Below are 69,906 nucleotides of genomic sequence, written 5' to 3'. Positions count from 1 at the left end.
GAAAAAGAAAAAAAATTGCAAAGAGAAGAAATCAATTTCATACAACACTTTAGGCGCCAAATTCAAAAATTTGCAAAAACTGCATGAAATCTCTATGGGGGCTACATGAAGGGGGGCTTTGGGGGGAAAATGAATACGGCCATCTGAAACCGCCTGTTATAAGGAGCCTCTGTACCAAATTTCATCGCGATCGGATAAACGGTGTGGATTTGTATAGAAAAGTCGGAACGACGATTACCAACAAACAGGCCTTTCTTTATTATATAGACGAGGTAAATTGTCGCTTCGCTCCAATTTACCTCGCCCCGCTTCGCGGGGATTTGTTGCGCTTCGCGCAAATTTTAAAGAGAAAATAGATTGTGATGGTTTAAAGGCAGATTTGGGCCACTTATCGATCCCAAAAGAAAAAAATTGCAAAGAGAAGAAATCAATTTCATACAACACTTTAGGCGCCAAATTCAAAAATTTTCAAAAACTGCATGAAATCTCTATGGGGGCTACCTGAAGGGGGGCTTTGGGGGAAAATGGATACGGCCATCTGAAACCGCCTGTTATAAGGGGCTTCTGTACCAAATTTCATCGCGATCGGTCAAACGGTGTGGATTTGTATAAAAAAGTCGGAACGACGATTACCAACAAACAGGCCTTTCTTTATTATATAGATATATAGATGGGAAGCTCTCATCGAACGAAAAAGAAATGTACGGGTAAGCTGACCAAGCTTACGGGAGCTGTGTTTCTTTCAGTGTACCAATTTTGTGAGAGCAAACTAGAACGCGAATTAATTTAAATACGCGCAAAGTCGATAAAAGTTGAAAAGTCATCCCCCAAGAAATCTTTAAAACGCCATATCTCGGGAACGGCTCCATAGATTTTCGAGTTTGAGCTACCGTTGGAAAGGTCTTAACCTCAACTATAATATATAAAAATATGAAGTAAATCGATAATGGCATTTTCGAAAAATTCGAGTTCGAAATTTTCGAAAATTTTGATTTTGACTTTAGCGCCTCTCGCGGTCATTTCTCGAACTTGTAATGTTCTAGACATTTGTAGGGCTTCACGAAACCTTTCATTTGCACTTGAGTTGATCAAAATCGGACTTGTAGAACCTGAGATATGACATGCCAACTTTGGAAGGCTATATCTCGAGAACGGCGACATAGATTTTCTTCATTTTTGGCATGGAGCTAGACAATATGGTCAGCTATAACATATCAAAAAATGAAGCAAATCGATAATGGCGTTTTCGAGATATTCATCGAAAACTCATCGGAAATTTTGTTTTTGATTTTTGGCCCCCTAGCGGTCACTTTTGAAACTTCGTATGTTCTAGAGAGTTGTAGGGTTTGTTGAGAGCTTTCATTTGAGCCCGGGTTGATCAAAATCGGTCAAGCCGTTTTCGAGTTATGGTCGATTTTCGATGAAAAATTGTGGCGGCCATATTGACTAAACGGCTTGACCGATTTTCGAAAATGAGGTATCGTTGGAAAGCTCTTGATGACCCCTACAACATATAAAAATTTCAGATTTTTAGCTATTACAGGGGCTGAGATATAGCGAAAACAAAATTTTGAGGTTATTCAAAATGGCGGACGGAGGGGTGGGGGGGTGGATTTGACCTCATAATCGGACGTCTTCCAGTCGATATTTAAACTTTGCCGTTTACCGCAAGTCTCTATCTATCACCGTTCTCTTGCAATTTAGGTTTGTACTACGGCCGGACGGCCGGCCGGAAAAAAAAATTTTTGGCGCATACGTTTTTTGGAATGTGGGGACCCTAATTCGTGCTCATCCCAAGTTTGAGCCCGATCTGACGACTTTCGATTTTGCTCGGTACACAAAAGCTGTGTCTGAAAGAAACACAGCTAAAAATTTACAAAGAGAAGAAATCAATTTCATACAATACTTTAGGCGCCAAATTCAAAAATTTGCAAAAACTGCATGAAATCTCTATGGGGGCTACATGAAGGGGGGCTTTGGGGGGAAAATGAATACGGCCATCTGAAACCGCCTGTTATAAGGGGCCTCTGTACCAAATTTCATCGCGATCGGATAAACGGTGTGGATTTGTATAGAAAAGTCGGAACGACGATTACCAACAAACAGGCCTTTCTTTATTATATAGATGGGAAGCTCTCATCGAACGAAAAAGAAAAAATTTGCAAAGAGAAGAAATCAATTTCATACAATACTTTAGGCGCCAAATTCAAAAATTTGCAAAAACTGCATGAAATCTCTATGGGGGCTACATGAAGGGGGGCTTTGGGGGGAAAATGAATACGGCCATCTGAAACCGCCTGTTATAAGGGGCCTCTGTACCAAATTTCATCGCGATCGGATAAACGGTGTAGATTTGTATAGAAAAGTCGGAACGACGATTACCAACAAACAGGCCTTTCTTTATTATATAGATATTCCTCTAGAAAGATTTTAACTTCAATAGACTGAAATTAGATTTTATGTAAAGTAAGTTTCCGTATAAAGCATTTACAGCGCACTTTGTCTTGCTGATTGGCGAATTTTTTTATGAGTTGAAAACGTCTCGTAAAAAAATTACTGTAATATTTGCAACCAAAAAAAAAGGAGAAAAAAAACTTCAAGAAACTTTGTTGGAAAGCCATCACCATGATTGCCATCAATTGCCTTGCTCTTTCACCCTCTACTCGTTCAAGGCGTGAGTGGAGTCAAATGATATACGGCTATGTAAGCAAGTATGTATGTAAGTAAAGTGAAGGAAAGTTTCAGCAACGCACTGATTCTATTGTACCCCAATGTATTTTCTGCTTTACAAAATTCACCCTGTATATGAGCAAACACGTACGACACTAATGCATGCACCCGTTTTTGTTGAAATGGCATCCACGAAATAGATTTAATATACACGTTTTTTATTTTATCTACTTTAGTGGCTAGTTCTTTGTAAGATGATGTAATAAATTACCTTCTACGTATCATAAAAATGACAATATATCCTAAAATCAAGCAAAGCCAGTCATATGAAATAAAATTTTTCACTTTACGTGCACATTATATACTTACACGTTTGTATATGTACATATATACAAATGCATATGTATATCATAAAAATATTTTAGCAAAATGAACCATAAAATTTTGCCTTTTTCCTTGCGTGTGTAAATCTTTCACCTTTCATCATAATAACTACTTAGGGGATTTTCCATTTTTCTTTAAACATAAAAGACAGTACGACACTCAAGCTTTTATTGAGCCGCCATCGCCACATGCTTTCACACATGCTAAAAATTGAACTTTTTAGTATTTCTCCCATGAAAATCCAGACACGCACGACACGCACTTTCCTTTCTATTTAAAAGTACCTAACCACAAATGGCTGTCATGGTGATATATATAGACGGAGATACATCTCAATACCGTTATTATGGTTAATGTTTCGTAAGGATCCTCCTATAGGGTTTCCAAAAATTGTGAGGGGAAGAAGTTGATCTAGCAAGAAGCGATAATAATAATAATTGATGACTGTCTTTTTGATACACCATCGCATCGGCGGGAGTCAATTTCTCAGAATTCTCACCCTTACGCGCGTCGCACCATTGAACACGCCTAATTTTATCACACAATTGAGAAAGGAGGTGATGTCTGACACACTCTTCGTATTTAGGGTAGGAAAAGCTCTATATATACATATATATCACTTCCGTTGTGCTATCCGAAGAGGCAGCAACCTCAATCATGAGCTTTTCATCACAAATTATTCCATTGCAATGCGTTTTGTTATGTTTATCAGCTTCAACTTCCTTACATCCTTTTCTGTGGCAATAACATTAGAGAATTAATTGCTTGGCTTCTATTTATAGAAAGTATAATATATGTATATCTATATTCATTCATCATTCATCATAATGATACAATCCGGAATCCGAACAATACTACATTCCGTAAATGGAAGAGAAAGAACAACGTAAGAGAATATGTAGTGGTGGTTTGGTTAATGTGATAAAAGCTCCACGAAAGCACACACTATATACAACTTGTATTATGTAGAATACTTAATGGGTCTTCTTTCTCATTCTCCATTCGCAGTTGTAATATTTTGTCTTCTTGAACTTTGCTACATACTATTACAAATTCAATGTTGACTACAGTGACCTATCGCTTGAAAAGGTCTCGAACTCTTAGGTAAAACATATACCAAAATCTCCTTGAATTATTAATTCATATTGGGCTAATTTTAGGTACGGAATATTGTTAATTGGCTTAAATGATTAGTAATTTCTAACCCTGTTTCTAACCACCTTTTTCCCTTCTAAAGTGGTAAAATAAATATTGATATATTGTAAATATGTTAAACATTGTTAAATCGACATTGATATGTGTAATACAATCACCGCTTATCGATAGAATATCAATAGATCTGATTGTATATTTATTAATATTTAGGGAATCACGTAAATTTTAAAATGGCACATTCTGATGATATGACTGTCTTATTTAAGACCTTACAAAATTATGGAGACATGGAAATAAGTTTTGACCGAATATGCGAACTTTATGATCGAGTGGAAATTACTATTGTGGCGCCTCAAGTACTTCCACAATGAATAACAATGTCATTGAGAGAGATTCCTCAGTTTCTTGTGAATATGAAAAATCTTTTCATAAAATGTTGCCGTTGCTAAACATTCTGCTAAGCGCGTATAAACAAGAAATGCTTAATCTTTAGATTCAACATATTAATTTATTATAAAATGTTTTTAATTCGATTTTAACACAGAATTCTTTAAAAAAAACTAATAAATTTTAAAATTCACATGAATTCGTATTTTAATTTATGAGGATATCGAAATATTAGTCGATATACTATTCAAAATTCAATGCGGGTGCAATGCAGTGATTGCTTCAGGCGTTTATGCTTTTGTAGACTATATGATGCTAATCTACATAAAGGTGAATTCCATTCTATTTTATTCAATGAATATGTAAGTGGAAACAAACAATTCTCATGCGTAACATAATTTTAATGATTTCGTGTAATTATATGATTGATTATTTTAAGAAAATATATTTTTGAAAAATATTGAAATTATTAAATATTTTCGTAAAGTTCGTAAATACATACATATATCTCACTCTATGTAGCTTCTTTCCTACCTATTCCTGGTACCTGTAAAAGATGTGTCTCAAATTTTTTATCCTGTCACTTGGTTAAATGTTTTCTGGAAAAAAGAAAGAGAAAACGTGCACGAAGTTGAATTGAATTGTTTGCCTACAAACATGAAATTCGTGATGTGAATAAACCCATTAGGATAATATGTATATAAATGTATACCTAGGCGTATAAGAAAAGAAAGTGGTAAAATGTAGGTGTCGAAGAAAACCCAAAGGAAACTATAGGTATCTAATAAGAAAGTACCTATCTATATTATTTTTTGCTTTCAAGCATCTCGCTGTTAAGCTAGAATTAAAGAGAAGGAGTAACTTGAAGAAGCATCTTATAGCACCAAGTCAGACCGAGAATAGAAGAGACAAAGAGAAAAAAATAGGTGATATACATAATTACACTTCAAATGTGAAGGACGATTATATATACTTGGTAAGTAATTGCATCCTACAGAATATCCAATTTCATGAGATTGGAGAAAAGTGATGAAAACAACATCTGTTTCGTGCTCTTCCCTGCATTTAAAGTTTTGTTTAAAGACGTAAGATATTTCTCATATCCAGAACAGTATCCATACTTAATTAAAATATTACTATAATAAACTAATCGTGTTAAGGAATCTAGTCAAAATAAAGCTCTTTCAAAATACATAAAAGGCCCAGGTAAATCATAATTTTAGCTCATTGCTCAAATTCTATTTCAGCTTGATATTTTGATAAAACTAAAACCAAAGTAGTTTAGCTGCAAAAGGTCACAGCAAATGAACCCCACTTTGAAAAATTTATAGGAACATAAGTAATAACGATGGTATGCTATGTAAATAAATGCAAAATTCATTACATTCTAGTTTTAGATGCGCTCATCCATCACCACTTTCAAAGTGACTTTAATTTATGATTTTCGATTGATAGAGAAATGCAGCGAAATGAATTCAATTTATCTTCCTCAAAAAGCATGCTCCAGTGGCATAATATCCTGTGAATTGTATGTCATTGACTTTCATGCTTCTTCTCGACACACATTGTGTGTTTTTGATATATGTACATAACATACATACATATTTCAGTATTTCCATATCACATTGAACAAATAAATTGTTAAACAAAGGATAACGACTAGGGTGGTGGTGGTGAAAAAAGGACGAAACAGTAAGAGCATGAGAGCACAACAATAAAAGGAATCACGGAATCTTGAGGCTTTTGTATCAACACAATAATTGAGAAATTGTCAGGGATCCAATAAAATGAAACCAAATAAAAAGATTTACGAGAAAAAGCTATTTTATGCTTATCCACGGAACTTTTATCGCTATTGATGGTGGATTCCGTATAATTTTGATGATTCAATGAGTAAAAAGTAAAAAAAAAAAAGATAGGGGAAACACTGAAATTCACCACCAAAGAGTTTCCGTGTGAACTATTTAAGTGTGCTAGAACACGCAAAAGAACATTACGTTTGAACGAACAAACCATATATGTGTATGTGGTAAAGTAAAAGGGAAATTCTCAACTTGAGAGCCTAACATACGAAACATATTTAATATTTTAGAGACTTCTATGTACCTATGTCGTGTGAAAGATTTATTGTAGTTAAGTTTCAGTGATGCCAAAAAGGGAAGTACCACTTTCAATATTCCCATGCCCTTCCCTACCATTTTCACCCCAATTCACGCGATATCTCACTCAATTTACTTCCCATTTTCAGATCCAAAGTTTAATTTATTATGTCACACCTCTGTGTACATTGTATAGTAATGTATGGGATATATTAGCAAATTAATTGGAACCTAATTGAGTGTAAACATTCACCTTATAAGAAAAGTTTTCCATATTATGGCATAATTTTCTGCGAATAAAAAAGGTTATGCTACATCGTAAAGAACCAATAGACGGTAATCGCCGAAACGAATTGGAGAGTATAAAAGTTAAAAAAAAAATTCAGACATCATCAATCATTGTACGGATTCGATAAGAATAAATAAAACTTATCTTTCATGTTGATCTGTCTTCCATCGTACATACTCCCATATCTATTTGGAAAACCTATAGAAAAGCGCAGTAAAGCCACTTAACACCCCACCATGAAATTACTGAATAACATTTAGTTCATCGACTTGGAAGGAATTTACGCAGGATAAAAGATTCGAAGATGGATGTGTAAGTATTCGCTCACAGTAGACCTTTTTCTTCATATACTCTCCGCTCACGGAGAATCGTGTACAGATAAACACGGTGATGCCGAGAGAGATGCTGTGGAGGAGAACATAAATAAAGAAAAGGAAAAGCTCAAAAGCTCCCACGGTGGGACTATTTATTGAAGTTTACGACTTGAAGATATTATTGTGTTGTCTTCAACTTCCTTATCCTATGGTGAGTAAGTTGATAAAATATCACGGAAAGATTCTCACAATTATTTATTTGATAAATATGTGGATAAATTGAATAAAAATAAGATAGACAGTTCATATAAAGTTGTTCTGCCCACATAATATCCTTTATCTCCTTATGTATCATGACTTTGCGACTCTTGAACGGAATTCTTGATAAAATGTTAATCCACAGGTGAACACTTTATTTCTTCTTCAACTTTGATATAGGAAACACCACTTGAGTGAAAAAGGCGTGTTTTGTTACGTAAATATTTATGTTTGTTACCTTTAAAGGACTCTCTCTGTGTTTAAACCTCCCTGAGAGATTTACACAAACACAGATTCTTTAAAGATAGCCATTTAAAAGAAAATCACGTAAAAAGAAATTTTCTAACCTTAAGAATTTGCAAACAGCTTTTGTGAAACTTTCCTTTTTTAAATCCTTAAAAACACATTTTTAACGGTGTTGTAAAAAATTGAAATTCCATAAGAGAGAATATAGGTCATTTGGTCATTTTTGTTGATATATCCTGCTTGCAATTATTTGTTGTCACTCATATTATTTACTTTGTTGTTATTTAGCTTTTTTTTTCAATAATTTAGCATGTCCACAAGTTTGTGCTGACACTTGACGACCACCCACATACAAATTCTCATACCATTCATGAGAATCTAAACTTGAAATTAAAATTCCACTGTGAGAATGAATAGAATTGCGAATGAAAGGAATGCGTGTGTCTGAAAATGGCCTCACTAAGATGGTATAAAATGTGCGAAATTCAATTAACATATAATTACCTTCTCGTTTATTTTTATTCTAAATTCTCTGTCCGGTATTAATCTGTTTAATCTGAACTTTGTCTTACTAATTTGACTAAGATTGTTAAAAAAAAAAACCACGACACTGCTTAAATTGACTACAAATTAAGTTTTAAAAGGTGTGTAAATTTTAATTGGGAAAAGTGAAGGAGGGTTATGTGTAGGTATAATTAATGCTGCCTTCCTGCCCATGACACAAGTTCTAAATAGAAAGGTTAATATAAGAAACCACCAACCCTATAATTATTTCTTGATTCACTTTTCTCTATTTCAAGGGGAAATGCGTTTTCTCAGCCTTTTCGAGTATACGTGATTAACTTCCCACTAATCGCCTCTGTTTACGCACTTTAAAAAATCTCTTTAGTTCATTTTGAAGTTGAAGGACATAAAATTCTCTCCCAAAATCCAGACCATGGACATTATGCTGGTTGATCAATGTCATATCACTTAAAATCAGAATTCTTATGATTATTCTTATGATCAAGGATCGTTTTGGGACTATTGAGGACCTTCAGAAGTTATTTCAAACCTGCAATTTTTATCACATTTTAAGCCTTAAAATGAACTAAACATTATGCAATCCAAGGAGAATGATTCAAATTAAGCCCTGTAAGGCTTTTCTTAAGAAAAACAAAGAAAATGATGCAATTTTTCTTTTTGCAAAGAAATATGTGTCAATGATCTTTCAGGTAGTACCTTTGAACTAAATTCATAAATATTCCATTCTTTTGAAGTTGAGTGCAAAAACTTAGCCATCCTTCTCGACAATAAAAAAAAAACATAAATCTCATTCCATCTTATCTCTAATAAAAATATACTTATCTTCTTAAAAAATCATGATCAGGAAAACAATTAATGGAAGAACGTGCTCATTTTTTTACCGCAACAAACTTAGAATATGGAATTAATTGCCAATTATAGGGGAGGTATTTCCGTAATTTTCTTTTATGATTGATAGGATGCACAAAAAATGGCATAAGAACGAATGTTTCACACTTCTTTTAGTAAAGTCATATTCCGTTTTACCTGGAAATCCAAGTGGAAATCAATAAATTGATTGAGATGGTACAGATAAATGTGCATGACAATTGGGGATCACCTGGTAAGATCAACGACATCACTCTATCAACACCTTGGATCATTTTGTCGTGTACGGCCCATGCCAGATTGAACTGGTTTACATGAATCTCAGCTAAAGATGGTTGGAATATTGGACGAATGCGCTGAATATTGTTCAATTTGTCTAGCCGGCATATTATAAAAAATATGAGCGCAAAACCCGTAACGTGCAAATCTGTGGGGGAACTCGGTGTATTGGCCTGCCGTATAAATACATAATCGCAGTGCGATCATTACCCAGTTGCCACTGCTAAGCGTTCGGATTGTGTGGTGTGTCCACTAGTGCGGAGCAACAAGCCCCCAGAGGAAAAATCTCGTGAATGAGTGCGCGTGCAAGTGCTTAAAAGAAAAATTGTGAGAAAAGTGCGTGCAGCTCGATCGAGTTTTAAATTCGTTTTTTGGATGATTTCTTGTTAAAAAAAAAACTTCCTTGGGCATGTAAAGAGAAGAAAATTGCTGCAGTGTAGTTGTCTTTGTGTTGCAACTTCCAGCTTCTGCATTATTTTATCTTCTGCACAAATCTAATTAAAATACTCCGCAAATACCGTACACACTGAAGGAATACAAGCGCACACAGAAGTCGTCTGGTTAGACGATCATTATATATCTGAAGCGGTATCAGTGGAATTATAAAAAAAAAAAATTGGAATAATTAGAGCCATAATCTACGGTGATTTTGTGTGCGAAAAGTGAAAGTGAGTGGTACAAGATTGATTTTTTAGAGTGAAGAAAAAAAGTGGAGTATGCCACCAAAGCCACAAGAGAGCATTCCCGTGATCGGTGATCGATTGCGGGAGGCCACTCCACCGTCCACGGTAGATCACACAGAAACCGCAGTACAAGCTCAGGGTGACTGTGCCTATGTCAATAGAGTATTTGAAAGTGATGAAAAATCCTCCGAGATGGATTTGCATCCTCCACAGCAAATGAAGGTCAATCCAACAACAAAAAGCAAGGTCATTGATTTCGATGATCTGCTTCCGTACATTGGGGAATTTGGACTCTTCCAAAAGATTCTCTTCCTCTGCATGATTCCATTTGCCTTTTTCGTTTCTTTTGTGTACTTTTCGCAAATTTTTATCACATTGGTACCAGAGGAACACTGGTGCCTGGCCCCTGAGCTAAAGCATTTGGATCTCCAAACGAGGTAAGGGCGACAAAAATCCAATATTAATAAAATAATAACAATATTAAATATTGATATAGTTGACATAACGTAATATTATATATGTATATTGTACATAGTGAGGAGGGTCATTTCTTTTACTACCACCTCGATTGCAATCTTGCTTATGATGATAATGTAATTTTACAACAACAAAAAAACGTCATCAACTTGACCCGCTTTTCACAAAATAGTACTGAACCGTAAAATCATTTTATTACTGTTATTATACTAGTTTTTTTATATTATATTTCAACTTAACTCTTGATGCGATTATTGCCACAAATGAAGTTGTAATGACCATCCTGGTGGCAATCTACAAGTCAATCTCCACCAATTTCAGTGCACTATCTCAATTCTATGTACATGCCAAGATCTCCATCAAATCTGAATGGTAATTATTACCATTCTATTGCAATGGCATTCATTGATAGTGCCATATAGTTGCATTGCAACAATAAAAGAAATAATGATAGCTATGTTGAGTTCAATTGTGTGAATATGAAAACGCCAAATCGCATCGTTTTCTTACGACCTTCAGGACTTACTCTGTGAACTTTCCATCTGTTGCACATTTCTCGCAAATGTGTGCTTTTAGCCATGATTGTTTTTTTTTATTCAATTCAACTTTAAATATAAAAAAAGCTCAAGTTAGATTGTTGACTTTTACGATTGACACAGCATGACCATCACGACCACCACTTGTGGCAATTTTGCAGAGGGAAGTCCCAAGTTGAGCAAAATCACACCCACAATGTGCTAAATGGAGTTTGCAAAAGAAAGAAAAAAATAACCCATTGAAGCATTGTGCTGCAGGTGTTTCTGTATTAATTTGCTGAAGACGTCCAATAGACATTTATGTTGGCATGGATGCTGAATGACGGCATCGCATGAGTGGAGCCACTAATTTGTTGTAACATGAATCAATTAATCAAGAGAATTACCGCGGTTTCGGATAAACAAAGGTGTGCTTGGGGAATATATATTTACTTTCGTTTTCGTCCACTTAGCTTTAAGGTAAACACTCAAAGTTTGTCGTAATGTAAACACATATAATATTGGACTGGACCGTTAAAATAAGTACGTAGTATTCCAAATATTGAAATTCTTACTGAGAGATTCTACACATATTTTTCATATAATGAATTCCAATATTAGAATACCTCATACGCATTCAAAAATGCCTATTTTGACCTCTAAAATCATTTATTTGCATTCTTACTGAATTAGTTTACAATAAATCTGGAAATTATGAGAACACAATTCCAAGGATTTCGCAAAAAGTGCTTCTGATTGAAATTATGCAAATTGGCGTATTGATTAAATCGTTAAAAAAAAAAAGGACAAAAACTTCACAAATGGGAGAATGGGACAAAATAAAATGTGGCGATTTTTTACAAGATGGGTGGGTGGAATGACCTTAAAAATGTACATGTTTTTATTCCTACGCTTTGAATACTTTAATTTCCTTATTAGAAAGCAACAGGTTATTTATATATTTTATGAAAAAGGACATTTTTATCCTGATAAACAAGGTCATTTTAAAAAATCAATATAATTAAAGTGAGACATATTATGTAACGTGACAATAACACTATATATTACTGTTGTCTCATCAAACTAAAATTGTCATAAATCTCTCGTGTCGTTATGTATCCAATTAAATTGTTTTATTATAACTCCCCCTCCCCACTTTCGCAAATGTTTAATAAATTATTAAAAAGTAAATAAAACTGAAGTCCAATACTATTATTGCTATTTGCTACCTCATTACATTTGTGTCTGCTTTTTTAAAACCATATTTTGCAGACATTATAAGTTGGTCAATATACAATATTTACGTACCTACAGCAGTTATATATGCACATATTAATGATAGAAACTGAAAGTTTACAAATATTTAACCAGGTGAAGAGTAATTAAAAGGAAAATTATTAATTCAATAACTCGCTATATTTACAATAAATGAAGAGTTTTTTCGGGCGAACGAGTTTTGAAGAGTATACATAATTCCATAAATCTCAGAGCATGAGTAAAACTCACTCATTGAGACGTCAAGTGCTGTGACAAGAAGAGGCTTCGTGAGTTATGATGGCAGTTGACCCCGTTATTGACTTTTAATCATATTATACTCTAATTAATGAACAATTTAAATAGCATAATTAATATGTGAGAATGTAAACCAATTAAATATTAATTTTTCTCTCTTTAGGTATACATATGAGTATTTCGATTTTAGTATTAGTTTAACATTTTCTGCCCAACCTTGTACCTAGTTTTTGAAGAAAAAAAGGCAAAAATTGTATTTTACCTTGCCCGGCGATGATTCGCGTACAAAAATCATACTAACAAAAAAAAAAAAACAAAATCAGATTTTGTGTATATACATATATCATATGAGTACGCAGTATGTTAGTATTTATCTCATAAATTGTTTGTATAGTGATCAAAAAGAAAATTTTTCATATAGGTATTTGGAAAAGCGTGTTCAGTTCAATTCTGATAGAGTCTCCCATGTTGTATTGCTTCTCGTAATAGCTCCATACTCTAATTGATCCGAGAGCAAAATACAATAATTAAAACCACAGTGTGGTATGTGCCTATGTTTGTGGGTTTATTCAAACAAATAATTGAGATTGAAGTTTATGCACAGGATAGGCGGTTACAAAATCTTAATTACTATGTATTTATAAAATTTAGTAATTACAATAAAATGTCAATAATGCTATCGCTTTTGTTAATATATTAAAATATCTAAAGTCTAATCTATAAAATATAAGAAAACAAGAATAAAAACAACAGAGCTATTTTTAAGATGAGGTTCTTGATCTCTGCGGTGTACAACTTGATAAAAAAAGTAATCACAATGAGTAATAAAAAAAGATTATATAGATATTCTTACACCGAATATATATCAAGTTACAGTTTCACTTTTAAACCACCTATTTAATTCTTAATGAATGTTGAATTCTATAGAATACATAACTCTTATATATAAGTAGTTATGTTTGCCTATATAAAACTTTACACATTCGTGATCAAAACATTTTCGTCTTTTTCGTGACTTAAATTGTAAATTCTTTATGACGCCAAAAAAATAGTAAAGAAACTTCTTAATAGAAAAAAGGAAATTATTCGGCAATAAAATAAGGAAAAAAAAATCAATGAATGTGTAAATAAAATCATTTAACGATTCTATATGTTTATGACATTCTGGAAATAATTTTATACATAAAAAGTAAAATAGTCATAAAAAATGTTAAATAGAGATGTTAACGAATTTAAAAAAAAATCTTATGCATTTTCAGATTGCGACTGTCTGTGCCAAAAGTGAATGTTGATGACGGTGGGTTTGTTTATAGTAAATGTCTTATGTACGATGTGAATTACACGGAAATCCTCGAAACGGGAATTAGTGAGCCCGACCCCACTTGGCCAGTCACTTCCTGTCGTCATGGTTGGGAATATAATTTCACGGATATTCCATATGAAACAGCAGCGACACAGGTAATATTTTCATGTATGCTACGTAGAATCATTGATTGATAAATATCTATACCCACTATATATAATATGCTGCCAAAATACGGAAAATCCGTTCATGTCAGATTGATCAATCATATAAATTATGTCTAATATTGAAATGTTTTTGCTTCACTTTGAATTTCCGCAGTTCAATTGGGTATGCGAAAATGCTGCTCTCCCAACGATAGCTCAATCAATATTCTTCCTTGGTGCCATTGCGGGTGGATTGATCTTTGGCTGGGTTGCTGATCGCTTTGGGAGAGTACCTGCCTTAGTGAGTTGCAATATGATGGGTTTCCTAGCGGGAGTTGCAACTGCCTACGTGAGGAACTTTTGGGAATTCAGTTTGTGTCGCTTTCTTGTTGGATTCGCCTTCGATAACTGCTTCACCATGATGTACATTCTCGGTAAGAAAACTTTAAATTAAATGCAATATTATCACCTCTTCTCTATATAGAATTCTACGAAGAAAACGTGTTTTATGTACAATGAAAAAAAAACAGCTTGACATGAATTCTAAATGAAAATTTAATTGGGAGACTTTTTTTTCGTTAATGAGACCTTTTAGAAAAATGTTTTAATTGCCTTTTTGCAGCAATAGCATATACTTTTTATGAGCTTAAATGTCATAATATCAAATGTGTGTTTATTGATTAAGGCACAAGTGAAGTTCATTTAACAAACTTATAGTTTAATGAAACATAAAACCACATTTTATGAAGTTTTATTCTAAAGATTTTTAAACAGATGTCCGAAAGTTGATTTGCCAATTGAAGCTTCTCTGTACTAAAAGTTTTTTTTTAATCCCATTCTTACATCTCCATAAATACTCTGAGACTTAAGGTCACTCACTCTGATGTCATGCCGGTGGTACAAATAATAAATTTGGGTGACAATGAGAAAGGTTCTTTCACTTACGTATACTTGTAGAGCTCTGTGAGAACATTTTCTTACCTTGACTATGGCCAAGAATTGGAAACCCTCACGAAATTATTTTGTACGAAACATTTATTGTCAGTGGACCAATCGACCACAAAATTGTTAATCGCAGAATAAATCAAATCCGCAAATTCACTTCACAAGGTTACCCCTTTCAATTAAAGTAATTTGAGAGCTACTGTAAACCACAATTACACGGATTCTGAACTTGATTATAATGCATGTTTTGTACATAATAAAACTTCTTTATTAATAATGTCCATTGCTTTTGTTCCTTCGAAAATTTAATCTTATTCTATGTCCTTGTAGTGATTGTAGGAGATGATGATTTAACAAAAGACAAAATTCTCAAAGACAACATGCTTAATTGCAATTCTCAAACGTATTATAAAGTAAGAAAAAAGTCGGATCAAGCCAAAGCTAATCTTTTGTTAAATGTGCTTCATGCACCTAAGTAGTGTAGCGTATTCACGTACCGAGACCAACCCGACTTATTTATTTACATTACATACATACATACCTTACCTATATATTTTGTTAGTACAAGAATACATTCCACCAAATGTAATACATACCTACATCAAATATTTTTGATATTAAAACAAACGCAGGAATGATTTAAAGAACTCATAAGGAAATCCGGTTTGGCTTGTGAAAACAAAAAATGTACGACTTTAAAATCAATCCTTGAAGAACTTTAGGGGCCTATTTTAAAGAATAGTTAGAAACACATATGCGGAGTAATCATCATTAGGGACTTGTGAAATATCCGAAATGTTGTAATGTTTTTCTTTTTTTTCTATTCGCATATATATTTATTTACACTTAAAATGTCAGTTACCCTATTTACCGGCAAATTGCTTTTAATGATTCCATTTTGTGAAAATTGCGCCACAAACACAAAGTTAAGCGATCGAACTTCAGGCAATCGTAATGCGTGTTTTAGTTAGTGAAGTCATGATATTGATACTTTTTTTTGTAATTTTGTTTTCAAATACTGAAAAGCTCAATAAAAATATTCTCATAAAAAGATAAAATTATCTGTAGAATATGCAACTGGAACAAGAATTCATTTGAAAAATATTCTCAAGGCATATTAATTACATCTTTTCCGATTTCATATGTCACATGTTGATAAATACTCATATTTGCAACATTAATTCTCGAAGGAAGCTCAATTCTGGTTCATTTCAAAAGCTCATAAATAACCGGTTGCAATAAAATAATGTAGGTAATTGCACTTTGTAAGTTTTAACTGGTTTTATCCAAATGTTCTGCTTTTTGTCTTTCTACAAATTGAGCTTTTGTGAGTCATTAATGCAAAGGTCGATTAATGTGCTGATGAGGACCTTTCCTTTAACCTATTCTAAAAATTAATGATTTTTTCTGGGATTATCTTTTTTTTTTTAATTTAAAAAGATTTGTGTTCCAAGAATTCTTTGGGAAACACTGCAATATCAACAACTCTTTATCCATTTTGTTAAAAACATAAATCGATATTACATTTTGTAGATAAAAGTCCATTCCAAAATAACAAAAATGTGCTGCATAAAATATCACACGATAATTTAATAATAATAGCGTACATAAACATACTCCCAAATCTTTTTTATAGGTATACCTACCTACAAAACTGCAACAAACATTACAAATTGCTCATTTTCACAAAAAAAGCTATAAAAACATTGTATGTATAATACACTACAAAATTTTAAAATATAAAATACAATGAATTTTCATTTAATGAACAAATTTTGATACAAATAATAAACTAAATTTATTAAACAATATTGCAATTAAAACACAAAAGCAAATCATTTGATAGAGGTAAATTATTTTCGAAAATATTGCGCATTTATTATGAAAATATTAGTAAAATGATTTAGAATAGTTATCTTCTAATTAGTGCATTATATGGACTTCCGGCTATTTTACATATAAAAACCTCTCTAAATAAACGTGCACTATATATGTATAATAATTTATTTTATATTTATTTACATACTTCCATTAAATTTCATTGGTAAATGCTAAACAAAGTGCAAAAAAACTTTGAGATAGACATTTAATGTGTCTGCAGCATTATATCAGATTGTTGTGCCCCTGAAATTGATTTCGTGGTCATTGAGATTTTTGTCCATTCCACCTGCGAAAGCTTATACAATCGCCTCAAAGTATTATGGCATCGTTATTTTCTTTTCTTTTTTCAGTGCTCGAGTATGTGGGGCCAAAGTGGAGAACTTTTGTGGCCAATATGTCGATTGCCATATTCTTCACAATGGGATCGTGTGCACTACCGTGGATTGCATACTTCCTAGAAGACTGGAAGATGTTTATAATTGTGACTTCGGCACCGCTGTGTCTTTCCATTTTAACACCATTCATCGTACCGGAATCAGCAAGGTTTGACCTTCCCTTTCACTTGGAATCCACGTGTATCGTAATGCTTGAGATTTTCTTTTTTTTTATTTCTTTATGCTTCTTTAGATGGCTAGTTTCACAAGGAAAGATTGAAAGCGCCATACGTATTTTGAAGAAATTTGAGAAAGTAAATGGAACAGAAGTCTCACCACAAATATATAAGGATTTTGAAGTAAGTTGAAGTTAATAAAGCAAATATTTTTTTTATGTTTCTGTATTAAAATTTGTGTAGAAAATTCTTGAGCAGATTCCAATTGGAATTTTATATAAACAACCCAAAATAGTTCCGGTTACCTTTATGTCCTTCACCTTAGCTGTACTCAAAAAAAAATGTTTTTCTCTAAAACATTACTTGGCTCGATTTTCGTATCTAATTCGCGTTAGGTACAGTCTTAGACAGGAAACTAATGAATTAAATAGAATTTCCGAAACTAAACTAAATACGATATTTCCACTTTTTTCTATTAAAAAGACTAATAAAAAGTTATTTAAGAGGTGACCGTTCTACCCTTTGCTTTTAAAAACATGTTAAAAGCTTAAGAAATTTCTGCGTAACCATATACATCCTAAATGCTTTCTAACTAGTAATCACCGGATACAAAAAAATCCATATGATCATCTCTTTGACGTAACATATCATTGCAGTTTGAATAGCCTATCATGTAATAATTTGCAATTTACGCTTTTTAGTCATAATAAAAAAATGATAAATGAATTATTCAGCTGTTAACATTGACATTGTACAATACACATTAGCAATATAAATGCAAAATCATCAGATCTTCTTTTTTGATAGATATATTCATTCATCAATGTTGTTTCGTGATTTACTATTTACATTTTATCATAAAATCTCTCTGAATTAATACGTTATGTGTAGAAATGTGTATAAAAAAAAATTGGAGGCAATAGTAGCAGTTAAATGCTCATGAAACAGTATATAAATGATTTATTATTTTTATGCCTTTTATGTTTGAATAATTTTAAAGTACAATACAAAATTGGCGAGGATGGCCCAAATTGGTCATTTTGTACTCGATTTTACATTGTTTCTTTATAGTACGTATATGAATTCGATTAATTGAATTCGATATATTATGCGAAAAGTTAATGGAGAAAGATTTATGTGCAATAAAAACAAAATTTAATTTTTTCATTGATTCGATTCCAAGAAAGAGCTTTTCTGTTCTGAAGATTTGTTATAAATATATCTTACTTTTATCCAGGCTTTTATCTAAAGCCTTGAAATAAAGTCTTCTCAAGATTTTCAAAATATTTACGTTACGTGATTATTTCTCTTTACAGGACAGTTGTGCCAAAGTACAGGAAGAAGAATCAAAGACTGAGGCATATTCAGTACTGGATCTCTTCCGGACGCCGCGCTTGCGAAAAATTACCGTTCTTCTAGTAATAATTTGGATGGCGATATCATTAGTATTTGATGGACATGTACGTAATGTTGGTTCCTTGGGTCTGGACATCTTTTTCACATTCACCGTGGCAGCAGCTACGGAATTCCCAGCAGACACACTACTTACCTTGACGCTGGATCGCTGGGGTCGCCGTTGGTTAGCATGTGGTACAATGGTGTTTAGTGGAGTCTTCAGTTTGCTGGCCACTGTAGTGCCCGTTGGTGTATATTCTGCAACATTAGCAATTTTGGGCAGATTCAGTGTTAACATTTCCTACAACATTGGGCTTCAATACGCCGCTGAGTTGCTACCCACGGTTGTTCGGGCTCAAGGTATTGCCTTCATTCATATCATGGGATATGTGGCTAGCATCATTGCACCATTCGTCGTGTATCTTGCCAATATTTCTGTATCCCTACCCCTTGTGGTTTTGGGTATTTTGGGTATTATTGGGGGAATGCTATCGCTCTTCCTCCCCGAAACACTCAATCACGAATTACCACAAACACTTGCTGATGGGGAAGATTTTGGTAGAGGACAACGCATTTGGGATTTCCCATGCTGCAACAAGTAAGTTTTTAATTTTTAATTTTATTTTAGACAGTAAATTAATTTATTATCATATTACAACAGGAAAATTGATGAAGCTGATCAGCAGATTGAACATTTTAAGAGGGCATCTGTATCCAGTGTCCGGACACGATCTGTTAGAGGATCAACACGCGGTGAGATTCGATCGAGTCTCATTCAACGTTCCTCAGTGAGATCGAGAAATACTATGACATCCCCCTAGTAGAGCAACGTGACAACCTCTTTAACTAATCTCCTCAAACCACAATGGGGAGGTTTTGTGTGTGATGATGAGGGCCAAAATCTAGTCAGTCATTGCTACGCCATAAGTCAATTAGTCTTCACATTTTGACCCTTTCGGCTTCCACTTGGACGAAAAGCGGAACAAGTTATCTCATTGTATTGTATACATAGTATATCTGACGAGGCAATTAGAGCTGAAATCTTGTATCCGAATTAACTTGATGACACTCTATTCTCATAGAGAATACTGAGAAGGGTTTATACCTACAAAATATACTGGTGGCCATTGATTTTTTTGTCTTTTGTGTCAAATTATGGGGGAATTCAGAGAAGCAATAGATAGAAATTTAGCAAAACAAGAGCTGAAAATAATTTTGCCTCAATTCCTTCCCTTATTCCAAATTATAATGTCATTTGACAATTTTTTTTTATATAAATTCCAATATTTTGTAAAACTTTTACACACATTATGTAAATAACATTCCCATTTATACATTTTTGCATTTTATCATTTGTAAATGAATAAAACGAGAGAATTTAATAGAAATAAAAAAAAAACAATTGAGCATAAAAACAACCACTTTTATCGCCTTATGTCGCACATCATGTCTGTACGAGTAAAGGGGATATAGTGTCGATGAAAATTGAATCACACTTGGAGATACAATTGGTGCTAATCTGTCACGAAGGGCTTTTTTACTCCCATTCCAGCTTTTATTGCAATTCTGTATTTCCATACATGCGAACATCATAATTGAAATCCACGTCGTTCTACTCATTTATGCTACGTTGCGCCCTGGTCATGCCATTTCTATTGACATTTTTTGCCTCCCATGGGATATGCTGAAAGGGAATGTGTTCAGATAAAAGTCCAGTAAAAAAGTAAATCTTCTTTTCTTCTCTTCTTTTCCTACCAAGAGCTTTGTGCTTTTTGTATTAAGAAAAAAAAAGGGTTTTCCTTAAAAAATATTTCGCCAGAACAGGAAGTATATTTTTGTTGGACTAACATAACACTGAAGCGGAGAGTGGTAAGTAAAAAATTAGAGAAAAAAAAGACTTCGGTTTGTACACCATACGAAAAAATACAAGAAAATTTATTAAAAACTCGGGGCACAATATAAATATTTAGATTAAACCTTGTTCATCCATGAGAATGAAATGGAGGAAAAAAATCAATAACAAATTTAAAACAAGCATTCTATACAGATAACATTAAAGTTGTCCTCAAGTGGATAAATGCTAATTATTATTTCTTGCCTGTTTTGCTATATATGGCATTTTTGTTGCTATGTGCAAAAAAACATATATGCATTAAAAATTATGACATACCAAAGATCAATCAGTCATCAACAAATATGTAATTAACGTCACGTGTTTCAAACCATAAACTATAATATTTTAATTGGCTACTGAGAATAAAAAAAGTTTTTATTATATTTATTGCTATGCATTTTATATATTTCCTTGCAGAATTATGTAAATAAGTCCAGTAGGGGGTAGGTTAAGAATACATCACCTTATTTTCTTTTTAATAGTTGACAATTATTTTATCACGTGGAAAGAAATTGCGACACCATCCGTTCCGAATGACGTTAATCGGCGTCATTTCAACACCTCGTAGAAGATGTGAAATTTTTTTCTGCTCCACTATTCCAAAAGATCAAATTATAATATTTCGCTCGAATAGTCGAATAGGTTTATGAAGACAAAAATATGCCTCTTCGTTTATCTTTATTATTATCATGCGTAGAAGGTGGAAGAAAGAAATGTGTTTCGCAAAACAAACTGAAATTTTCCAAGAATCTTAAAAGGGATTTTCTTGTTTCTCCTTTCCACAAACAAATTTTTACTTTATAATGTAATAATTTTCTTATTATAAGTTAATTCAGCAAAGGAAAAGTCGCAACTAGAAAGATTAGGCGTAGATAAATATGATTGTAAATCAATCTAGAATCTCTCGTTAGTAATGGTTCAAAAGCTCATGGGATTTTTTTTATAATGTTATGATTGTTTTTAATCAAAGACGCAAAATAAAAAAAACTTATGATTTCTGAAAAATTTGAAACATATTTATGATATATTATTCCCTCGTCCATCAGCTCAAGAATTGAATAATTACAAAATAAATAGGTACTTTTTAGAAAATGTATGAAAATAATTTACAACCCAAGTCATATAATAACAAAATTAGAATGTGCAAAAAAAAACCTTCATTAGTCATGGTCCTTGTAAAATTTTCAATATACTAACTATTTATCAAACACAAGATAAAAATTTTCAAAAAACGAATGTTTTATTCAATTAATTTCATTAGGAAAAAAATCAAAGTTTGAAAAGCTCTTTTTCCGATGTCAGTAAAAGATATGTAACCCCTATAATAAAATATACATATACAAGACTATTAAGAAGGTAATAAATTTGATAAATTACAATAAAAGCTTGCTGACCATCTATAGTGGAAAATAAAAAAAAGAAGTCACCTATATAACCTCAACGTACTCTGATGAGTATGATGAAGCTCAATGCATAATGGAAAAACATACAAAAAAGTGGGGAGCTTTTGAGAAAAATGCGCAAGCACATGTTATGTATGTATGTATACTTAAGCAAATTGCTGAGCTATGGAAGTAGAATTAATTAACCAAGCAAGAGAACAAATATGCAAATATTACATTTTATATAAGGTAATGAAAATAAGTGAAAATTGTCTCCACATTGGTGCGTGTTGAATTATAAACGTAAAGAGCAAGAGAGCCATTTAGTTTGTTTCATCTTCTGTCGGTCAGAGAAAATACGATGACTTTCCCTCGTGGAGCCTTTCATTATACTCTAACACCCTATTAGCAAGAAAATGCGCGAAGGGGCGACAAATATGAAAAGTATATCAAGATGAGGATCTTTATATTTCTGTGAGTTTTAATTTAAATAAATTCCCCGCGCAGAAAATTTAAATAATCCACAATTTTAATTTCATTCTCACCAAAAATCACACAGCAGACAGACTTTAAGAATGGAACATTGACGAAATGAAGAAGGGAATGGAAATTTTATTGGTTGTTCCACCGAGACAATTTTTTCTCATCCATGTAGGGGAGCCACATTGAGCTTTCAAGATCGTTGGAATTTAATGTCGTACTTGGAATGTGCTGATGAAGGGACGACTAAATTTTATCTATTGGCAGTGACATGATAATAATTAAAATCCAAAGTGACGATGGGATGATATGGGATCATTTTACGGTGTCTAAAGATGAGTTCCATTGCAATTCTTTTCACACACACACAAAAAAAATACTCCAAAATGTGTCTGTCTATAAAGTGAGAGGGATTGTCCATAGAGGGTTGTCAAGTGTGGCGTCGATGACACCACTTATTGATTTCTGTCCCAATGTTATAAACAAATAAAAGGAGTTTCGAATGGGTCTGTGAATTTGCTTTGTAAATGGCATTGATGTATCCATGGAATCTCAACTCCTCCACATTTCACCAATTCGTCGTAAAATAAAACAAACATTTGAGAAAAGTTGTGGCATGTAAGCGCGTTTCTATGCAGAAGGGGTCCCTCCTCTGGGAGATTTAAGTTTGTGGTTTGTGCGATGTAAGAATAAATTACGGTTACCAAACCATCTTCTTACCTTAACTTTATATTACCAACACAATTTCAATGGGGTTAGAATATAGCACATTTGTGTGCGAGCACAAGTTATGGATTGTGTATATAAGAATAGGATTATTTCATATCTAACACACCGAATCTACAAGTAAAGCATGTGGAATTATTTATTATTTTCTGTTACTTGTCTTTAAGGGCAGGGAGGGAAAAAATGTAGGTAGAAAAACCTTATTTGCGAGAAGAAAAAAAACGACAAACCTATGCTTAGGGGCTTTCTTTCTCGCATGTTAGAGTCATTCAGTTATTCCTCCGAGGCCTATAGAAATCACATAGGAATACAGCAAAATTTCCCGGAACAGTTGATCTGAACATATAGACATAGTAGAATAAAAGGGGACCCATGAGTTTTTTTTTATATTCTACTCCCTCAACTATACACATTTTCATTACAACTTTCCATTGGGGTACCTTTAGTTACTTTATGAACTGCAATTCTGCCAACTACACATCTTTCTGCTTAAATATTTTTTTTTAATTAGAGGAGCATAAGTAATTGCAAAATTATTTGTTTTATTTTATGTATATAGTTGTCGGGAATGGAATAGTTCCTTGCTCGTCAGCTTTCAAAGCTCAGTACGCAAATTCGGATCTCACCATTCTTTTGTTTTCAATTAAACAGCCCTCAATATTTTTTTAATTAATAATTCAAAGAACCTCCCCTAGAATTTATTTTTACAATCTTCCTTTTAAATATAATAATAATTAAATAAACTATAAAATTGTTATGACTGGGAAAATGTCATGGTCTTTAAATTCTTCATTGTTTATGATAATGATAACAAGATCTGAGCAATGGTTCTGAGATCGCAAGATTATCATATTTTGTATATAAATATTAAATGCAATTTAAAATACTGCATGCGTTAATAAATTTTGTTATATAAAATAAAAAATTACCTTAACACTCGTAATGGATATAAGATGTTATGCTTCAAATAGGAGCAATTTATCAATTAAAATGGGCTCATGGCAAATTTATCTTGAAATTTATTCTTGTCATCAGACACCCATTTAAATTAATATTTATTCAGCTTTTTCACAAAGTTACAGAGTATGTAAAATTTCAATTCTCCCAGTCCATTCGAATCCGTCAGTTGGGTAGTGGCTCTTCTGCGTGTTGAGTGAAAATAAAAAAATAAAATATGGATACAGCGGAGGAACATTTTTCTTTCGTTGATTACTCTTGTTTCGCAGCCGTGCTACTGTTCTCTGCACTAATTGGATTTTACCACGGAGTGACATCTCGAAAAAGACCCGATACAAGGGAGCAATATCTTTTGGGTGGCAGGAAAATGGGAATTTTCCCTGTTATGTGCTCCCTTGTAGCAACATCGATCTCCGGCATGACAATTGTTGGCTTATCAGCCGAAGCCTACACCTACGGTATACATCCATGGTTGTTTAGTATTTCCCTTTTACTATCGAACACTGTTTTCCTGTGTGTCTTCATTCCCGTCCTCACTGAACTAAAGGTAGCCTCGAGCTTTCAGTATCTCGAGATGAGATTCAGTCGAAGTGTTAGAATTTTTGCAAGTGGCATCTACGCACTGTCGGGAATTTTCTATTTACCCGTGACTGTGTATGTTCCTGCATTGGTGTTCCAGAAAGTCACAGGAGTAAATATTTATGCCACGATTATTGCACTTTCACTCCTCTGTGCTTCGTATACTGCAATTGGAGGATTTAGAGCCGTAGTCTGGACGGATGTGTTGCAATTAAGCCTCCTTGTTGTATCCAGCTGCATTATTGCAACAGTTGGAATAAAATCCGTGGGAGGAATTGAAAATATATGGGAAACTGCAGATAGAGGTGGAAGGCTCAACTGGATAAAGTATGTATATCTATATTAATTTCTCTACCCTCCACTTTTTTTTTCAATTACAAACTAATATTTTTTTCTCTTGAATTGTTTTTTTTTCTTTCTTCAGTATAACAAACTTCAATAGTCGAAGTAATATCATAGGATACGTGAGTTCCATTATTATAAATATTTATCAATTTCAATTGAACCAAGCCAATGTACAACGATATTTGTCACTACCAAATATTCAGAATGTTAAATTAGTATCTTGGATTGTTTGCATTGTATTTGGGGTATTTATTTGCCTGTCTCAACTCATTGGCATCACAATGTATACATCCTATGAGACATGTGACCCTGTCTCGGGGGGCATGATTGAAAAAGTCGATCAAATACTGCCACATTTTGTGCAAGAGAAAGCTTCATTGTTCATAGGATTCAATGGCATCTTCATAGCTGGCATATTTGCAGCAAGTTTATCCACAACTTCGTCTTACTTGAATGCATTGGGGGGCACAATCTACGAAGACTTCTTCAGTTACCGCTTGACGAATATTTCAGAGAAAAGAGCACAGAATATTATGAAAAGCATTGTGATACTCCTTGGGGTGCTTCAAGTGTTAATGGTTTTTGTCATTCAAAGAATGGGAATGATTTTTGCAATTACAAATAAAATGATGGCACTCACAACGAGTATGCTATTTGGCTTCTTCACTACAGGAATGCTTTTCCCCAATGTCAATGGAAAGGTATCTATAAAAAAATAATAATTTTGTATCATTGGAAAATAAATAATTTGTTTTGTATTTTTAAGGGGGCTCAAGCTGGAGCTTGTGCTGGTGGAATTGTAATTGCAATTTTAATCGTTGGCGGAATGAATAGCAAACCAGAAGCTCCTCTACCTTTCAGAACTAACGGATGCAGCGAAGAAGTTACTGATTTCACAGATTTCCTTAATAGTACATTAGCAGACACAATTCCAACTCCATTACTAAATGAAAATTCTTCAGACGATACCTTTTGGTTATTTAAAATTGCATTTGTATATTACGGACTTATTGGTCTCATTATTAATTTGACAACAAGTTACATTGTAAGTGCATGTACTGGAGGGAATATTGTTGAAAATCAAAAACTTTTAGCACCATTTATGAGGGAAAAATCAACAAAAGATGTAGAAATTGTGAAACAGAAAGAGAATTTATTAAAATAAATATTAATACGAGAAAATAATTAATTTGTCTTGAAAGCTCTCTAAATGTAATAATTTTCGCACGACCCCATAATCACATGTTGATTAAATATTCTAAATCCTTGATACATAATTAATAGGTATACACATTAAAAGAAAAGCACGTTTAAAAAAATGTTTTCATAATTTTCTCAGAATCAAAAAAATATGTGTATATTATGTATTCATTTAGAGATTAAGCGCGACAGCTTACAGTGTATTTAAAATTCCTTTCAAACCAACCCTGGTAGAAATTATCCTTTTGTTCCTCGAAGGAGCACCCCGCCTCGGGTGTTTTAATTTGGGGCACCTCGAGAACACTTCTCAAATCCTTTTAGCTCATTACCATGGGAAAGCACAAACAATAAACAAATTTGATACTTTGTTATAGCAAAAACTTGAAGTGAAAATCTTTAGAAAGCACAAGGATGCATTTTCTAGTTTAAGTTTTGTGTTGATGTTTCAAAAGCTGCATAAACTGAACGAAACCCTATATTAAATAGCAAACACTTTAGAGAAGCACTAATTGTAAGTTAATTTGATGCACGGAAGTAAATGGAAACTTCCAACACTCAGAGAAATTATTATGTATCATGTTGTGAACGAAAGATAATGAATTAAATTATCGCATTTTACTTATTACACTTATTTCATTTAGTCCCTCACTTTGTCAGCAAAGTTTAGCATGTTAAAAGCTCGTGGCAATTTGTGATACACTGTAATGTCTAACGACGACTAACATTTTGATGAGGAGACAGGATGGCAGGGGACCGGCGGGGTTCATCAAGTGATTTGGCCTGTAGGTCTCTATATCAGCATACCCAATTTGGTGCCTCAGTTGTTTTATGTGATCTCATGAAATTTCATCATTATGCAATAAATTGAATTTCATTGAATTTCCCATTCAGTATAAAGCAAAATTAGGGTCCATTATTAATTCGTATTGTCTTCCATCATTATGCCAAAAGCAATTTTATTGGGCATGGATGTAATCCAGGAAAATCTTGCAATCTCAGTGAAATAACATCAAATTCCACAGATTGAGGAAAATATAACATGGAAAAGGAAAATGCTAAAATGTTTACAAAATAGTAGGGATTTTGACTAAATCAATGTTTAATCAATGTTACCAAATCGACCGATTCCTGTTTTCCTAAACAAATTAAATTTAATAGTTCCATAAGGAAGAATGACTGTTTTCCCATTTACACATAGGGTTGAAGACAAACGTATATAATTCAATAAAAAGCTAACTAAATTTTATGAATTTCAAAGGAAGTTTCCTTTTATAGCAATCACACTGTTTAGGACACAATCGTTAACTATATATGTATATAAAATAAAGAGACGAAAAGTTTGATTGACCTTATGAACTTACATGTGTATGTATATAGTTTCAATATAATAACAAACATATATGAGAAAAGTTCTACTATTATAAGAACGTTGAATGTGAATCACGAAGCATGTCCCTCTGTCTTGTCTGTCGTGTAGAATATGTGAATAGTTCACAACATTGTGACAAATTGTGCTCCAATTGGATGTTTTTTCCACAACTTTTATGAGTTGAAATGGTGTGAACACCATGGTACGTCTTCAATCAGGGAAAGAATTCAATTTGAAAAGTTTAATGAAATTTCATACATGCGAAAGTGAGAAGAATGACACGGAATCTCTCCAATATTCTTGACCCACTCACTCAAGCGAGATGTTGGTGGCAAAAGGATCCCACCCATCGGGAACTGCTTCAAATCCATACATACAATTTTTCGTCCTCCATATATGAGTCTTGTGCGTTCAAGTGGAAGATGTTGAAGGGGGATGAAGAAAGTTCGTAGAGAGGGCAAATATTCAATTGAGTGTAAAAGTGGTAGCTTCACTTTGCAAAGGTTTACTCTCCCGATGCCTGTATGCGCGCCTTCCGGTGAGGCCTAAAATTCAATAATCAAACACAACTCCATTACTTTTGATGGCAAATCTCTTAATTTTGACCTTCTTCCTTTTTTTCCACACTCAAAGCTCATATCTGCCTTTTTCCAGAAAGCTCAAGTTTCTCCATTTCAACAGAATGGTCCTCCATATATCCACTCCAATGTGTTATGATGCCTGATATATTCAATTTTGTTAAAATAGCCCTCAAGATCTCAGGGGATCATAAACAATGACCCCGTACAGTATAAGTATCAAAGATCTTCCACATTCACGTATATACTAAAATATTTAAGTCCCCCGTCATTCTTTGCTTTATTGTGCATCTTGGGCAAATTCTGACGGCGATGGCAAATTTCTCACCAATGTCGCTACAGTCCTCGTGTATCCTCCCGGGCATACACAATAGATTACATTTGAGGCACATTGTCGTAAAAGACGTCTTAATTTCCCACAGAATCACATATGACACACCCGGCGAATTTATTTGTCGTGTGGAACACCCATAAATTCTGAGGGAAATCACCCAAAAATTAATTTTATAGCGTGTTATTTCATCACACATTTTCTTCTACCATTCCTCACACAAAAATTCATTCATTGTGCGGACAAAGGTGCGATAGAAAGTCATTTTCATCATTTTTTTTCGTTCGCCCTTGTCCTTGTCGCCCACCCAACGTATTTTTCCAGACGCAATTCAGAGAGCATTCAGAACTCACCTACTCTTCTTACTATTCTGAACAACCAACCACTTGTGTTACATCTTTGCCATTTTGATAGTTCACTGAATTCATAAAGAATTCGCACCTCAGAAGTTCGTGTGTGTGAATAAGGGGTACCACACAGAGATTAGGAAAATCCCCACTCTGGTCCAGTCTGGAACATGATTTATGAATTATATCTCCACACTTGGACCCAACTTTGGCAAAAGTCCAAATAAAATTTCTATCATCACGTGGAATACCAACTGTTGACAATATTTACTTGGTCCCAAGAAGTTTTTTTTTCTGTAACAATATATCAAGAAGACCATATCGCGTGAAATTGCAAAATTTATTGGGCGTAGATTGTAACAATTTTTGGCTGCATAATATTACATAAATATTTAATTTTATAGACAGCTCAAGAAGCTTCATCAATCATACTAATATTTTACTCACTGTGTACTGTGATACTTTAAAGCTTCTTAAGTTTATTGGATTTTTAGGGTAAACCAAAGCGTCACATTCAAAAGCTCTGCTATATACTTTGATACAACTATCTGTATTTTATATATACTTACATTATTTCCTTTTCTGGGTGTGACCGACTACTATAAGGGGAATTAAAATGTTGCTTTTAATGCCATGCTTTTGAGGTGTCAGTGGCTTAGTATTGTGAGTGCTTTCTCACATCCGTACACGCTATTCTTTCGTGTCAATCCAATCTTTGATGACCAACACTAAAGACAATAAAAAGTTGAGCTTTGCAAATAGTCACTCTTTAATAAAAATTATAGTAATAACTCCATCCAAAATTTTTCCCAAAATGAGCGTTTAGGTAAACGCTGAAAAATACGAGAAAAACTTGCTCAATTCCCAAGAATGTACGATCTCTAAATTATTTTCTTTTCTTTCTGTAATTCTACAAAATAAATAAAAGCTTTTTTAGAAAATATAATTTAAAGCACCATGGTACTAAACATCTACGACCTATGCATAAAAGCTTCACAATACGTTTTTTCGTATCATATTTCGTAGGGTTTATTCCATCTTCATCCTCTTCATCAGGTCTACAAAGTAAATAACAATTATAATTTATTTCAAAAAGTATTTTAAATTTTTTTTTTTAAACTAGCATTGAAATTTTAATTTACATATTTATTTCTCTTTGATTTTATTTGAATATTCAGGGAAAATCCATAGAATTTTCACTAAATAATCTTTAATATAGTCGCAACTACAAAAAAAAACACGGTTTAATTTTTTTTCTTCCTACTCCGATGGGCATTTCATTTTATAATTTTAGGTCTCATAGCGAACACACAAAAAGTCAATAATGCTCTTTTTCAATGTTAATAAAAAACGAAGGATAAATTAAGAGAATCCTTAGAGGAAATTCAAATTGATGTTTGGTGTTTAAAGAGAAGCAACTTGAATGTTTTACTTTAGCAAATAGGCCATCGACTTGCTTTCGGTCTTTTCATATTCTCGACATGCTACTTCCACGAATAAATGTGGGAAAAGGATTATATGTGGGAGGTAAATATATGCCCAACATAGAACATAGAATGAAAATTATGAGGGAACCTCAATACAGGATCTCAATCACATACCAAACCTATTTTCCTTCGACCCCAACCGCACTTGAATTGGGGGTGATAAAGTTGCTTTTGTGGTTATTTTCGAGTGTCTGCAATTTGTGAAAATATAAATCTGTCGAAATGCTGAGCTATTTTATGTGTTTTAAGCAATGAAATAAAACTTATTTTCTTGTGAATCTTCATTATCTTGTGTTTTCTCAGCCACTTCATCGTTTTTTGCAGTTTTTTTACCATTGATTTCCTTTAATAATTCCTTATTTGCGAGAAATTTTATTTGCTGTGCTCATTGTTTATCGATATCAAATATTGATATTACTAAGAAAATATGTTGTTCCTGTATGTGCATTCAATATGTGAAAACATCACGAGAAAAATGTATCAATTGAATGCAGGGGAAAAGCAATTCATTAAAAGTTTATAAAAATGTTTTTTTTTTCATCATAAACAAATTCTTTGAATTTGAAAAAGGATTTTTTACGTAATATAAAATCGTTTTAGTCCTTATTAGTTTTTTTTCACTAATGAAGTCAATTTAGTAAGTTTTTAGAATGACAAAAATAGTTAAGCTTTAAATCTGATTTAAATTACGGGAAAGTATCAAAAATAAATATCTTCAAACACGGAAGTTCAAAACTGTGGGATATCCTATTATGTTTGTGTCTAAACGCATATACAAATGTAACATCCGAAATAATCCATCTTAAACCCTTAAATTTCTTCCTTTATCTCTTCTCAGTGTTTAACCCACCCTCGCATACCTTTCTAAGTATACCTACGCTTTATTCGAAGAGACAGGTAAAGTCATTTTTAAATTGAACTCATTATTTATAATGATTTATACTTGAATATTTTCTCTAAGAGACCTACCGATCCCTTTTATACATTTCGCAGTCAAATTATATTCATTAGATTGGTAAAAATGCTATTAAATATTCTGTCAACTTTGTGTTCCGCTCGCAACACCCATCAATGGTAATATTTTTACAGCATTGGGGGGGAAATCCTTTGAAATTCATGTATCTCTAATTCTTTTTATTTTCACTTTGGCTTCCCATTCTTCTCTGTGGGGACCTTCAAAAAGCGCGCGATATCAATCAAATTTGGGCAACCCCTGCCACCACAGCCTTGCGGAGAGAGGTTTTCATTCACAGAAGAAGTAAAAAAAAAAGCTGCTCCCACCAAGCAAAAGGACCAGACATTTGTCGGAGATGATTTTGATCCTACAAATTTTACATGATGATGACTCTGCATGATGTGAGAAAGAAGGATAGAAAATGCGTTGAGGCAAACCCATTTAGGAGGGGTTGGATGGGGGTTGAAATGTTGAGTAAAAGATTGCCAACAATTCTGCTATAAACAGGAGCGATTGCCGACAATTTTTTTTTCGTGTTGAATATCAATTCATGGGCGGAGAGAGGTCCGAGGGGTGGATGAACAAGGGATATATGGGGCGAATGATTTGGGGGATGGACGGAGAAATTCAAATATGATTTATTTTTTTCTTCTTCATGGGAATTTTAATCATGAAAATCACTCCTAATGAAATTCAAGCCCCAAATCGACATTATGATCATTTTCAGAAAATTTCTACAACACAGCATTGTGTTTCAAATTACATGAGAATTACTTAAGTATAGCTTGAGGAAATAAAATTATGTTGTCTTCCTTCTTTGCAGATCCCATTTATTTAAACACACCACCCCGCATGAAAAATGCCTACCTATTTCATCATCATTGGGAAAAAGGGAAATTTGTATATTTCGCGATAAAAATGAAATAAACATTTTACAGGGAAAGATGGAATAATATTGGGAAATGCCGAGTGAGAGGGTGTTTGGGGTGAAAATTCGAAAAACTTGTGTATAAGATGAAAAGGAAAGGGTGTGAAAAAGTATGCAGGAAAAGGAAGGGAGTAACATGATTTTGTATATTTCCTCTTCAGTGATTTCCTCCCGTTTGTCATGCCAAAAGGATCACCTTCCATAACACCCCCACACCCCATACATTCATCCTTCCGCTCGATTTGTCCGCTTAAAATCAAACCCCACGGTAATTTTCATTTCCGCCCCACCATATGAATGGGAATTGATTTTGCCGAGATTGCCAGAGACGATGTCAATATGTGTATTATATATACACAGGGAGGCACTCAACAAAGTCAGAAGCTTTTTTCCTATACCCCCTCACCTCATATACTGCCTGCCTGCCTGCTAATACACCAATAGCGATTGTTGATGCCGCTCAGAGTTCTTATTGAGTTGAGTTCCCCATCATTTCTATCTGATTTATTATATTTCGACTCCTTCAAATTCCACTCACTCACCTTCCTATACAACAATATGCCTTCTTCTTCTGTTTTCTCTCCTTCCAAATGATAAAAGATTTGACTCTTTTCTCGGTCAAACTACATTTAGGATTTCTCATGGTCAATATTGGAAAGGATATACCACAAATGAAATACAGCTAGAATGGCGATGCTACCCTTTGATATGTCAGGATGAGTTGAGAAAAACATGTGAGGATTTCCAATTACATTTCACCACACACCACCATCATTTCCAAAGAAATCATTATATTATACTGCCATCCAAGAGATATTTATTAGAAAATTCCTGTAGTGCAGGATAAATGAAGCTATTGCAACTTAATGCTAAAATACGCAGAGATTTTCTTGGAAATAATTTACAACATTGTTGGCTATGTACCTACGTGTATGTAGTACGTTCATATGAAAATTATGTTAAATTCATTGAACCCACATCATGTTGGCAAAAAAACGATGTTTTCTTTGAATCAACTTGCTGTGGAATGTAATGAGCTTCCATTCTACCTATAAACTATAAATATTGAAAATATCTTTTATCTAATTAATTTAAAGTAATTGCATCCTTAAGTACCATTAAATTTTTAAATTTCTATAAAATAACCCTTTTTATAAAACCAAAGAAAATCTGATTTTAGGCATTTTGAAACTGTTTAAAAAAAATAAAATTTTAAAAAGTAAAAAAATTTTTTTTTGATAACAAAATATCTTTGTAATTTAGTTGGCCTGACCAGAGAAATTCGTTTTTATATCATTACATTCAAAACGACAGTGAGGCATTTCACATCAGCATGCGCATGAAATGTGTGGAACAAATAAGGGGAATGAGAGAATGAAAGAGCGAAATGATAAAAATAGAAATGAGTTGGGAATGTCATATATACCTTGGTGTACTGACCTAGTTATCTCCCAGCAGTTTCTTGGATTACACAAACCCTCATCCTCGTGCTCCCATGTCACACGAAATCATACCTATTCCACCTCCTGTGCCGAATTTTTCTCCTGTTGCCTTCCACACAAGACAAAATCCCACCTCAGGGTGTACTGTGGATTTCCAGGAGTGCCTCTGGGCGTCTCAATACCCGGAAGTGCAGAAATCCTGTTTTTTGGCGCGCGTTTGTGAACACAGACCACCGAAGAAATGTTTCTTTCATCGGGTGGAGTCAATCCTGCAGGAAGGGCCAACATGTGGTTTTGTAACAATCAGCATGTACCTGGGAGGCCTCCCTACACCCGATGAGCTCTTCCAGGAAGCTAAACGTCGGGGTTTTACTGCCATGGGAGAAATGTTCAGTGCTGGCAACCTCATGGAAATCCTCCTGGATCAACCAGCTTTCTCAGGGAGGTGCCACCTGTTTGAGGGTGATCTGAATTGTGATGAAATCCGGAATGCTCTTCAGTCGGAAGCATGCCTGATTGTGCCCTATGACTCCGACGTCAACCATACACCCTGTCTCAGAAGTGGACATAAAGCCCATTGGGCACTTGTCATTGGATATTTAATTGACGAAAAGGATGAGGTAAAATAGAAATATTTAAATTTTTATAGCTCATTTAGTTTTTAACAAGATATTAGGATACTTAAATCTCAGATTTAGTATTAAATCACTATGAAACATCCAAACTTCAATTGGGATGCTTCTTATCCATATGTTGCCGTAGCTTGGAGCCCTGGGCGAATGATTTAAAGCAAAGCGAACATATGTATGGTTTTTTGCCACTATGGATCATCATATGTGCAGTTAGGTTCCCTTTAACACGAAATGAATGATTGCAAATTTTGCACACATGTGGTCTGATATCTGAATGGATTAGCATGTGCTCCCGCACATGCCCATACTGATTGAAAGACTTCCCGCAGATTTTGCAGCAAAAAGGCTTCTCACCCGTGTGCGTGTAGGTGTGCATTTTAAGCCCCGAAAGTTGTGAAAAAGCTCTATGGCAATCCGGATGTTGGCACTTAAAGGGACGTTGTCCTGTGTGACTCCTTACGTGCACCTCAAGGTGGAAGTTGGTGTAGAAACTCTTCCCACACGTCGTGCATAGAAAGTTCTTGTCGCGATTCCGCAAATTTCGACGATTATTCTCATGAATATTGTCAATGTGCCGAAACATTCCCTGCTTGGACGTGAAGCGAATCCCACATATGCAGCAGATGAATGGACGGATTGTTCCTGATACTTGATGCTCCCTCCTCATGTGATTCCTGAATTCAACATACGATGCTGTGCTAAAATCCCGGCAAACTTCGCATCGCATCACATAGTCACTGGGAGTGGAATCAGGGGTATTTATGTGATTCTTAATGTGCTCATAGAGAGCTGAAATACTGCCAAAGAGCTCAGAACACCTGTCGCAATGAAACTCCTTCATGTCGCTGTGTACAATCAAGTGTCGCTTGAGATTGCTCATTTGTGAGAAATTGCGAGGACACAGTGGGCATTTTATGCGATCCAACAGATGGTATTTTGTATGTCGTCTCATTGATAGGTGACTCTGAAAAACTTTTCCACAAGTTTCACAGGAAAATTCCTCCAAAGCTTCCTCGTGATCTTCGTCTTCTTTGCTTCCATCACAACTTATTTGGTTCCTTTCTGCCTCTGCAATCTCTGCGTTTCTTGTCTTTTTCAACTCCTGCTGTTCATCTGCCCAGGATGGAGATTTTTGTAATGAAATTTCAGATCCATCTTCTTGTGGCTCTTTAAATAATGTCCTTAAATTTTCCTTCAAAAAACAATCCGATTCAATAGCTAGACGCCGAATATCACTAGCAGCAATAAACTTTGTCGTACAGTCGTGGCAGATTTGTTGAGGCAGTTTATCATCCTTATTAATCTGTTAAAAAAAATGATTAAGTTGTAAACATTATAGAAACATGCACAGCATAAGAAAAATACCACAAAAAAGAAATATTTTTAAACAACATTGAGAAATGCAAAGAATTTCTTTAGAAAGCCACGTCAAATATGTGCATAAAATTTATTTAGAAATATGTATAATATATATGGCATACTCACAGAAATGTTGGCGATTTGTGTCACGATATCTACGAGCAAGAGTGATTGCAATTCCTCGAATATTGAATGAAAAAGCCTCTCAGATTGTAGACAAATACGACAAATAACATTTGCGTCAATATTCATTGCAAACTTTTGGAGAAAATGTGATTTAAAAGCACGTTCTACTAGCTATCAACTTTCTTTGTTATTTATTTACATTTTATACTCACCAAACTCTCTTTAGTACACTTAGTTTTTTATGAATGAACTGTACTGACTAAGAGGGGTCCATCTGGCTTTGAAATTATGTTTTTTTTATTTATATTTTCCGGATAGTTAAGAAAACTATAAAAGAACGTTTTTTGTATCTTTTACTGTGAGGAGAAAAAAAAGAAAATTTTGGAATTTTAAACATGCCAAAAGGTAAAAGATTGAACAAAGACAAACCAAAAATTCCTTGAAAATCATTATTCATTTATTAATATGCTAATTTCTTCTCAATCAGATTTCCTCTAATTATTTATTTTATCGTGCTAAACATTTAATAAAAATATTCGATTCCTTTTGAAGCATAAATCCAATTCAAATCCACTTTCTCACCACTTTTAGCACTTTAGCCGTGCTCAGCACACTCCATGAACTATGCTAGTCGTACTAAAAGTTTCATTTTAAAAGCTTAAAACTTACCAACGCATTACCTTTTCCATTTCCACAACAGTTTTATGTGATAGCACGCCAAGGAAAATCCCGTCTCTTGGGCGTTTGGTCCCTGTCTTCATTGGCAGAAAGCAACGGGAACCTCACGGAGTTCAGTCAACCTAAGCAGCATCAAGGAAAGGACTTTATGCTGCCTGAAGGTGGCATCGCCGGTCCACAGGGTCTCTGTCATCGAGCTATTATAATCCATGGAGGCTTCCAGGGAAATCAGTTTCGCTTCTCAAACCAATAGATTACCAAGAATCTGTGAAAAGTTGTTATGAAACTTTGTTAAAAAATCAAATTTTTATATGTTGTTATTTATTGAAATAAAAAGAAATAATAAATATTAATAAATAAAAGAAGCAGATTTTTTTGTTTAATATTTTAATCACATTTACAGTACAGTCAAGCTTTCATCTTTATCATTACGCTTTTACCATGGTTTAGGTCATTTTTTTTCCTTTAATTTTGAAGCTGCAATATCTTTGATATCCTTCATGACAAAATCATTGCGTTTATTATGTAGTTTTAGCCTCCACTTCTCTGCCGGAACAATCAAATTGATTAGTTGTGTGATTATATTGAGGATTTTTCGCTCTACTGAAGTTATAATCCTTTTAAAATTACGTATATGTATATAATATACTATACTTTAGCTACAAAAATGTCTTCATTAACATTAACGGGTATGTTTTATTCTTTCAATCTGTTCTTCTCGTCAATTGCATTTCACTTAAAAAAGTCACAACCAAAGATTTCTTTTTCTCATCTTGACAGTGAAATTGCAAAACTGAAAAATAGACTGAAAAAAATTATTATGTTGTAGAGAACTCTCGGAAAGAATTCGGCTATGTATGCAAGAAATTGAAGAGTAAAAATGTTAAATTAAATGTAAGAAAAAGAACGTTATTTTAGGCAGTAACTGTTTGAAGAAAAATCCATTAAAATTTCTATTATAATTCACAAGTGAAGACACAAAAATAGCCCAATTCAATTAACAATCTACTTATGTACGAATCTTTCATCAAATATTTGAAAAAGAGATTTAATTTTTAAAAAAATCTCTGCAGCTGAAAGATATCTTTCATATCAACTTAACCACAATCGAGCTATTTTTAAATCAACTTGTGAATTGAAATATCGCAATTTGTTTTTTTTTTACTTATTTTTTTAAGCATAAAACTTTTGTAAAGCTCTGGCAAAATGTCTGCAAACTTTGCATACAATTTCATGAATGTTTGATAATAACAAGAGAACTCTGTAATGATTTTTATATGACTGTATTTTGTTTTTTTTAATTAATATTCTCACTTGAGAATGTAAATATTTATTATACTGATTATATATGTTTAGTGATTATTTTAGAGACTTTTATTATTTTTTATTTATAATATATTTTTTAAGAGCAGTTGAGTATTTCAGTGACTTGGAGTTCACATCAATTTCTTTTCTACTTTGTCACACAGGTTGTGTTAAGTAATTTATTTTTTCTCTGTTCCTGCCTGTGGTAGAATACAATTAATACAATAAATATAAATACAATCTTTTCTCTATCATAGGATTAAATATTGTGGGTAGTTTTTTTTTTTGACCTCATACAACATCCAACCTTCTTTCGAGTGTTCTATGAGCGGAAGGACAAGAGGCTTTGCATGCAATTGGATTACAATTCATTTAACAGAAAAAAAACTCTCCTAATCATCATCACACGAGGAGAAAGTTTTTAGAACCAAATAAAAAAATGAGCAAGAGATGATATTGATTTCTTTATCAGACAAAAAAAAACAAACTACATGCCTAAGATTTCTCTTTCTCTTTCTATTATTTTGCACTTAAACACAATTTACTTTTCAATTTTCAATATTACAATATATAGAGATTATACAACACTCAATTTTATCTAAACCTGCATTAATGTCTTTTTATTTCTTTTGATATTTTCTTCATTTTTTATCTATGAATATCAATATGTATTGTAACATTTACTATATATTATTTATTATGCCAATTAATATTGATTTTTTTTCTCTTTTACTTTACTATATTATTGACTTTCATGGTAAGTATTATTACCAACATTTCTTTTTAAAAGTTTATTCCATTGAAAAGACTTTTAAATTAATTCGTTGCAATTCCATTTAAGATAATTTTCATGGAATTTTTTTTTCAATCCATCATCTCAATTAAATATTAATTATTGTTTCCATTGCAATTCATCGTATTCTAATCCTTCTAATTTTGCATTTTTCTCTTCATATACTGATTCCAGCACAATTTAGAGATTGTAGAAGTTTTGACATTCGGTGAAGAATTTGCAATAAATTTTAGAACGCAAATAATTGCTGCATTATGACGTCATTATTTGAATTTTTTGGGCAAATCTTTTCTGTCTATTTTGCGATTTCTACTTCTTTTGATTTTCATCAAAATTAAGCATTTTCCGATTGTTTTCTCCAATGAGGGGTTTTCCTATACAGAAACAAATAAATTTCTTTGTTTATTGGAGATAAAAACTAAAAGTTCTCAGAAACTATTATTCGTATGGCATTAAATTGAGATTTTCATTCCAATTTCATGCAATAATAAAATAGCGAAATTATTAATCCAATTTTAAAACAATCCAACTGCAAGAAATCGAAAACAGAGAGACCGCACTCCTGAAATTAAGTTCCGTAAATTTCTTCTCAAATTCAGGAAAATGTTTTTCAAGAAAATATTATTGGATAAACATGTGGAATCCCAGGTACAAAAAGAAATGAGATTTTTATCGGAGCAACGTAATAAAATTAATTTTATGAAGTGTTGTACAAATATACATAAATCGTGAAATAACAAGTTGATTTAGAATTAAATAAGGAACAACCAAAAAAAATCAATGCAATAGCGCATGAATAAACTATGAAAGGTACCGCCATGTCAAAACCTTTTACTACTACCTCATCCAACTTAATCAATTTCCAATCTGTGTCAATGTACTTTTCAAAAAAAAAATATGAAAAAGAAAAACCACAGCCACGTCAAGTCGTGATTTTCATTGATCCAAAAATTAGAATTTTCTCTGTGAAAGATTGATTAAGATATGTCTCATTGCTGATACAATACACATCACACGGTTACAATTTTACAAATTTTTTTTGTTTGATAAAAATCACCTTAAAATGTACAAAATGAAAAAATAAAATGAAATTTTAATTCATCCTATTTAATCGCGATATTTAATCAATGAACAACAATTTACAATTTTCTGCATCCTACTAAAATCACAAAAATTGATTAAATATTACAATTTTTATATAAAAAAAAACACATTCAGCTCCTTTAATTGCAAAAAGGTTCATGTAGGTAATAATTATTCTCCTTCTTTTCTTCAACCACAAATCTTGCCTTTCCCACACGCTTTACAATTGTGGAATCACATTGAAATCATACATAAATCTTGTATATAATTTTATCATCTTTCAGCAGTCATTTAGCATCCATCAGCAATCTGTCTCATTCTCTTACCTTATTGATGAAGTGAAGAATGACACAGTGCCTGGATGGGGGGTATTATTTGGGGAAGAAAATCAACGAGAAAGTGACTAGGTTTCAGCCGGAGCCAATGGAGCACCAATGAGGCCAACTGGAAAATTCTTCACATGCGTCTGCCACAGTGAGGAGAGCTGGAAAAATTTCACACCTGTCCACTCGGTGCCATCAATGTAGACACGCAATGGGACTGGATGGGATGGTTTTGGTGAACAAATTAAACGAGAAATCCCATCGACACATAGTTCCTTCTCCATATCACGATCCTTCTCCTTCTTCTTACCCAAACGCATTACTAAAGGATTATTGTGGAGGCAGGACAACCGACAAAAGAAAGATTACACCATTAGATCATCCTTCGTGTGCTGATGGGAAATAGGATGTGTGTGTTTGTGTGGGGAGAAAGGATGGGGAGTGAATAATTGAGTGATTTCTCATGTTTACGTACTTTTCTGTTTCTTCTCCTTTGTGGCGTAGCTCAACGTCAGCCCGTACGGTAGTTCACTGGTTATAGGATTTTGGGGGAGTCGCCAAACCTAAAGAATGGTGGGAAAATAAATCATTTGTATGTATGCTTAGTTAATTATGTGAAAGTTTTATGCCTCAATTATACTCTGGAAAATTTCCTTCATTTTGTCCTCAAAATTTAATCAAATTCAATATTTGAAGGATTCCATCGATTTTATTTTTGACATGGAAAATTACCTCTGCGACAAAAAATAAATGATGGCTCACCTGTAAATTCCTAAATGTGCTCTTAATACTGTTTTTGCCCTGATCCGTCCCCTTTTTATCTTCCTTCTTCTCTTTATTGTCTGAATAGCGAGACGCAACTGGCCAATAGTCAATTTGCAACTCGTACGATTCTGGTTGCATTTGCATCTGCTGCATCTGCAACTTCTCCATCTTTTCCACCTTATCTGCCTTCTCGGCCTTCTCTTGTTGCTGTTGTGATGGTGTTGCCGGTGTTGTCGGCATTGGCGGTGACATACGTCCACTCTGTGGTGGTGAGCTCGATAAAACATTCGATGTTTGCTGACTAATTATTCCCAGGCTCTCATCCAAATCCAGAGACACCTGTGGTCCCTCTGGGCATCCTAATTTAACATCCTAAGGATTTAAATAAATAAATAAATTACAATTTCTCCCTATAAATCCAAAACATATTTAATGCAATGTTTAATCCATTAATACGATAAAATACCTTTAAATAAATATAAAATGTAGAAATTTTCAAGTTGTTTATTGCAAAAAACTGGTGCTGCATAAAAGCGCAAAAAGGATTTTATGTGCAATTTAAAAATTATTCAAACAAGTTGGTACACAAGTACATAATACACCACATAGTATAGTATGTAATTCGAATCACACAAAATTTGTTTGCAATCCAATTCTGTGGTTGGATAAATCTTGTGCATGAATAACCACAAAGTACTCATGGGATTTGACATCATTTTATATTCGCAGTGAAAGGATCTGTTTGGTATACACGCAAATTTTAAATCTATTAATACAATCAAATTTTAAGTTTTCCGCACCGTTCTGGGGGATTTACAACTTTTATGCACGCTAAATGTTTCACAGCTCTTTCGTGTGCTTTATCAATGTTGTATCATATTGTAATTTTATAATAAACAATTGCGTAGTTTACGAAGTAAAAGAAAAGAAAAAAAAACTAAGAAAGAACATGTGGAAGAAAAACTTTCCTTTTAAGCTTTTCGATACTTTTTTTTTTTTGGTTACTTTTTTGTTGCTTTTGATAATCAATAACAAGTAATTAATAATAAATTAGTACTTACGCTAATAAATGGAACAAAAATCTGGCACGAGTCCTCCTCTCTATAATTGACCATAGCTTCAGCAATGGGTATTTGTGTGCATGGCCCAGCACTATGGAGATACCTCTGCACTCTATTTGTCACCTCAATCACATCAATCTTTGATTGAGCTGGATCCGATCCGATTGCGCGCTCACAGAGCTGCTGCCAGGCCTCAGTGCCAAATAGTGCCCCATAAGTGGCATCAACTGCACTGAGGTACCGCGATATGGCACTACTTCCAATAGGAACAATGTAGAAGCGAATGTGATTTACCCAGTCAGGTGGTCTCACTCCCAGAAGCTCAACATAGTGACGCAATACAGCTCCCTGAAGCCAATCCCCGCCCAAGAGAAGCACCTTTATTGTTGTTGGGGGTTTTGCCGTGGAATTGCAGTATTTTTGAATTTTATTCATCAATGCCTGCAAGACAGCCCTGACCTCAGCTGTATTGTGGGGTGCAAATGTGGGTCTAAAGGAGGCTGCCAGTAGTGGGGCAAGACGTGCCGTAAGGGCCACATGATGTGCCTCAGGTGGTCCCACAAGTGACACAACATCAGGCAGAATGGCCTCATCTGTGGCAAAAGTTCGTGCAACTTGATCCAGAAGTGATTTACGTGGCTCAACATTCGTTGGTGAGAGACACGCATCGAGAGCAGACTTTGGTTGTGACTGCTCCGACGCCAGGCTCAGGGAATGCTTCTTTTTTGAGCTCGACGGCTGATTACTGGCAGCCCGGAAGAGACGATTACGCCGATCGGTTGCACTCTCTTTGTCCCCACTTCGTGGTGGTGAACCGGTATTCTGGGGATCAGAATTGGGTGCCTCTGGATCTGTATTGCCAGCACCACCCTCATTGCCTGAACTATCATTTCGCCAATCTCCACTTTTCTCTGCTGTGGACAAATTCGTCACATCCAATGCAAATATTGCCGGAAGGGGACATAATGGAGAAGGAGAAAAAGACAATATTTCCGTTTAGGCACCTCTAAATCTGATAATCTCAATGCCTCTTTTTTTTGCTTTGCTTGAGAATTTATATACACAAAGAGAAATATATATATCTTTGAAAATCTCGAAGAAGGAAATAGAAGAAGGTATCGATGTGTATTCACAATATACTCATTTTTTTTTAAAGTATATAGGTAGGTAAGTATACTTTCATTTCGTATGCATTGCATATTTGAAATAGTAGATTTTGAAAAAGAAAAAGAAAGAGAGAATATGATGTGTATTAACTATTATAAAAAAAATAGAAAGAACGTGTAAGTCAAAAGCGAAAGCCACATGAAGAAAAATTGGCATTAATTTAATTTGTAAAAAACACCAAATGATGCAATTTGTTTTTCTCATCAAAAGCTTAAAAGTACATAATTGTAAATATTGTAATGTTTCTTTTTCTTTCAAACTTGTTTTTGTGAAAACAATAACAACAACAGACCTGCTCCTGGAATTGAATTTTTCTTATCGAGCGGTAATGTCGATGCATTCAAGGAGTCCCTCTTTTCCAGTGGAATCTTCATTTCAGTTTTATAGTCGCCTGAAAAAAGAATCATCAAGCCATGCACGTAAACTCATAAATAATTATCATATTTATTTAATATTCATTGTAAATGGCACAATATTTGCCACCATAAATCTCTATCTAAAACATACTCTCATCACTCATACGGCACATAAAAAAAAAACTTTAATTACATTGTAAATTTGGTAAAGCATGCAGGCGGGTGCGATTACAAATTATAAAAAAAACAAAACATTTGAATGAAATAATAAGGAACGAAAAATTGTCACTTCTTTCAACAAGATTGTAATCACCAACATACTTTAGGTTAAACAAAACATAAAGCAACATGAACTCAACGGTAGTATTTATGGTAAAAATAAATTAATTCATTTTTGGAATAGTTGATGGCATGCAACATTTCTCTATTTCTTTTCTCGTAATACAATGAAAGTTATTCTTTTTTTTTTTTTGTTTATACTTTTAATCAATTCTCATTGAACTTTTCTTCTTTTCCTAACGTGATAAGAAAAGAGTTTTCTTTTCCTTTTATTACTTTTTATATTTTTGCTCTATTTTTGTTTAGAAATAGAGCTCTAATAAAAAAAAAATCGGAGAAAATATTAATTGAAATCTCGTATCATGAACATTGAGTTTTTTTTTCTTAACCAGTAATAATAAATAGAATTGTAAAAATAAATTCATAGATAATTTCGAAGTATTGATTAAAAATTTATCCCGAAGGATATATTTTTCCAACTCTGTGCTTCTTTTTAGTATCACAATAAGTTCAAAATTTTTCTTTTTATATTGATAGGAAGGGATAAAAAAACGAACACGTGTCATATTTGGGGGTTTTATAGACGGGGTGAGGGTGTATATATATTTTTGGTGTGTAAGAAGAAGGTAAAATCCATGGAGACACATCGTGTGATAAGAAATAAAGTGAACTCACCCATTAAATTTTCATGAAGCATTGTTCTTGAATTTGTGAAGAAAGGTCGTAGAGATGGTTTAGGTGTGGAGCCCACGGATACGGTATCCATATCGGGTCCGGATTCATCACCTTCACCACATGACAGTGATTCCAGCTCCTGATACAATGCATCCAGCACACGTTCACCGCGTCCCGTATGCCGCGAAACTCCACCATCTAATTCGTCGGGAACTTTGAAGCGTTTCAGTAGGGCCACAATTTTCTGTTTAAAGTTCCGTTGCTGCAAAAGTATAAAAGGCACGTTGTTTATTGTGGAAATTTATTCACCCTAATACCATATCCAATCGATGTCATTAAATCAATTTTAAAACAATACAATAAAATATTAAGTTGAAGAACACAAATTCATGATCTTAACATAATTTTCTTTCCAGACAAACTGTGATTGTTTTCTTTTTCCTTCAATTCTTGCATTCAACGGAACACATTAAAATGTATAAATGTGATTCTTATGATCAAATGGTACCCCAAAGTAAATAATTAAAAAAAAAGTTAACATTTGGCTTTACTCATAAATTTAAAGTTCCACAGAATCACCACAATACAATATAATTTATGTGATGAAGATAAGAACAAAATAAACCACGAAATGCAAAATAAAATTTATATTTATAGAAATCACCAGTAGAATTTTCTCTGTTGCATCAGGGAAGTTGTCTGTCTGTTCATAATGTGTTGCCTTTCCGGCAGATGGCCGAAAAAAGTCCATTCGAGCATATTTTTGGAGTTTTTCATTTAAAAATAATTTCTTGAAATAGAAAAAATAAATTGAGAAAATAAAGAAAATGTACAACATAGGTAAAAACTGTGAGCATAGAAAACTTATTAAAAAAAATAGATTCTTATTCTCTTTAGAATGTTGTCCTTTTCTCGCATTCATTGTTATGAAAATAATTTACAAATTGTGCAAAATAGCAAAAAAGATATTTAGGAAAATAGAGAATGTATATAATGTGTATGTGAGAAAATAAAATAATTGTGAACTTACACGACTCATTTTGGCACGATTTCCCTTATCCTTGCCAAGATTTTCGAATTCACTGTCACTATCGCCGGGATTTTGACCTATGGGTGCATCTTCGGTTTCCCCATCATTTTCCGATCTCTCCAATTTTCTGTAATTACTTCCTCTCTTTGCATACCCCCTCTTTGCATCATATCCCGTCAAAACCCCATCACCGGGATCATCATTCTCCTCTCCTGAACTAAATTCACCTTCCTCATCTTCATCGGAGTATTCATTCACACGATCTACGAGATAGGGAGGAAGAGAACACTCACAAATGTCGAAATAAAAAGAAAAAATCACAAAACATGACAAGAAAATTACCCGTCAGTAATACACTATTGTTATTCTTATTGTCATGATCAACAGGAATGGAAGAAACTCTGTCTGCTCGGAGTGTGGCCAGTGTCACACCGGGGCGACTACCCTTTCCCGTGGCATTCAATTCCACCGTCATATCCATTGATTTCTGCAGCACCGCATCCATACGAATCACCCCCTCTGCAAGGGTTTTATACCCCAAAATTGTGCGTGTCTTGTACTTTTTGCGACGCTGCAGCAGAATCAACAAGCGATTCCCGTCGCGCTTTATGAAATGTGGATACTGAAGACTAAAATTCAAATCCAACTCCGTCTCAAGGAGTGGTGGACTACTGAGGACAGCACCACTTGCATTTGCCGTCAACACGGACTGTGGCACGGGAATCTCATGGGATCTCAGTGTCCTCTTTGAGCTTTGCATCTTCACGGCAAGTGATACAGAGGACAGATCCACTGGAAGTGGTGACAGGAGTGACAAACGTGTTATTGTCAAGGAGCATAATCTGCAAATAGAATTGAGAATTTTTTTAAAAATATTTTTGCTGTGCTGTGCTGTCGACCCGATTCAAAGTATTTTTTTTTTTCAAAGTCGCTTTCTTTAATTCTTGCTCTTAGAAAGTTTTTGGGATTCAACATGAGGCATTAAATGATCAATCATGTACCCACTTACAATTTACAAATTATTAAGTTAGTCCTGGTCACCCCTATAAATAGTAATTTTGCAACAATATTAAGTAAATGTATAAATTCACGTATATTTATAGTTTGCATGTGCAGCAATCGATAAGAAGCTAATAAAATTAATCCGACAATTTCTAAAATATGTTTTGTATGTTAATTACAAATAGATTGGCAAAGTTTCAAGGTAGCGTACAAATGCACACGAAATCTTGGCATTTTTCCAAAAGCTTCATTTTCACCCCCTCTGCACTTCTTTCTCAAAGGAAGAAGCACAATCCCTTTTTGCAGTAATATATCAAAGAATAAAAAAAAATCACACAGACAACAATGCTTTGCACGGTCTCAATGTCACCTGAAAAGTGTTAAATGTCGTCATTTTACCAACACAACATTCAATGTTTATAAAAGAGCGCACATGTGGCTTTTTAGATTTAGTACATGAAAGACAGACCCCAAAAAGAATCACGAGATTGCAGAAAATACATATATACAACAACAAGAAAATGACTTTGGTAATCAACAAACCATGACCTGACCACAATACACAACATATAAGACTGCAATTAAAATAACATGCTGGTGTATTTTTCTTCAATGTCATCCATTTATTTTTCTCCACCTCCTCCATATAACACACATCTTTGTTCTTTTCCCATCCATTATTCCTCTCCATCTATTTTCCCATCTCACATGCCTGCCGTCGTCGTCGTAAAGTTGTATCGGCGCGGGAAACATGCATCACACTCCATGCCGGTGTATTCTAAATATATCAGGAAATTCATGTGCGATAATTATTTACATTACACCGTGAATAATCCACCGTGTGTCATCTGCAAAATTTCTCATTATTCACGAGATAAGTTTTCCATTAACACCTTTTACTAATAACCGACAATTCCCGTTCAGATAGCGTCATGCCAGATAAATATGATAATTCATATTTTGCAATAAAAAAAAAGAAGTTTTTCAGTTTGGGAAACTTTTCACATTTATTACTTTTTTAAGTATTTTGCAGATTTTTTTTCTTTTTCAACCAATAAAAGCTAAACTTAACAGTAAACTGTCAAAAATTAATCATGTGGAGAAATGTATGTAAATTACAGGTAGAATTATTTAAAATCTTTCTTTCTATGCTTGAATTGCAAATTATCAAGAAACAGAAAAAAAAAGTTTTTATTATAAAATATTTTTAGAGAAGTAGAAAATTTATTAAATTGCATTGAAGTGTCTTTTTGCATGTCCATGTCGTGTTTTTAGACAAGCTTTTCAAATAAAGTATCTTATTTTGAATCATTCCAAGCATTTTGACCATGAAAAGGTTAAATCATACCGACATTTAAAAACTTAAAAAAAAACAAATACCCATATCAGACAATTTATTTTGCACATGTTTCAAAACTCGAGTGATTCGCTCTAAATTCATAGAAAATGCTCAAATAAGGGCAGAAAAACCAAAAGCATTTTGTTAGTTTCGAATCACCACTGTGTTGTTGGCAACTCTGCAGGAAGTTCCATGGAATTTTGAGAACCATAATACCATACTTTGAGAACGTAAAAGTTTTAATTTTTGTTTACAATTGAATAATAAATTAAAAAAAAAAAAAAGAATTTAAATACATAAAAAAATTACAAAATTGTTTTAGTAGCAACAACATGCAATTTAAATTGACAAATTTTATTCCAAAGTTAACACACAACACCATCATAGTGTTTTATATGGCAGAAGCCGCAGTCTCTGCAGTTCCTTTGAGAAATTAAGGTGATTTATCAAGCGAAAGTGAATCACCTCACCACATTTTAAATGGTATAACTTTCTGGGGACGAAATTTAAAACTCTGCTTCACACAAACAAGATCGATGGAGGCAATATATTAATTTCTTGTGTGGCAAATTAGCAGAAAATATATTCATTCGCTATAATTAGATGACACAAACACACAGGGCAGGCACACTGATCAACCTGGCTCCAAAAGTGAAACGATATAATGAAAATTTTTGATTTTACCGGACATTAATTTCGTGACCCTCTTTCACTTTTCGTGCCACAATGATTGGCGTGGCATTGGTGATTTCAATGCCATGCAAAACTCCGCGTGACAATAAAAAAAAGCTGCATTTTTGCCCTTTAACGTTTATATGCAACTTTCAATGAATATTAACTGAACACATATATGTTTTAATTTGCCATTCATCACACTATTGTATTTTACTCCCTACTCGTCACTTTCTTTCATAAAGTACCTCCTTAGGTGTGCATGCAATCGTGTATTACATTACATATTCAAACATCTCTGTGAGGCAAGTGTTTTACGTACATATTATGAAGAACTTTGAAGTTTGGGGAACCCATAGCCGATGATTCATACAGCACATGTCTGTGTCTACATCTTTTTTTTTCATTCAATTTCACAGGAATACCCCACGCTATAGTCGCATTCTGTCCATCACATTTCCATCGGGTGGTGGTGGTATTTACTTAACGCTAGACGATCGCTCAATTATACCGTCATTACGTTTTTCAGTGAATTACTCTTATTATTTTTACACTGACTCACGAATAATTTCACACGATTGCGTAGACCGAACAATGATCTCTTCGTCTTTTCCTACATTTATTAGCTTACTCACAATACACTATATAGTGAGACTACCTCAACGCCAATGTTAAACAATAAAAGTCAATGTTGGATACACTTTTAGCCATCATGAATGAATTCATACGTATATGAATGAATCAGTAAGACAAAACTATATTTGCTTTACGCAAAATACGTACATATAATATAGGCATAATATATCGTCACATGATATGTACGCCACCCTATAATGTATACAACACATACAGTATACATACAATATAGCCATTGGGTCATATGGAGGAACATCAAATTGATTCTCAATCAATTTACGTCACTTCACAAAAGACTCTCGAGAATGCGATGGTTTAACAAATACACCATTCCGACGACCATGCTCTTGAAATACAGCACAAGCTTAGCCATAATATACTTATGTATGTAAAATGAAACGAAAATAGAAAGTTATACAAGTGTGACGGTAATTTATGACGGAGAAAGAAAATACATTCTATGTGTTATCAGTATGGATATTTTTAAACGAAAGTTATTGCTCATGATTCCAAACAATCTCTTCCGCTCCTGAAAACGATTTGTTAACATGAAATATATAATGCGTAAGACTAACATGAAAACAAATGAAATATTAATCAAAATTCTCAATTGTTTTCATACAAAGTGCGCATCCACATATTGTTGTAGTAAAGTTAAAAGAGATTTTTGCAATGTTTTAATAGTAATGTCAATACCGTCATTTAATCTACAGAGAATTACTTCACATTTTTTTTACATTAGTCATTAAATTAAAATCCATTAAGCATTATGTATGAATTCAGAAAACATTTAAAAAAAACCGATCCTAGTCACACCAGCAAATTCTATTGAATGAATAATAGAGCAACTTCAACGTAAATGAAAGTTTTTCTTGTTATTTAATTGCGATTTGTAACTTGTTTTATTCAAATTAATTTGTCCATTAAACTAGTTAATGAAAGTTTTTGATATACAGTGAAATTCATTTAATTAGGAGTTTTTCAAATTTTCACGTAATGAAAAGTATACAGAGGATGACTTTGAAACTAACAAAAATATATACCTTAATTAAAAAATTTGCATTCGTATAAAAATTCCTCAAAGGACAATGAACTAAAATATTTTATTCTGTAATAAAAGCAAAAATGACTTATGTTTTTACTGCTATAATACTGTCTCGAAATATCTCTATAATAATACATAGAGAACATTCCACCACATTGAACTAAATTTATTAAAAAACTAGAAAAAATAATTCCTTGTAATTCTTCATGCGGAACGCATTACACATTACGCACATTTCCAACACAGCGATCTTGAACTTATTAAATAATATTTCACGATTCCTACATTATACATACGTACATACGGTATGGACGGACAATATGTTGCTGACCAACATAATGATAATATATAAATTATGAATAAACAAATGAATATAGCTTAATGAAACTTATCTCATATATTATTATAAATAAACTATCTATGATATTAAACGATTTTTGTGTGAGAAAAGAAAGTTAGAATATACCTGACTTATCAATATTTCAAGTGTGTTGAGATATTAATTAAACTCAATTTATAATGTGTAAGTGTTGAAGACACTAAAAATGGGTATCTGTGAATCAAGACGTTGTGCAATAAGAATAAGAAAATAGCATTCGTCACAGAGACAATGCAATAAGAATAGATAAATTAATATTCTTTCCTTAGAACTTGTGTTTCCAAGAAAAATATCGTCATTTCTTCCTTCTATGTAGATATTTATACACCGTATAACCCCCCACATTGTAAATTCAATCGGAATTTCATTGTGTGATTCCATGTCTCTGCTTTATTCTCTCATTTCTTTTCATTTCACATGCAATTGTGCGAGCAAATATTTCGCAATAAAGAGAAAATCACATACAAATTACATAAATGCACTTCCGTTTTAATTCAATAAATTTAAATGTCTAATATCAAATTTTTTTCTTTTCAAGTGCTTTGCAAAATAAGTTCTTGAAACTTTATTCAAAGTTTTTTTTTATATATTGAAAAGAACTTCTATTACCAACACACTATGGGGTTTTTTTCTCTCTTTCTCTCTCTCTCAACTTGTGTGCTCACAACACAAGAATGGAAGTTCACTGTACGCACAAATTACCCACCATTTATCATCTTATGGACTCACTGAAAACAAAGAGACACATTTATTGCTTTCCTTTTTGAGCTATATACCGTTCTATGTAATTTTTTATACATACACATATCCTCAAATTTCAATACACAACATGGCGTTGAAGTTTTTTTTTATTCTTCGAATTTCAAATCATGAATTAAAAGACAAACGCACCATTAGCCGCGTAAACGACAACCATATAGCATGCAAATTGTTCTTAAAATGTATAACGAAAGTTTAAGCGAAAGCAAAATATTTATTTGGGAGTTATGTTGAATTGCAAGCAATAAAATTTAGTATCATCAAATCATTGAAAAGGAAAAGTATAACTGAACTAATCCATTTTATTTCTTTTTATATGTTTGAGAGTCACTCTGAATATTAAACTTTAAAAAAATAGATAAATTTCTCCATTCGTGATGATTTGGCATAGATCCAAAGGAGATCTGAAGGCTTTGCGTCACCATCTATGTGGGATTCCCCATTATTTCACGACTATTGTCGCGCGTATCCTTATACAGAGACATTAAGGAATCATAATTACTTATATAGATTATAGATTGTGTCTTTAACAAATAGTCAGAGTTATTTCATACTAATTACCAGCTGTTGTATAAAAACTATTCATTAAAAACAATAAACTACCCCAGAATGAAATTAAAGTATTATATGTATAATAATGAGTTAGTTAAAGATATTTCCTCGCCCTTTAAACACTTCCCAAATAGTTTAGACCACTTGGCAAGCCTCCCATGAATTTTCCGCCGCATGAGGAACTTCTCATGTCACATCCCACTCATATCTATACTCATGCTATACACACACTCTGGGTTTTGATCATTTAATACCCACTTCCTTCTTTAAGCATTTTTATACTGACAATACCCTAATAAATCGTAAATTATGTTGACCATTTGTTTGAATAATGAAACATTATAATTCTTATTCAATTTATCATTCGATTATACATTGAAGGAATTAAATTTTGGTTTTTTTGGAAGTGAAGAGAAAAGAAACAGCTTGAGTTTCTAAAAAAAAAAATACCTCCTTATTTACGACCTTTCTTTACATATACAACACACCATGGTAACGTATTGTTCACATTCACCACATTTTGTAAATTTCGTACCTCATTTCAATTTCCTTCATCCTTCTTTTGTAAAAAAATAAAACGAAGGTAAGTATACCTACCTATAAATTATGTTTGGTTTAATAATGACGTTGTTTCTAATATATTTTTAAATGTCTCCTAATTTTCCCATAGCTCATGGTGTGTGTATTACTACATATTTCCTTAGTTCGTGCTTGATATACCCCAACAAAATGCGAATCCAAAAATAAACATTTGAGATTCTTTAAATATTTTGTAAATTTTCAGCGATATACAAAACACACGCCACACAAGAGATTTTCCAACAGACTTTCTTCCTCATTTAACGCGGATTTTATAGTAGGATACATAGTAAGGTACGAATTTGGTTCTTTTGAAATATTTTTGTATTTCTATTTAAAGAAGTAGATGACAAAATGTAACAAAAAAAAGTTGATTTCATTACTTTTCCCTGTTAGTCATCAAAGAATTAATTCTGAGTCACATTTTTTTCTTTTAAATTAATATTTCTCCATTATTGATTATGAATAAATGTTTATTTATTTATTATTGAAAATCTAAATACTATATGATGACCCAATTTTAGCCTTATCAAAACATTGCAAAAACGAAAGAAAATTGATAAGAAGTATGAGATTGATGACGATTGATAGGACAAAGTTTTATTTATGCGTTTTGTAGCTAAGCAAAAAAAGCTTTTCAAAGTGAAAATATTAAGTGCCTATATCATGAACTCTTAGAAGATTCAATCTATCATTGAAAATTTAGAAAATTTCCACCTGGCAGAAGACATTGAGATGAAAGCTTTATCAATTTTTTTCCAATATTTATGCACCTTGATATTATTCATACGTTTTCTATAAAAAAAGACAAGATCTGTATTCGAACCGCGAATCTTGCTTTTATTTTAATTTGTTAAAAAAAATAAACCGGATTGAATTTGAGTTTGATTATTAAAAATTGTTTCAAACTAAAAGAAACCAAAAGCTTCCTTTTGAAAGAAACATTTCCCAGAAAAATAATTAACTTTCAATTTGTAAGTTGTGCTATTTAGTTTTCCCTCCCAGAATACGGATATAACGAAATGTTTTTCTTTTTACCGGGAACGGGATCCATGAACTTCCTTCTCAACCCACTTTTGGGGTATCACAGGCGCATGCTCACATGACAATTTTTGCTCTATTTTTTCCTTCTATCAACGAAGGAGAAAAGTATAGAGAGAAGAGTCAAAGGCGTCCACCCTGATTGTTTTATCAATCACTATGTTCCTTTCTTCCTTACTTTTTCAGCCAAAAATGTTTGCATTCCTATTGGATTTTGAAATACAAAACAGAAAATTTATGTTTTCTTTTTTCAGGGGTGAAATATTTGACCTCAACAACAAGGAAGATTTGGAATTGCCAACATTGGATGCTTCTGTGTGACTTTTCACAGAAGATAAGAGCACCGAACTGAAAGCACTGGGACTGTTTATCAGGGAATAACTTGCGAGAATCACGAGAGAAATGTGTGAATGATGATAAATGCAGGAAATGCGGAAAAATCTCGACTTTTCTCTTTGACTTTTTCGGTGGAGCTTTAAATTCTCTTTGATGGCAATCGAAGAAGAGTGTTGTTATTGGCTACTGATGCTTCTTTGGTGTGGCAAAAGGGGCGCCCTGTAATCTCTTTTATGACCTTCGGAGGTGGAAAAAAGGTGTGGACAAGCGATAATCTTGTCTCTGGCTACAAATCTCCCCGGCGACATTTGAAGCCTGATAAGGAATCTGAGTGTCATTAATGAAATTTCGACGGTGAATTCCCCTCCCTTGAATGAGATGCTATCCTCGGACAAGAAAAAAAACAAAAAAGGTGAACCCATCAATGGATTTTATGTAAAGATAGTGAGTGGTGGGCAAACAAGAAATGCTGAATCTTGTTCATGGTCATCGGGACTTTCTCCTGGACATGGGGAAAGTGGCTCCCGGGACGGGTCATTGTCCGCATAGGAGGGAAAGTTTCCTTACCTTGGTATACAATTCGGTGGTGTTCTGTCCACTTCCCACGCCGCGAACAACTTCATGGGTACGGGCTTGGTGAAGTTGGACATCTTCTCAAATCTCGTGGTTTTCTCCGTCATGTTTGCACCTTTAGTATTTTTCCCGGATGATACGCAAAAGTTGATTTATTTGTGCACAAAATTATGGACTCTCTTCAGCCTTTTGAAAGTGATCTTATTCCGGAATGGTACTGAAGGTCTCCTTTAGGGAATAGAAAATCGAAAGCGGACAATCTCTGCGCTTCCAGGTTTAACTTTGTACTATTCCTTTCAGTTTTATCAGTCATCTCGTTGTGGCAATTTGTGGGACATCTGTGTTCACGATTTCTCTGGCAAACTCGTCATCAGTGAATTAAATCGATTAGTCCAATAAGAAGAGAGATTCCGTGGAAAATCCACAGGCCTCCAGATCAGAGACAAAAGCAAAATAGTGTCGTGATGTAAATTTTTAGGGACGCTCCAGAAGCTCCAGAAACTCACTGATAGTGGAGGTAATTTATGGGTTTCCTCTTTTTCCTGCACAATAATACACTCACAAAACTCAAACGAACCACTTCACAACAATCTCTGAATGAAATATCCTTTCTTTATCACCTAAATTCACTATTTCACTGGAGCAATTTTACGAATTAATCCCTTTGTCTGACCGAACGAGACTGACACCTCAAATTTTCTGGGTATGCCATTTGCCCTGTTCAGGTTGGCAGATTGTCACTTTCTTCTTCTTCTTCCATAAATCTATCTTTTTTGATTTTTTGAAATTGGCGCGCCCTAAATGTAGTTCCAAAAGCCACCACCTGCTTTTTGGTTCTCATTTAGTTGGTGTTCCACTTCGTGGCCAACACCAAGTATTGTAATCGTCGGATTTTCCGACCACCTCAGATCGGGCTCAAACTTGGTATGAGCACGTTTCAGACAACCCACATTCCAAAACTGGTGGTGGAAAATTTTTGATCCGGCCGGCCGGCCTGGACTCCACATTTTGCCTTATAGCTCGAGAACGGTAACAGATAGAGACTTCAGGTTTGAAGTTTTCTATAGAAATGTGGGTGTAAAATTTCATTTTTTCGCATTTTTAAAATCCAAGATGGCTGCCGTCCGCCATTTTGAAATACCGTCAACTACTTCCCTTACAGTTAGAGGTCTGAAATTTTAGTATGTTGTAGAGCTCAGTGAGACGTGTTCATCGATAATTCATACTTGAAAATCGGTCAAGCGGTTTAGCAAATATGGCGGCCTAAAGCAAAAAGTGTTTTTTCAATATAACTCGAGAACGGCTTGACCGATTTTAATCATCTTGGTATCAAATGAAAGGTTTCAAGAAGCCCTACAACTGTCTAGAACATTCCAAGTTCCAAAAATGGCCGCAAGAGGCACTAAAATAAAAAACAAAAATTGCCTAACTTTAAGGGGCAATATCTCCGAATCCCCATTATCGATTTCCTTTAAATTTTGATATGTTGTAGCCTGACTCAATATCTTTCACCAGTCCGAAAATGAAGAAAATCTATGTCGCCGTTTAGAAGATATGACTATTTGAAAAATTCTTGAATTTGAAAAGTTCTAAGAACTATATCTCTTGAACCGCTTGACCGATTTTGATCATCTTAGTATCAAATTAAAGGTTTTGCAAAACTCTACAACTTTCTAGAACATTATAAACTTCTAAAACCATTCTTTCAAGACAAAAAATGCCAAAAAATGTTTTTGCAAAACAAAAAGTCGCCATTTTGTATTCTGGAGGTGACCTTGAAAATTATTGAAATTTATCTCAATTTATAGCCTGTTTTAATACCTTTCCAAAACTAGTCAAGAAATTTCTGTAGGTCTTATAGAACTAGAGATATGACCATTTATATCCATCAAATTGACGAATTTCACAAAAAAATTAATTTTGTCCACTAATTCTGCTCACAAATAGTAGGTATTACAACGCATAATAACACTTCTACACGTTGTGGGACACCAACTCTTATAACTGGACGCGTTATGATTGACTTTCTCTATAAAACGACAGAGAAACAGTGAAAAAACATGATGTTTCGCATATTTTTGCGCCAAAATATATTTCCAAAAGTCACCACCGCTGTTTTGAAAAAGCCGTTAAAAAAGTTTAAGCCCAAATAATTTTTTTATTGAATTTTAAAAAATATAAATTACATTTTACATAAATAAGTCTTTAAGTGAAAAAAAAATCTTAATTAGTTAGGAACAAAATTGAGACGAGACGATTTTATTTGGCTTCATTTTGTTTGTTCTTTTGCTCATCTTGAGATGGAGATTTCTCTTCAATCCGTTGAATTTCAATGACTTGCTCCTTGCTCTCAATGGCCTTTGGTGGTGCTTTCACGGTGAGGACTCCATCCGCAGTGAGTGTGGACACCGCTTCCTGAATGTTGCAATTATCAGGCAGAGCATAGCGGCGAACAAAGTGGCGGGAAATGAAACTGTTGTCATCTTCGCGCTCCTCATGTTTACCCTCCACCACAATGTGATTGTCCACAGTTTTCACGGAGATCTCTTCTGGTTTGAAGTGCCTCACGTCCAGGCTCATCTCAAATCCTTCCTTCTCAGCATTTTTCTTAGCAACTTCAGTCCCATGATCGCAGTTCCATAGGCAGCGGTGCTTGCGTGGCTCGTGTTGTCGTCTTTGGCTCAGCCACAAATCACGAGGAGTTACTCCGAATCCCCAGAAGGGATCGAAGATGTCGTCGGAAAAGTTCACAATCAATGGCAAAACAGACATTTTCACTGATTTTCTTCAATTTCTTTTCTTTCTTGAAGATTTTGTTCAATTTGTTCACTTCTTTCGAAGTTGTTCACTTTGTTAGCTTTCTTGATTTCAACTGATGCAGGCAGTCGGAAAGCGCGCCAATTTATATGCCTGTCAAATGTCCGAGAAGGTTCAAGAAAAATCGCAAGAACATTCGAGAAGATTCTATATGGAGGAAACATTTGACATGTTTCCAGAAAGTTCTTTTATGATTCATAAACTTTTTAAAATCTTTTTTTTTTTCTTTTCTCTGGTCGTCGCCAGGTTTTTTTTTATTATTTTGTGATCCTTTTAAAAACAATATAAAAAAATGATATAACAATAAAAGCTAAAATTAGACATAACTAAACTTTATTTTTATTAACATTCAAGAATGTTCTCGAAACTCTTTAAATGTTGATTCATTCATTCATTCAGAATCTAATCGAATGTTCCTGCGCCTTCTCGAACATTTGACAGGCATATAAATTGGCGCGCTTTCCGACTGCCTGCACAGTTGAAATCAAGAAAGCTAACAAAGTGAACAACTTCGAAAGAAGCGAACAAATTGAACAAAACCTCCAAAGAGAGTAAAGAAAGTGAAGAAAAATCAGTGAAAATGTCTGTTCTGCCATTGATTGTGAACTTTTCTGACGACATCTTCGACGATGTGGATCCCTTTTGGGGATTCGGAATAACTCCTCGTGATCTCTGGCTGGCCCAGAGACAACGATTGGGGCAATCCAAACGTCGATGGAACTTAGACAAGGATGTCTGTGTCAGGAAAAATGCTGAGAAGGAAGGATTTGAGATGAGCCTTGACGTGAGGCACTTCAAACCAGAAGAGATCTCCGTGAAAACTGTGGACAATCACATTGTGGTGGAGGGTAAACATGAGGAGCGCGAAGATGACAATAGCTTCATTTCCCGCCACTTTGTTCGCCGGTATGCCCTGCCTGATAATTGCAACATCCAGGAAGCGGTGTCCACAATGACTGCGGATGGAATTCTCACCGTGAAAGCACCACCAAAGGCCATTGAGAACAAGGAGCGTGTTATTGATATTCAACAAATAGCACCTCCAACCTCAACTGAAGAAGATAAGAAGAAGAAATAGGACTGATTAAAACAATTCTTTTTTTTTGATTATTTATCATGGAGACTGATTTCAAAGATTTTATTTATGTAGATAAAATCAATATTTTTCGTCAATAAAAAAATATTTCATTATAATACATGAAGTTTTTCTTAAAAGAGTTATAGATTGTACCACTTTGTTGAGCCACCAAGATCGTTTAGCTGGAATTCTTCATTCTCCTCTTTTTCAGCTCGACATACTTTTCTTCAATTTCTTTATCAGTGAGATAGTTTTCTGCTTCTGCTCGATCCATATTGTGCTCATTCATGAATAGATTAATCATCCATTCTGGCAGGACGTACTGCGTTAGGAGATGCTCGAGTCTAAAGCGCTGTTTCATTGGACGATGTTCCTCATTTACGTATTTGTCAAGGAGAAAAAACTCAGCTTCTAGCCTTTGCTGAAATGTCACTATATCGCTGTGGAAGTCCTTAATTTCTGGTATTCGCATCTTTGGATATTTTTCAAACTTCTCGATTGTCTTGTCCATTTTCTCCTCAACAAGCGCAAAGGATTCCAACAAATCTTCCATGGATATGTGATGGCAGTTCCTAAAAATTAAACATTTCATTTAATTAAGAGCTTAAAAACATGAGCTAGAGGGCTTCTTACTTTCTTGGAGACATGGTAGGACCCTTCTTTGCAGATTCTCTAACATCCAGTGACTCCTTACTTGGCATTGTCTTCTCCCTCCGTTTCTTATTCGGTGATGGAGATACAATCTTAAAATCCTCATTGAGATCTTTGTTCTCCATTTGAAGATCTTTACGTGGATTTGGTGGTTCATTCCCATTGAAATCGTTGTCATCAATATCCGCCTCAGCAGTATTTTCTGAGTTCTCATCAGTGTCGGAATCTTCAGGACCAAAAAGTTCATTAGTTTTCTTTTTGTTTGAACTTTTTGTGGACGTTGCATGAGGCACTTGCGCTTCTGGAGGAAAACTTGTCTTCCTCTTACTTGTCGATGCTTTAGAAATCGACAAGTTTTCCGTGGGAGAGTCTAAACCTTTAAAACCCGTATCTGGGGTGATTTTCTCTTTTCGCTTTCGTTTTGTGGCTTTATACTGGTTCACCGTGTCTGCAGGGATCCCACTCGGTACGTATTCCTCAAAACCACTTGTCTTAATTTTCTTACTTGGAGTGTATGTGGCTCTTGTAAGTCGAGGAGTTGTGCTCTGGGGCACATATTTCTCCTCATCAAACTTGTTCTCTAGTAATTCATTTGTCACAGATGAAGGAGCGGTACAGTCATTGGAAATGAAGGCCATGTAGGCAGAATCTTCTTCATTTGATCCATTTTGGTAGTCCTCCTCATCTGCTTTAATCTTGGCGGATGCTTTCTTGTTTTCCTCAATTATATTAACTGCCTCCAAGTATTTCTTCTGTAGTCCTCCGAATTTCACATTCACAGACAACTGAATGCCGTGGAGTGAGGATTTGCAGGTGTCATCAAAGATCTTCAGGACGTAGCTGGGACATCGAGTATTTGTTACTTCCAATTGAATATCGCCGGCAACATTAATTGACTCCGTGTGGTCATTGATCAGGTACTTTTTCTCCTCAATGTAGCCACCTAGTGATGCCTCAATATCCCTCCAGTCTCGTTCATTGACCCACTTTTGCGTGTCATTCCGTGCGATAAACTCAAATGACACAGCCAGGAATTTTTGATTGATCTAAATGGAAAATTCTTACAATTTACACGAAATTAACTTCACGACAAATGACTCACCTTGACTAGGTCAATAAATCTGCAAGTCTTGGATTTATAAATCATATTTAAGGCAAAAAAATTAAAGGAGGAAAAATTCTTCCGCTTCGACGACAGCTGTTTTTGCACGTTTCCTCAACCCATTAACGAATTGCTTCCAAAGTCTGGAATTGGTTGATTTTCCAAAGATTAAAAAATGGAATTCAGTTATAGAACTTTATTTTATTGTTTTATTTTAATTTAAATAAATTTTACAACATTTTGTTTTCACATCTAATAATAAATCGAAGCTGTCGAGAAATGTGTATAGTATACAAATAAAGTCCACGGAATATCCCAGGAAATTCCACTGGAGACTTGTTAATGGGCTCACAGTGTGGTAAGTTTGGTTAATTTGCTAATTTTCGTTTTTATCAGTGTATATCCCATGTGTTTCGGTGTCAATTTTTTTGATGAATGAATTTCTTTACGCGTTTCCATAAAAAAGGTGAAATATTGCAAAGAAAGTTCTGTAAAATTGGTGAAAATGAGTGCAGAGGACGTAGTAAATGGCATAGAAGCCATTAGTTTGGAGAAGAACCCGGAGGATGTATGCCAGGCAGAGGGAGAGGACGACTACGTGGATCCCTGGACAGTGACTAGCAAATCCGACGCAGGCATTGATTACGACAAATTAATAAGTAATTTTTTATTTTCGCCAATAATAGGCAAACGTGGCATTGTGATGGGACATTGATTGATTTCAGAACGCTTCGGCTCCTCCAAGGTGGATGATGAAATTCTTGCGAGGTTAGAGAAAGTCTCGGGAAAACCGTGTCACCATCTCCTGCGACGTGGGATCTTCTTTTCCCATCGTGATCTCCACACCATCCTCACGCTGAAGGAGCAGAATAAACCCTTTTTCCTCTATACTGGTCGGGGGCCGTCATCCGATTCCATGCATTTGGGCCACTTGGTTCCCTTCATCATCACCAAGTGGTTCCAGGAAACATTCGACGTTCCCCTTGTTATTCAGCTCACGGATGACGAAAAGTCCTTGTGGAAGGATCTCAAAGTTGAAGAGGCAATGCGAATGGCGAGAGAAAATGCCAAAGACATTATTGCACTTGGGTTTGATGTCCGGAAAACATTTATCTTCTCTAATCTTGACTTTATGGGGTGAGTTTGTTCTCTTTTGTTTTGCTGAAACAACCCTTAGATTGTGCTTCTTCCTTTTATTCCAGGAGATGCCCTGCTATGTATCAGAATATCATAAGAATCCAACGATGTATTACTTTCAATCAAGTTAAAGGAATTTTCGGGTTTGGTGATTCAGATGTGATTGGAAAAATTGGATTTCCAGCTGCCCAGGCTGTTCCCTGCATGTCCACGACTTTTCCATTCATCTTTGGAAATCGCAAAGTGCAGTGCCTGGTACCGTGCGCCATTGATCAAGATCCCTACTTCCGGATGACACGTGATGTGGCCCCACGACTTGGTTTCCCCAAACCAGCTCTCATCCACTCAACATTCTTCCCGGCTCTCCAGGGTGCCAAGTCGAAGATGTCCGCGAGTGATCAAAATTCAGCTATTTTCCTCACAGATACGCCTAAGCAGATTAAGTCGAAAATTAACAAGCACGCATTTTCCGGTGGCCGGGATACTGTGGAAGAGCACCGAGCTCTCGGTGGGAATACCGATGTCGATGTGCCCTATCAGCTACTTAAGTTCTTCCTGGAAGACGATGCAGAGCTGGAGCAAATCCGAATGGCCTATTCCACGGGTGCTATGCTCAGTGGGGAGATTAAGAAGAAGGCAGTAGAGGTGGGTTGTGGTTCTCCTTTCTCCTGGAAATTGTTTTATGCTCTATTATAAAATGTTATTTAACTCTCTTTTGCAGACTCTGCAGCCGATTGTTGAGGAACATCAGAAACGCCGGAAGCTCGTAACGGATGAAATTCTCAATGAATTCATGTCGCTCAGGAAACTGGAATTTTCTTAATTTTTCTCCTTATTCTCGTATTTTTTTATTTGTCTCAAAGCTATTATTATATTTATTTAACAATGCCACGCAATAAATTTTGCTTTGCACAGAAGACAAGAGTTTGATTTTCTTTTTATTTTTATAATTTAGGTCAAGCTTCACTTGAAAAAAAAAATCAATCCATTTGATTTTAGGAATTATGTTCTAATTAAAAACGATCCTAAAATAAACTTTTTCATCAATTTTTCAAAAATTTTTTTTTTAAATAAATTGAAGTTGAATGAAACAATTTATTCAAATCATAATAACTTTTTATTCAGTCATATCTTAAGTCTATAATACATTTTAGAAAATGCTAGTTTAAATTAATTTAGGAACAAAATTGAGAGTATTGAGATCATTCTATTTGGCTTAATTTTGTTTGTTCTTTTGCTCATCTTGAGATGGAGATTTCTCTTCAATCCGTTGAATTTGAATGACTTGCTCCTTGTTCTCAATGGTCTTTGGTGGTGCTTTCACGGTGAGAACTCCATCCGCAGTGAGTGTGGACACCGCTTCCTGGATATTGCAATTATCAGGCAGTGCATACCGGCGGACAAAGTGGCGAGAAATGAAGCTGTTGTCATCTTCGCGCTCCTCATGTTTACCCTCCACAACAATGTGATTGTCCACAGTTTTCACGGAGATCTCTTCTGGTTTGAAATGCCTCACGTCCAGGCTCATCTCAAATCCTTCCTTCTCAGCAGTTTTCCTAGCAACTTCAGTCCCGTGATCGCAGTTCCATAGGCAGCGGTGCTTGCGTGGCTCGTGTTGTCGCCTTTGGCTCAGCCACAGATCACGAGGAGTTACTCCGAATCCCCAGAAGGGATCGAAGATGTCGTCGGAAAAGTTCACAATCAATGGCAGAACAGACATTTTCACTGATTTTTCTTCAATTTCTTTTCTTTCTTAAAGATTTTGTTCAATTTGTTCGCTTCTTTCGAAGTTGTTCACTTTGTTAGCTTTCTTGATTTCAACTGATGCAGGCAGTCGGAAAGCGCGCCAATTTATATGCCTGTCAAATGTCCGAGAAGGTTCAAGAAAAATCGCTGGAACATTCGAGAAGATTCTCGAGATTCTCGTCATGTAGGCTGCATTCAGCCCTTCCGATCGGCAAGTCGACCGGTCGATGAGGAATAGACGATTGGCCGATGAGGAAGAGACGATTGGCCGATGAGGAAATGACGATCGGTAAATAGTGCAAATAATATCATTTTTTTGGTATTATTTGGCCGAATTTGCCTGAAATTCGCATTTGCTAAGACCTTATAAATATTAGCAAAGCGTTCTGTAATAGAATTTGCAAAAATAATTGATATTTTTAAAAAAAATATTCCTGTCAAAAAAGTCAGCCGATCGGAAAGTGCTGCACTTTCCGATCGGCTGACTTTTTTGACAGGAATATTTTTTTTAAAAATATCAATTATTTTTGCAAATTCTATTACAGAACGCTTTGCTAATATTTATAAGGTCTTAGCAAATGCGAATTTCAGGCAAATTCGGCCAAATAATACCAAAAAAATGATATTATTTGCACTATTTACCGATCGTCATTTCCTCATCGGCCAATCGTCTCTTCCTCATCGGCCAATCGTCTATTCCTCATCGACCGGTCGACTTGCCGATCGGAAGGGCTGAATGCAGCCGTAAAGAGTTTGGAATGGAATGTTCTGGAAACACGCCAAATGTTTCATCCATACATTCGAGAAGATTCTCAGTTAATAAATCATTTGAAGAGTTTAATGGAATGTTCTGGAAACACGTCAAATGTTTCAGCTATGTAGAATCTTCTCGAATGTTCCGGATGTGCTTTTCATGAACTTTCTGGAACTTTTGACAGGCATATAAATTGGCGCGCTTTCCGACTGTCTGCACAGTTGAAATCAAGAAAGCTAACAAAGTGAACAACTTCGAAAGAAGCGAACAAATCAAGCAAATCTCCAAGAGAGTAAAAAACTAAATAACTAAAGAATAATAACAAAAGTAAAAAGTAGAGAAAAATCAGTGAAAATGTTGCCATTGATTTTGAGCCTTACTGACGACATCTTCGACATGGAGCCTTTCCATCGATTCGGGATAACTCCTCATGATCTGTGTCTGCTTCAGAAACGGCGATTGGGACACCAGAAACCATCCAGACGTCGATGGAAGTTGGATAGCGAGGTCTTTGGAGGAAAAAATGATGAAAATAGAGGATTTGAGATGAACCTGGATGTGAGAGATTTCAAGCCAGAAGAGATCTCCGTGAAGACCATCGATAATCACATTGTGGTAGAGGCTAAACATGAGGAACGCGATGATGACAACGGTTTCATTTCTCGCCACTTTGTTCGCCGGTGTGCTCTACCCGAGGATTGCAACATCCAGGAAGCCGTGTCCACACTCTCTGCGGATGGAGTCCTCACCGTGAAAGCACCACCGAAGGCCATTGAGAGCAAAGAACACATCATTGAGATTCAACGTATAACAGATAAATCCGATAAATCTCCATCAAAAAATGCACAAGAGAATCAAGCTAAAGCTGCATAAAATCTCATAATTTCTCAATTAATCATACCTATTAATTTAAATTATAAGACTATCAGTATTCCTTCGTAATGTAATTAAACTTTTAAGTTAAGACTTAATAAAGACTTTTGATTTGAATTATATTTTGTTCTTTTATTGGCTTTAATTTATTAGAGTTTTGCATATAGATGAATGCTATAAATAACATTAAATTTCAAAGGCAGTTAGTGTAGAGACTTGGTCATCAAAAATCCTTTGGTTAAAGTTCAACGATCTTTTCCCCGTGAAATGCTTTACAATTTGTAAGCTTGTCTCATCATCAAGTCAAAATACGCATCATTATCTATCGATGCTGACACTGAAGCGTAATAATTCAGAAATTCTTCTTTCGTCACGCGCCCATCCACGACTCCACCCACTTCAAAATTGGCAAGGAACTTCTTCATTATGGACTCTTCTGTCTCCTCACCACTCATATATCTAGGATGGGCCTTTACAGAATACACATTCTTAAGATCATCTAGTGTAATGACTCCATCACCAGTTTTATCGAGCTTCTGAAATGCTTGTTGAATTATATTTGTCCTACCTTCGGACATGGCGGGCTGTAAAAAAATCATATTTTAAGGATATTTTAAAGATACAAAACTTTTATAAGTTTCACTGTTTCTTTTAATAGTATAAAAGAAAAGTTGCAAAACTTTACCCTTAAGGCAACAAGAAATTCTGTCATATTAATCGATCCATTCCCATCGGTGTCGAATTTGTGAAATAAATCATCACCCTCCTCATCATTAACATCCAACCCTGTGTCCCTAAGGCCTTTGTAGAATTCCTCACGACTCAACGATTTGTTCCCATCATCGTCCATCCGGCGAAAAGTTCTGCCCAAACCAAGGATCCCCGTGGCACCACGAGCTAAGCACATGAGCCTCAACTTCTCAATCGAATCCTTTTCGCGTCCATCCACAAGAGCCCTCCGACTCTTGTTCACCATATCCGATTCATGGCGTGACATTGCACTGACGGGACGATTGGCCATCTGCAAACACAGAAAACCATGAAGAAAATGTGAAAATTACAACCGCATGTGCGGGGAAATCGCGTGATTCGATAGCATCGCGCCCAGGAAGTACAAAATAAAGTAATCAGTGGGGACGCCGGGTTTAATTTTGAAACCTTTAGCGAAATCCGTTGATTGTATGTTGGGAATGGTTGCAGGAACATCATATAATCTCTCTAAAACTCGCAATGCTTTCACGTTTAATTAAATTTACAAACAACAGCACTTTGTAATCCTGTCTTGACCTTTTTCTCTAACTCTTCCACAATTAAATTTTTTAAACTGTCCCTTTATGGCAATTGATTTGTCGTGGAATAAAAAATGCGATAGAAAATGTTATTGATTTCTTCGGGTAATGATTTTATTTCTCTGACCCACTTCTTTAATACAGCACTCGTTAGAAAAGCCAATAGAAAACTTTTCCTTTATCACTTAATGAAATAAAAATACATTTCCTTGAGAGTTTTGAGCTCTATCACCAAAAGTAAATTGTTTTATTGTCTCACAACCCAACAATTCAACCTTTAATCCCCTCACACTTATGGATTTGTTGTTTTTGTAAAACACCACACAAGAGGAAGCCACGCAAGTCAAACGAAAGTGATTCCCTCTGACGATGTCAAGGGTGAAAGTGTTGGAGCTTTTTCACCTCCACGGTGCTTTCGTTATATGTGAAATATTCAAGAACTTATGCCAAGATTAATATCTTCCATAGAAAGGGGCTTTAACATTGATTGTGTTGTGTACGTATGTATATTATTAGTTGGTATTCCATTTAATAAGCAAAAGTAGGTAAATAATATTATTATTAGTTCGTAGATATTCAACCAATTATATTTGATGGCAATGAAAGGACATTTTTACAGTAATGATGAGACGTTCGGGAAACAAGATGTCCTTTTCATCAGGTTACAGGAATATTAAAAATTTAATTTAATTTTTTGAAGGAATTGTCAAATTAAATTATATTAAAGTATTTTTGGAGACCAAAATTATTAACAAAAAAATTTATGGGCATTTTTATAGCTAAATGATAATTCATCTCCTAATCTTTTAATTGATTTTCCACTTAAAGCTATAAGTGAAATGCGCCAAAAAATTGATTAATTATACAGATCTGCTGAAAACAATATAGAACTACATTAAGAGCGTTAGAATTTTCCTTATATTAATTAATTGAAAAATTAGAGAAAGAGGAGAACAAACCATTTAAAAACTTCCTCAAAAAATCTTAACTGAACTCAAAAAAATTTAGGCCTGAGAAAAATTTTAAAAATATGACTTCCTGCCGAGATTGTAGCAATATTTAGAGTTGGCAACTGATTTTAGTTGAAAATAAAATACAAAAATTAAATCTTTTAGTTTCTGTCTGATTGTGAGTATGTATCTGAGTAATGTACGTTTTTCCCATTAGTCACACTCCCTTGGACGATTAAACACACATCGTTGTACATATTGTTAAGAAACAGTGAAATAACCAATGACGTATTTTTCTTCATTGCGTGTTAATTACAAAATATAATATACTTTCTCTCATTTTTTTTACACCACATCCACACAATTTTCCCACTTATAGTCCAAAAAGTATTTATAATAGGAGCCATTTTACTGCCTTCAATCCCTTTATTTTCCCTCTCTAGGTCACCAATTTGTGCGTGTTCTAATTAGTTATTAGAAAAATATTATTGACTAAATTAATTGTTTGATAATTTGTGGACATGAAAAATGTATGTCCTTCTGCACGCATCCCGCATATATATAGTCTGAGCGGTGTGACATCACTTTGCAGTAGAGCAAAAGTTCAATCACCCAGTCGGTATCAAGGCTTTCCTGTGTGAAAAGCTCTTGGCAAAATGAAAAGCTGCGGCACCTAACGCAAATTTGCACTCAAGGATAATTAGTAGATCACCATATGGGAAAATGTCTAATTTCATTAAGAGGATGGGTGTGTGTGATTAATTTGATGCATAAATTATTCTCCAGTTTAGCCTTCAGTAGCGGAATGGCGAGAAAATCGATAAAAAACAAAGCATTACTATATGTGTGATTAAGTCATTCTGATTATAACATTTTGTATAAAAATATTTTCGACTGTTCAAAAAAAAAATTAAAACTGATAAGTCACTAAAATTTAGTAGTATATGCACTTTGAAAATTAATAAAAGGAGATAACTCACTTTTCTTTTTAAAACTTCCTCTGATTCCACAATAAAGCACTCACTTATATTAAAGGCAAATAAAATGATTGAAGCTTTTCTTTCTATTAGTATGTGTTCGTGATGAGCAGAAGATTTAATCAATTCGACGGTCTTTGAACGACTAAAGCGCAATACTCTGTTTCCGGTAATGTGGGGCAACTTTACCATCGAAAAGAAGCATATCACGGCGCAATGTTATAACGGCGCCGGGTGGAACGAATGTTGGCAAGGCGAATAAACTTTTATGTTCATTTGTACAAATTTTAAGAACAGAAAATTTTGTTTTTTAGCTGTGTTTCTTTCAGACACAGCTTTTGTGTACCGAGCAAAATCGAAAGTCGTCAGATCGGGCTCAAACTTGGGATGAGCACGAATTAGGGTCCCTACATTCCAAAAAACGTATGCGCCAAAAAAAAAATTTTCCGGCCGGCCGTCCGTCCGTCCGGCCGTCCGGCCGGAACCTATCGATATATTGCAAGAGAACGGTAATAGATAGAGACTTGCGGTAAACGGCAAAGTTTAAATATCGACCGGAAGACATCCGATTATGATGTCAAATCCACCCCCCCACCCCCCCGTCCGCCATTTTGAATAACCTCAAAATTTTGTTTTCGCTATATCTCAGCCGCTATTATAGCTAAAAATCTGAAATTTTTATATGTTGTAGGGGCCATCAATACATTTCCAACGATACCTCATTTTCGAAAATCGGTCAAGCCGTTTAGTCAATATGGCCGCCACAATTTTTCATCGAAAATCGACCATAACTCGAAAACGGCTTGACCGATTTTGATCAACCCGGGGTCAAATGAAAGATCTCAACAAACCCTACAACTCTCTAGAACATCCGAAGTTTCGAAAGTGACCGCTAGGGGGCCAAAAATCAAAAACAAAATTTTCGATGAGTTTTCGATGAATATCTCGAAAACGACGACATAAATTTTTTTCATTTTTTGATATCGCCTTGTGAGTTCATTATGAACCTAACTCAAAATCGCTACTTTTCAGGAGAGCCGATTTTCTAAAATGTATGAGAAATTTACGTATTTTGCCTTTTTTCTGGCTCCAACTTACCAATTATCTCACACAAATGATGGTATTCCCTCACCATTACCTTTTAGAATGCACTAGTACACCAAATTATGTAAAATAATTAACAAAAAGTGCAAAAATATTGCAAAATATGCACAGAAAATACTTTGGAGGTTTATACTGCACGAAGTTTGAGAAAAAAATTATGTGCCGGAGTGTTCGGCAAAGCTCGGGTCGGCTGTCCTTCAACGCAAGCACTAGGTCTCTCTTTCTTTCCTGCGCGCGCCGATAGATTCGTGTGCATCTTGTATGTGTGTGTGTGTGTTTCTCCACCCCGTGAACGCGGTGGTAGGCAGCTTAAATAAAAAGTTAGCTTACTTGCTGGCAGCGCATGGTTGGGAGACGTGTAGCGTAGCCGTTTTCGTATATTATGGTCGGCGGGGTCGCGGTATCAAATCTTATCAATGTCAATGATTTTATTTTTTTTTTCCCACTAAATTTTTTTTTTATTTTCCCAATCATTTTAAATGAATCTTTTGATGTTAAACTACCCTTTTCGTGGACAATTAGAGGGGGCTGGGGCAAAAATTTTTGTTTTTCGCCGGAATTGTGGTCACTCCTCATTGGTAATGATGGAGTGACCTCCGGATTGGGGATCTTATCCCAGAAATATCAACTCCTGGACAATTAGGGGAGGCTGGGGCAAATTGGTGGGTTTTTCGCCGGATTTGTGGTCACTCCTCATTGGTAATGATGGAGTGACCTCCAGATTGAGGATCTCATCCCAGAAATATAAAATTCTGGAAAAATAGGGGATGTTGGGGCAAATTGTAGGGTTTTTCGCCGGAATTGTGGTCACTCCTCATTGGTAATGATGGAGAGACCTCCGGATTGGGGATCTCATCCCAGAAATATAAAATTCTGGAAAAATAGGGGATGTTGGGGCAAATTGTAGGGTTTTTCGCCGGAATTGTGGTCACTTTTTACTTTACAATGATGAAGTGACTAAAATATTTTATAAAAAAAATATTTTCAATAAAAAAGAATATTT

The 69,906-nt window shown here is 34.5% G+C and overlaps 11 protein-coding genes across 19 annotated transcripts; 5 read left to right on the top strand and 6 right to left on the bottom strand.

Moving 5' to 3' along the window:
* The first annotated feature begins 9,672 nt into the window (after positions 1–9,672).
* Positions 9,673–20,295, top strand: LOC129785828 (organic cation transporter protein-like). Its single transcript, XM_055820461.1, has 7 exons — positions 9,673–10,593; positions 13,920–14,118; positions 14,285–14,543; positions 17,286–17,478; positions 17,563–17,668; positions 18,802–19,478; positions 19,542–20,295. The coding sequence occupies exons 1-7, from the start codon at positions 10,190–10,192 to the stop codon at positions 19,699–19,701; spliced, it is 1,998 nt and encodes a 665-aa protein (XP_055676436.1). The 5' UTR covers positions 9,673–10,189; the 3' UTR covers positions 19,702–20,295.
* Positions 20,296–31,089: 10,794 nt separating this feature from the next.
* On the top strand, positions 31,090–37,045 carry LOC129785890 (actin maturation protease). Its single transcript, XM_055820557.1, has 2 exons — positions 31,090–34,500; positions 36,698–37,045. Exons 1-2 carry the CDS (start codon positions 33,934–33,936, stop codon positions 36,926–36,928), a joined length of 798 nt encoding a protein of 265 aa, XP_055676532.1. The 5' UTR covers positions 31,090–33,933; the 3' UTR covers positions 36,929–37,045.
* LOC129785855 (gastrula zinc finger protein XlCGF57.1-like) lies at positions 34,504–36,216 on the bottom strand. The gene is made up of 2 exons (XM_055820510.1): positions 35,998–36,216; positions 34,504–35,815 (listed from the first exon to the last, which is right to left on the bottom strand). Exons 1-2 carry the CDS (start codon positions 36,121–36,123, stop codon positions 34,607–34,609), a joined length of 1,335 nt encoding a protein of 444 aa, XP_055676485.1. The 5' UTR covers positions 36,124–36,216; the 3' UTR covers positions 34,504–34,606.
* A 2,814-nt stretch (positions 37,046–39,859) lies between the features above and the next one.
* On the bottom strand, positions 39,860–55,144 carry LOC129797860 (phosphofurin acidic cluster sorting protein 2). 8 transcript variants are annotated; one of them, XM_055840717.1, is made up of 10 exons: positions 54,420–55,143; positions 45,855–46,354; positions 45,513–45,775; positions 45,147–45,272; positions 44,483–44,744; positions 43,465–43,563; positions 42,006–42,919; positions 40,942–41,316; positions 40,655–40,742; positions 39,860–40,501 (listed from the first exon to the last, which is right to left on the bottom strand). In XM_055840717.1, the coding sequence occupies exons 1-10, from the start codon at positions 54,530–54,532 to the stop codon at positions 40,260–40,262; spliced, it is 2,982 nt and encodes a 993-aa protein (XP_055696692.1). In that variant the 5' UTR covers positions 54,533–55,143; the 3' UTR covers positions 39,860–40,259. The 8 variants fall into 8 exon arrangements, with proteins under 8 accessions (XP_055696692.1, XP_055696693.1, XP_055696696.1 ...); XM_055840718.1 differs by having other exon boundaries at positions 42,006–42,916; XM_055840721.1 differs by lacking the exon at positions 45,147–45,272 and having other exon boundaries at positions 54,420–55,144.
* Positions 55,145–56,563: 1,419 nt separating this feature from the next.
* On the bottom strand, positions 56,564–57,283 carry LOC129785905 (heat shock protein 23-like). Its single transcript, XM_055820574.1, has one exon. It carries the CDS (start codon positions 57,195–57,197, stop codon positions 56,685–56,687), a length of 513 nt encoding a protein of 170 aa, XP_055676549.1. The 5' UTR covers positions 57,198–57,283; the 3' UTR covers positions 56,564–56,684.
* A 427-nt stretch (positions 57,284–57,710) lies between these two features.
* LOC129785909 (heat shock protein 23-like) lies at positions 57,711–58,435 on the top strand. Its single transcript, XM_055820578.1, has one exon. It carries the CDS (start codon positions 57,823–57,825, stop codon positions 58,318–58,320), a length of 498 nt encoding a protein of 165 aa, XP_055676553.1. The 5' UTR covers positions 57,711–57,822; the 3' UTR covers positions 58,321–58,435.
* LOC129785845 (uncharacterized) lies at positions 58,364–60,361 on the bottom strand. Its single transcript, XM_055820490.1, has 3 exons — positions 60,074–60,361; positions 58,954–60,017; positions 58,364–58,892 (listed from the first exon to the last, which is right to left on the bottom strand). Exons 1-3 carry the CDS (start codon positions 60,116–60,118, stop codon positions 58,499–58,501), a joined length of 1,503 nt encoding a protein of 500 aa, XP_055676465.1. The 5' UTR covers positions 60,119–60,361; the 3' UTR covers positions 58,364–58,498.
* Positions 60,362–60,458: 97 nt separating this feature from the next.
* On the top strand, positions 60,459–62,132 carry LOC129785862 (tryptophan--tRNA ligase, cytoplasmic). Its single transcript, XM_055820519.1, has 4 exons — positions 60,459–60,732; positions 60,799–61,210; positions 61,276–61,855; positions 61,932–62,132. Exons 1-4 carry the CDS (start codon positions 60,579–60,581, stop codon positions 62,031–62,033), a joined length of 1,248 nt encoding a protein of 415 aa, XP_055676494.1. The 5' UTR covers positions 60,459–60,578; the 3' UTR covers positions 62,034–62,132.
* Positions 62,133–62,310: 178 nt separating this feature from the next.
* On the bottom strand, positions 62,311–63,011 carry LOC129785908 (heat shock protein 23-like). The gene has a single exon (XM_055820577.1). It carries the CDS (start codon positions 62,928–62,930, stop codon positions 62,427–62,429), a length of 504 nt encoding a protein of 167 aa, XP_055676552.1. The 5' UTR covers positions 62,931–63,011; the 3' UTR covers positions 62,311–62,426.
* Positions 63,012–63,961: 950 nt separating this feature from the next.
* LOC129785904 (heat shock protein 23-like) lies at positions 63,962–64,705 on the top strand. The gene has a single exon (XM_055820573.1). The coding sequence runs from the start codon at positions 64,065–64,067 to the stop codon at positions 64,581–64,583; it is 519 nt and encodes a 172-aa protein (XP_055676548.1). The 5' UTR covers positions 63,962–64,064; the 3' UTR covers positions 64,584–64,705.
* Positions 64,706–64,738: 33 nt separating this feature from the next.
* LOC129785886 (calcyphosin-like protein) lies at positions 64,739–67,975 on the bottom strand. Of its 2 annotated transcripts, none has more exons than XM_055820552.1 (3): positions 67,803–67,975; positions 65,269–65,604; positions 64,739–65,167 (listed from the first exon to the last, which is right to left on the bottom strand). In XM_055820552.1, exons 2-3 carry the CDS (start codon positions 65,602–65,604, stop codon positions 64,856–64,858), a joined length of 648 nt encoding a protein of 215 aa, XP_055676527.1. In that variant the 5' UTR covers positions 67,803–67,975; the 3' UTR covers positions 64,739–64,855. The 2 variants fall into 2 exon arrangements, with proteins under 2 accessions (XP_055676527.1, XP_055676528.1); XM_055820553.1 differs by lacking the exon at positions 67,803–67,975 and adding an exon at positions 65,742–66,190.
* Between the last annotated feature and the right edge of the window lie 1,931 nt (positions 67,976–69,906).

This window comes from Lutzomyia longipalpis, chromosome 1, assembly GCF_024334085.1.
Source record: "Lutzomyia longipalpis isolate SR_M1_2022 chromosome 1, ASM2433408v1".
NCBI classification, from domain to species: Eukaryota; Metazoa; Arthropoda; class Insecta; order Diptera; family Psychodidae; genus Lutzomyia; species Lutzomyia longipalpis.
Note: the sequence above shows the minus strand (reverse complement) of the source record. Positions and strands in the feature narration are given on the sequence as shown.

Excerpts from the sequence above, each read along its gene's own strand:
- LOC129785828 (XM_055820461.1), top strand. The coding sequence starts at position 10,190 with ATGCCACCAAAGCCACAAGAGAGCATTCCCGTGATCGGTGATCGATTG. Across the intron at positions 14,119-14,284 it reads ATGAAACAGCAGCGACACAG|TTCAATTGGGTATGCGAAAA; the intron begins GTAATATTTTCA and ends GAATTTCCGCAG. Across the intron at positions 14,544-17,285 it reads CACCATGATGTACATTCTCG|TGCTCGAGTATGTGGGGCCA; the intron begins GTAAGAAAACTT and ends TTCTTTTTTCAG.
- LOC129785890 (XM_055820557.1), top strand. The coding sequence starts at position 33,934 with ATGTCACACGAAATCATACCTATTCCACCTCCTGTGCCGAATTTTTCT. Across the intron at positions 34,501-36,697 it reads TAATTGACGAAAAGGATGAG|TTTTATGTGATAGCACGCCA; the intron begins GTAAAATAGAAA and ends TTTCCACAACAG.
- LOC129785855 (XM_055820510.1), bottom strand. The coding sequence starts at position 36,123 with ATGAATATTGACGCAAATGTTATTTGTCGTATTTGTCTACAATCTGAG. Across the intron at positions 35,816-35,997 it reads CACAAATCGCCAACATTTCT|ATTAATAAGGATGATAAACT; the intron begins GTGAGTATGCCA and ends TTTTTTTAACAG.
- LOC129797860 (XM_055840717.1), bottom strand. The coding sequence starts at position 54,532 with ATGACGGAGAAAACCACGAGATTTGAGAAGATGTCCAACTTCACCAAG. Across the intron at positions 45,776-45,854 it reads CAATAGTGTATTACTGACGG|ATCGTGTGAATGAATACTCC; the intron begins GTAATTTTCTTG and ends CCTATCTCGTAG. Across the intron at positions 42,920-43,464 it reads AAATTCAATTCCAGGAGCAG|CAGAGAAAAGTGGAGATTGG; the intron begins GTCTGTTGTTGT and ends ATTTGTCCACAG.
- LOC129785905 (XM_055820574.1), bottom strand. The coding sequence starts at position 57,197 with ATGTCTGTTTTGCCATTGATTGTGAACTTTTCCGACGACATCTTCGAT.
- LOC129785909 (XM_055820578.1), top strand. The coding sequence starts at position 57,823 with ATGTCTGTTCTGCCATTGATTGTGAACTTTTCTGACGACATCTTCGAC.
- LOC129785845 (XM_055820490.1), bottom strand. The coding sequence starts at position 60,118 with ATGATTTATAAATCCAAGACTTGCAGATTTATTGACCTAGTCAAG. Across the intron at positions 60,018-60,073 it reads GATTTATTGACCTAGTCAAG|ATCAATCAAAAATTCCTGGC; the intron begins GTGAGTCATTTG and ends TTTTCCATTTAG. Across the intron at positions 58,893-58,953 it reads CCTACCATGTCTCCAAGAAA|GAACTGCCATCACATATCCA; the intron begins GTAAGAAGCCCT and ends TTTAATTTTTAG.
- LOC129785862 (XM_055820519.1), top strand. The coding sequence starts at position 60,579 with ATGAGTGCAGAGGACGTAGTAAATGGCATAGAAGCCATTAGTTTGGAG. Across the intron at positions 60,733-60,798 it reads TGATTACGACAAATTAATAA|AACGCTTCGGCTCCTCCAAG; the intron begins GTAATTTTTTAT and ends GATTGATTTCAG. Across the intron at positions 61,211-61,275 it reads TCTAATCTTGACTTTATGGG|GAGATGCCCTGCTATGTATC; the intron begins GTGAGTTTGTTC and ends CTTTTATTCCAG.
- LOC129785908 (XM_055820577.1), bottom strand. The coding sequence starts at position 62,930 with ATGTCTGTTCTGCCATTGATTGTGAACTTTTCCGACGACATCTTCGAT.
- LOC129785904 (XM_055820573.1), top strand. The coding sequence starts at position 64,065 with ATGTTGCCATTGATTTTGAGCCTTACTGACGACATCTTCGACATGGAG.
- LOC129785886 (XM_055820553.1), bottom strand. The coding sequence starts at position 65,792 with ATGATGTTCCTGCAACCATTCCCAACATACAATCAACGGATTTCGCTA. Across the intron at positions 65,605-65,741 it reads ATCAACGGATTTCGCTAAAG|ATGGCCAATCGTCCCGTCAG; the intron begins GTTTCAAAATTA and ends CTGTGTTTGCAG. Across the intron at positions 65,168-65,268 it reads AATTTCTTGTTGCCTTAAGG|CCCGCCATGTCCGAAGGTAG; the intron begins GTAAAGTTTTGC and ends ATTTTTTTACAG.